The 72,089-nt window shown below is 40.7% G+C and overlaps 1 protein-coding gene across 2 annotated transcripts; it reads left to right on the top strand.

Annotated features, from left to right (window-relative positions):
- The first annotated feature begins 12,751 nt into the window (after nt 1–12,751).
- Nucleotides 12,752–41,755, top strand: CTH (cystathionine gamma-lyase). 2 transcript variants are annotated; one of them, XM_032155597.2, is made up of 12 exons: nt 12,756–13,139; nt 17,768–17,849; nt 19,623–19,718; nt 23,261–23,370; nt 25,972–26,103; nt 31,518–31,575; nt 32,037–32,114; nt 33,811–33,963; nt 35,600–35,721; nt 36,895–36,947; nt 40,469–40,607; nt 40,885–41,755. In XM_032155597.2, exons 1-12 carry the CDS (start codon nt 12,972–12,974, stop codon nt 40,909–40,911), a joined length of 1,218 nt encoding a protein of 405 aa, XP_032011488.1. In that variant the 5' UTR covers nt 12,756–12,971; the 3' UTR covers nt 40,912–41,755. The 2 variants fall into 2 exon arrangements, with proteins under 2 accessions (XP_032011489.1, XP_032011488.1); XM_032155598.2 differs by lacking the exons at nt 40,469–40,607; nt 40,885–41,755 and adding an exon at nt 37,422–37,867 and having other exon boundaries at nt 12,752–13,139.
- The last annotated feature ends 30,334 nt before the right edge of the window (nt 41,756–72,089 follow it).

Below are 72,089 nucleotides of genomic sequence, written 5' to 3'. Positions count from 1 at the left end.
CCCAGCCAGAGTCATTATTTTAAATTGACGTGTGAGAGTCTGTTCTAACACCTGTGGTGTACAGATCAGTAATAATTGTTCTTGTGTTTTGTAATTGGAAAGGATCAGTAATTTGCCCAACATCACAGAACTAGTAAGGAGTAGAACGAAAATTTGAATCCAGGTGTGTTAATTCCAGACATCAGTAGCTCAATCACTAGTTTTTTGTTTTTGTTTTTTTTTTTTAGATGGAGTTTCACTCTTGTTGCCCAGGCCACAGTGCAGTGGTGTGATCTTGGCTCACTACAACCTCAGCCTCCTGGGTTCAAGCAATTCTCCTGCCTCAGCCTCTGGAGTAGCTAGGATTACAGGCCCACGCCACCACACCTGGCTAATTTTTTGTATTTTTAGTAGAGATGGGGTTTCATCATGTTGGCCAGGTTGGTCTTGAACTCCTGACCTCAGATGATCCACCCACCTTGGCCTCCCAAAGTGCTGGGATTACAGGTGCTCAATCACTATTCTATTCAGCCTCCCTAGAGCAAGACACATACCACCTCACCACAAACAGCTACACTGTGAATATAATTATTAGGAGCTAGAAAACTCTCTGCATTTTATGAGCATCTCCAAAGCTTAGTTCCTCTCACTTTCTGCTTCTATGGTATCTTGTACATTCCTCTATTATGATAGTTAATCCAACAAAATGGAATTATATGTTTATGTGTCTCCCCCACTAGTATATGAGTACCTCCAGGACAAGGACATGGTTCTATTCATCTTCTACTTACAGTGTCTGAATCATAGCTTATGTTCAATGCATTTGGTTGAGTCAATAAATGAATAAACACTAGCCTTCCTTTTGTCCAGGCAGGAGGTAGAGTTTTTAAAAAATATTTATTTACTAAGAAATATTTATTACACACCTACTATGTACCAGAACTTGTTCTAGGTGCTGATACATATGAGGAAACAAAACAAAAAAGGTATTGTCCCTACAGACATTAATTCTAGTGAGGAGACAGACAACACCTAATAAGCATAATAAATAAGTAGTTTATAAATGTATAGTCTTCTAGGAAGTAATAAGTGCTATGAGGAAATTAGAGCAAAATAAAGGACATCAATATTTGGGGAGGAGGCTGGATGTGGTAACTCATGCCTATAATCCCAGCACTTTGGCAGGCCAAGATGGGAGGATTGCCAGAGGCCAGGAGTTTAAGATAAGCATGGGCAACACAGTGAGACCTGATCTTTATAAACATTTTTTAAAAAATAGCTAAGCATGGTGGCACATACCTGTAGTCCCATCTACTCAGGTGGCTAAGGTGGAGGATCGCTTGAGCCCAGGAGGTTGAGGCTGCAGTGAGCCAAGATCACACTAGTGCACTCTAGCCTGGGCAACAGTGAGATCCTTTCTCAAGAAAGGAAATTTACAAGGAAATGGGTTGAAATTTGAAACAGTATAGTCAGGGTAGCCTCACTGAGAAGCAAGTGACATTTGAGCAAAGACCTAGAGGTGATGGGGAATCAGCTGTGGGCTATTTGGGGGAAAGGTGTTCCCACAGTAGCAGGAATGAGGAAGCAGTTTGTAGCAAGGCCCCGCACAGGAGCATACCTGATTTGTTCAGGGAATAGGCAATGAGCCCACTTTGAACGGAGGACAGAAGAGTAGGAGATAACAGCAGAGAGGATATTGTAGGTCAATTTAAAAACTTTGGCTTTGGCAGGGCGTGGTGGCTCATGCCTGTGATCCCAGCACTTTGGGAGGCGGAGGCAGGTGGATCACGAGGTCCAGAGATCCAGACCATCCTGGCTAACACGGTGAAACCCCAACTCTACTAAAAATACAAATAAATTAGCCGGGCGTGGTGGCGGGCGCCTGTGTTCCCAGCTACTGGGGAGGCTGAGGCAGGAGAATGGCGTGAACCCGGGAGGCGGAGCTTGCAGTGAGCAGAGATCATGCCACTGCACTCCAGCCTGGGCGACAGAGCGAGACTCCGTCTCAAAAAAAAAAAAAAAAAAAAGGAAAAAGAGGGATAATTTATAACCTTTTTGCTCACCTCAAAACTGCTGTTTTCATAAAGCCATACTTACCCCAAGTCAAGACTGCAGGGTACAGTTGTGCAGGTTGTGTTCTGTGCAAAGAGAAGACTTTGTGTCCTGTACAGGACTACCCTGCAGTCTTGGTACAGTTGTTCAGGCTGTGAGTGAGTAGAGGCCCATCATGGGGTTAGGGGCTCAAGCTCTCCAACTTTAGCATGGGCCTACCAACCTACCTGACACTACCCAATAGTGAACTTGCTCTTCTATAAATTCTTATAAATTAGTTACCATCCTTTATAGCACATTCATTTGCTAAGTTTCATTTCCCCTTTATTACATAGTGAAATATCTTGAGGATGGGAAACTGCATTTTATTATTCCTCCAGGTGCCTAGAACTGAGACATTTGATTTGGCCAATGAATACCTGATAAATGAAATGTGTTTATAAGTGAGCCATTGTACATCAAAGTAGCATAAACCTTTAGGTGTGTTATATTTTGTTTACTATGTAAACATCACTTTCACTACAACTGAAGAGCTCTATATTACAGCAATATCTATGGGCCAAAACTCTGAGCTAAATAGGCCATGAAAAATGGTATAAGAAAATATCCAACTTACAAAAGAGTAACGCAGGCACAGCTTAATCTCAAACTGAGACCAAAATATAACTAGTTATTTATTGAAACATAAAGTACTTTGCCTCATTGAATATATACGTGCCAGGTGAGAGAAATAAGCATTCTAATCAAATTGCAATGCAGGATTGGAGCAAGTCAAAGGGAAGAGCAATCATTTGCAAATAGAGGAAATTAATTCCATTAAGTATGCCAGAAAAATTCTGGCATTGAAAAATTCAAAAATTTTAGCTCTGTGAACTTGAAAGATATCTAGAACCATTGTTCTAAATAGGCGTATTTTAGTCAGTTCTTTATGTGGGCTCTACTGATAGGCCATTCTCCCTGAGGTCTTATGCTAAGATTCTGATCAGTAAGTATCTAGAAGCAGGAACAACTCCAATCTATGGTTACATTCAAAGCAGGATGTGTGGATTTAACTCCAAAGATCGGACTACTGGGAGCCATATAATCAATAACCTCCAGTGATCATATTTCAGTATCTCTGCCAACTTAATTAACGTCCTTGGGCACGGACTTCTGTGTACAATATGTGCATTCTGGAACATCAAACACTCTAGATAGACCTGAATGCTTGATCCTGATTTTAGATTCCTAGGATATAATACCAGGATATCATGGGCAATAGAGAGTCACTGGGATAAAAATTATTTGGATAGAAGCTTCTTCTCCCGCTCTCCCTTGGCCAAAATTTTCATGTTGACTAACTGCAATCTATTGATGGTTAGAATCTTACTTGGGTGCCAGTGAACTTTATTTCTGATGGGAAGATTGCCTAGAAAATAGGCTCTGAATTTTCAGATAATTTTATTTTAATTCCACAGTTTAGGCCCAAGAATTAGCTTGAACCCAAGTGCGCAGAGCTAAATTACCTAGTTTGTGTCACAGAAGTAATTCATTGAGAATCAGTCTCTGAAGGTGAACAATATCAATTTCATTATATATAAAGGCAAATAAGCACATCAAATAAACTACTTTCTAAGCAAAAATGTCAAATTTCCTGCAGGAACCACAGCTGGGCCCCGGGCTCAATTCCTTGGTACGTGCCAGTCTGACACAAGGAGTAATCAATGGCCCTTGGAGTCCTGTCCTACCTGTGAAAGAAATATGTGAAATTTCTCTATTATTCCTTCCTTCTGACTATAATCTTCTCTCACTGCCCACTCCCCTTTAGGGATCCTCCATTTCCCAATTGCCTGCATTTTGACACTTGATACTGTGAAAAACATGCAGTAAATCCACAAACTAATTCACTAAGATGGTAATGACTAATTATATTTATTAAAGTTTCTGATCTTGTGTCCCCTGTACTATTACGGAAGGAGCTCCCAGACCTCTGAAGTGAGTGACGGGGGACCCCAGGACCTAGAAGCACGCACCTTAGCATGAATAGCACTCCCTTAGTGAGCCAAATGCACACCTGGGCCTCTCTCAGGATGACTTTCCAAGCCTACACCTCTTTTGTTCCCCCTACAAACAGCCCTCTGGCAAGCCCTCTCTCCCTAGCTCAGCCAAACATATCTGCCTTCCTCTTAAACTCAACCTGACACTTAAGAAAAATATACACACAAACACCCAGGCACAGGTACAAACTCACACATGCACATAACATCACAAAGAAACCTAGAAAACGGTGGGGACTGTTTGAAGGGAGGAGTATTTTCTTCTCTTTCTCTTTCTTTCCTAAATTTTTGTGGAGTTGATTTTAATTACTAATTCAATTTGAATATCTAATAACAAAATAAAGATGTGATTTTTAAAGAAAAAAGACATTAATAACTAAAACATATTATCTCCCTCTCACATCCCTTATTTTTTTTTTTTTTTTTTTTTTTTGAGCAGGAGTCTGGCTCAGTTGCCCAAGTTGGAGTACAATGGTGAGATCTCGGCTCACTGCAACTCCCCCTCCTGGGTTCAAGAGATTCTCCTGCCTCAGCTTCCCAAGTAGCTGGGATTACAGGCGCACACCACCACACCTGGCTAATTTTTGTATTTTTAGTATGGACAGGATTTCACCAAGTTGGCCAGGCTGATCTCGAACTCCTGCCCTCAAGTGACCTCCCGCCTCAGCCTTCCAAAGTGCTGGGATTACAGGCGTGAACCACTAAGCCTGGCAACACAGATGATAATTTAACTGCGCCCCATCCCCCCGCCAATGCCACATGCTTCCCAGGATATCTGTTTCCCAAGATTTACCCTCTTATGGTCACTTTACTCTCCAATCTCTAGTACCAAGCAAATCTCAAATCACCCCCTACAGTTTTTCCTCTCAGCTCCACTGGAACCCAAGTGTGGAATTCAGCCACTTTTCCTTGATTTTTATTAAAAAACATTTCTATATTGCAGACTTTAGTGGAGGTTCTGGGGAAATGCATAAGGTTTACGTCAACACTGCATGAATAATCTAAAATTGCTACGAGGCTTACTTGTTTTTAAAAATGTACCCTCAATATCCCTGCTGACTGGGCAGTCTCTAGCTGTGTTGCTCAGCTGGTGTGCTTTTCCCTCTGTCATTCCTGCTTGATTGCCGTTGGCAATTCCTCCCTCTCATGGCCTCCAAGTCTCTCCCTGTAGCCTCTACCCTACCTGAGACCTTGCTTTTCACATCCCAAGGCTCATCCTTCCATACGCTCTGCTTCCCCATGGCATGATCTCTCCTCCACTCACCTGTGCAAAGAAAAGGGACCAATGTGGAGATTATTTCTCTGCCGATATGGAGTATGCCACCCCTCTCCTGGAGTTAATTTCAGTTTCGTGTCACATTGTTTTTCCTTTGTAACTTTGGTCACTGTTAAGACTTAGTACAGGTTTGGCTCCCCGAACTAATTTTCCTGACCCACTACCCCTAACCTTCCTATCTCCACCCTCTTCTCATCAAGGTAAAGTGGCTCTCTTTTTGCAAGATACTAAGAATACACATTTTAGAAACCTCTTCTCTCCTAGAAGACTACATAATTCTCAAATAAAGAAACCAAATCTTATTTGTTTATTTAATGCTTCATTTCCTGACAACATCCCTTTGATAATTATGTGCATAATAAATATGTTTTAAAATTTTCATACCTTAGAAAAATTTGCATGTCGAGAGGGCAATCTTTAATGTCTTTTTAACCCTTGGAACTCCTAATTATTCATCAAGATTTAGCTTAATTTTCTGTCTTTCATGAAATTTTCTCTGAGTCGCTATAATACTTTATTCCCACCTTTATTATAACAATACAATCTTTTCTTTTCTTTTTTCTGGGCACGGCGGGGACAGAGTTTTGCTCTTGTTGCCCAGGCTGGAGTACAATGGTGCAGTCTCAGCTCACTGCACCCTCTGCCTCCCTGGTTCAAGCGATTCTCCTGCCTCAGCCTCTGGCGTAGCTGGGATTACAGGCACCCGCTACCATGTCCAGATAGTTTTTGGATGTTTAGTAGAGACGGGGTTTTACCATTCTGGTCAGGCTGGTCTCAAACTCCTGACCTCAAGTGATCGACCGGCCTCAGCCTCCTAGTGTTGGGATTACAGGTGTGAGCCACTGCACCTGGCCAAAATTATTTTTCTTTAATGACGAGGTTGTCAAATGAATGAATTTAGAAATTTTATTAACCTTCCCAATTTTGGCGTAAGAGCCTATTCAAACACAGCTGCACTAAGCTAAATTACACAATCTAAATCATTAAAGTAGTTGGATAAGTGTCAAAACTTCTGGAGGGATTCCACATTGACTTCATTTTACTTAAAGCACATTTCAAAGCAAACACGTGTTGGTAACAAAGATCTCTACTAGAACTGAATAGCAATACCGCCAAGGTATGCCTGTATGTAGTGTTTCACTAACATTTCTGGCCACAGAGCCATTTGTTCATTACAGACTTTTCTAGGGACACAGTTTGGGGTGGTTTGGTCTATTAAATATGTCTTATATGGCTGGCTTTTTTTCCTAGATACCACAATCTTCAGTGTACGTTCATTTTCTCCCAGATTTCTCTATATGTCCTCATTGTCAATCCATTCTTTTTGTTGGTAAGCTTAAATTCAGAGCCACCCCGTTAATTCCTTTATCATTGTTCTCAGCTGGAGTTGTTGTTTTGTGATTGGAAATATGTGGGGTTGTGCAACTAGCCACCAGGGAAGTTAAATGCCCTGCAATTAGCCACAGTCCCGCAACATGGAGAATTGCTCCCCCTAAAATGTTTTCTCTCTGATATAAAGTTATAAGCAAAAAAAGTCAAGAGCTTTTCAATTGCTGCATTACTAGTTGAACAAGACATCTGCATGTCTGGGTAGTGCAAATTACCTATTTTTTTTTTTTTTTTTAATCTCTGTGCCAGTTAGGAACATTGCTTACTTTCTGTATTGGACCCCACGACTTCTGCATAGTATTCCTCTTCAAAGGTACTGCAAATATCAGTTTTGATAGAAAAATATCAAAAGTAGCTCTCTGACCTAAGTGCTTCCCATTTATTCTACTTGCCTTATACCCTTTTCCTGGCCTGCCAGAAGCTTTTAATAACCTATTTTTGAGAACTGCCAAGTATTATTTTACCCATTTTACAGAAGAAAGACTTACGGAGATTAAGTCAATTGCTCCCTCAAAGTCACAGAGACAGCAGGTTCCAGAGGTGAGCTTCAAACCCAAGCATTCTGACTCCAAACTTCAGGTGCTTAACTGCTATGTCTGAGTTGTTATTTATATTATGTCTTTCAGTCATATTTGACTCCTTTTATATCATTGGGGAATGCATCCAAATGATTTTGGGATTACTTCTTCGTCTTAAATGGCTGAAGCTGTACTCAATTCTCAGCCTAGATACTCGCTATATTAGTATGAGCATGTCGCTTATCTTCTTTGTATCTATCGCTAAAAGAAAGCAATTGTGCTAGCAATTTGCTCTCCAGTGTCTCTTGCTATTAACTTTAATAATTCCATCAACAATATCTAGACCTTTTTATTCTCAAGACATATAATTTTCAATTATGCCATATCAAAACATACTTGACATTGTGTCCGGAATTGGTGGGTTCTTGGTGTCACTGACTTCAAGAATGAAGCCGCGGACCCTCGCGGTGAGTGTTACAGCTCTTAAGGTGCCGCCTCTGGAGTTGTTCGTTCCTTCTGATGTTCGGATGTGTTCCCAGTTTCTTCCTTCTGGTGGGTTCGTTTCTTCCTTCTGGTGGGTTCGTGGTCTCGCTGGCTCAGTAGTGAAGCTGCAGACCTTCGCAGTGAGTGTTACCGCTCTTAAGGCGGCGCCTCTGGAGTTGTTCGCTCCTCCCGGTGGGCTCGTGGGCTCGCTGGCTTCAGGAGTGAAGCTGCAGACCTTCACGGTGAGTGTTGCAGCTCATAAATGCAGCGTGGACCCAAAGCGTGAGCAGTAGCAAGATTTACTGCAAAAAGAGAAAGAACAAAGTTTCCACACTGTTGACAGAGACGCCAGCTGGTTGCCACTGCTGGCTCCGGCAGCCTGCTTTTATGCTCTTATCTGGCCCCGCCCACGTCCTGCTGATTGGTAGAGCCGAGTGGTCTGTTTTGACAGGCGCTGATTGGTGCGTTTACAATCCCTGAGCTAGACATAAAAGTCCTCCACGTCCCCATCAGATCAGTTAGATTCCACACAAAGGTTCTCCAAGGCCCCGCCAGAGCAGCCAGACACAGAGTGTCGATTGGTGCATCCACAAACCCGGAGCTAGACACAGGGTGCCAATTGGTGTGTTTACAATCCCTGAGCTAGACATAAAGGTTCTCCACGTCCCCACCAGACTCAGGAGCCCAGCTGGCTTCACCCAGTGGATCCTGCACTGGGGCTGCAGGTGGAGCTGCCTGCCATTCCCACGCCACGCGCTCGCACTCCTCAGCCCTTGGGTGGTCGATGGGACTGGGCGCCGTGGAGCGGGGGCGGCGCTAGTCGGGGAGGCTCCCCGCCGGCTGCACAGGAACCCACGGAGGCGGGGGAAGGCTCAGGCATGGCGGGCTGCAGGTCCCCAGCCCTGCCCCGTGGGAAGGCAGCTAAGGCTCGGTGAGAAATCGCGCAGCGCCGGTGGGCTGGCACTGCTGGGGGACCCAGTACTCCCTCCGCAGCCGCTGGCCCGGGTGCTAAGTCCCTCATGCCGGCGGCTCCAAGTGCGAGGCCGGCCAAGCCCACGCCCACCCGGAAGTCCAGCCGGCCCGCAAGCGCTGCGCGCAGCCCCGAGTTCCGCTCGCGCCTCTCCCTCCACACTCCCTGCAAGCTGAGGGAGCTGGCTCGCGCCTTGGCCAGCCCAGAAAGGGGCTCCCACAGTGCAGCGGGGGGCTGAAGGGCTCCTCAAGTGCCACCAAAGTGGGAGCCCAGGCAGAGGAGGTGCTGAGAGAGCGAGGGCTATGAGGACTGCCAGCACGCTGTCACCTCTCAATATGATTGCATAACATCTTTTTGTTACTATTTAAAAAAAATGTTTACACCAGGAAGTGAAGGTAGGTGTCATAAGTGCTATCTGGCTTGGTGCAGTGGCTCATGCCTGTAATCCTAGCATTTTGGCAGGCCAAGGCAGGTAGATCGCTTGAGCTCAGGAATTCGAGACCAGCCTGGGCAACATGGCAAACTTCATCTCTACAAAAAGAACCCACAAAAATTAGCCTGGCATGGTGGCACGTGCCTGTAGTCTCAGCTACTTGCGGGGCTGAGGTGGGAGGATCACTTGAACCTGGGAGGCAGAGGTTTCAGTGACAGCCAAGATGGTGCCACTGCACTCCAGCCCTGGGGAGACTGAGATCTTGTCTCAAAAAAAAAAAAAAAAAAAAGTGCTATCTGACAGGCTTTGGCCCATTGTAGTAATCTACAAGTGTACCAAATTTAGATCTTATATTGTAATATCTTCTTTCCCCTGATCCCCAAATTCCCTTCATAATTCTCATTATTTCATTGACAAAAGCCCAAGGATGAACAAATTGTTTTCCTTTGAGGTAAAACAAAACAGATCTAATAATTGCATATGTTTATGCTTGATAATAATAATAATATATTTATGAACATCCCTCCCAAGTCCCGATTGCACTGTTTTAATATTCAGTTACGGTATCTATATTCATAGCCTGCCTGTAATGAGAGTAGTAGAGGTCTTTGTGAGTATACACAAGAAGTACAGTGCTATTTTCATAGTGTTTGAGAAGTACTTATTATAAAATAATGCACTCTGTGTTTTATAAAAGGATCAAACAGTAAAGAAATATAAAAAACGAGAAGTCTCCCATTTCCTCTAAAATATCTGCTTTTGCTGAATCTCCTTCCCAAGAAGAACTAATAATTCTTCAGTAAGTGTTATGATAGTTATTTTGTTGTATGCAACCTAATTTATATGAAAAATTAGCACACACCTCAAACTATATACCATTTATTGGATTTAAAGTGGCTATCATTTAATCATTCAAAAAGCTTTTTTTCTAAATAAAGTTGTCTTTCTAAAATGTTTAAATTAGGGTTTTTGGTAGTATTATTATTGTTGAAAAGGTAATATGTGCCCATGATATAAAACTTGAACACAAAAGAGAATAAAATGTAAAGAAAATCACCTTTCCACTGCAGATTCATAGTCTCTATGACCAGAAAGATTTTTATACATATTAAATCATAAATATCTGTTTTAAAATAATGCAACATAGTATATATTCTTTTGAAAAAGTGGAAGCATGATATATACGTTATTTGCTTTGCTGTCTTAGATATTAGAGATCAATAGGCCAGGCGTGGTGGCTCATGCCTGTAATACCAGCACTTTGGGAGGCCAAGGCTGGTGGATCACTTGAGGCAAGGAGTTCGAGACCAGCCTGGACAACATGGTGAAACCCCATCTCTACTAAAAATACAAAAATTAGCTGGGCATGGTGGCTGTGTCTGTAGTCCCAGCTACTCGGGAGGCTGAGGCAGAAGAATCTCTTGAAACCTGGAGGCAGAGGTTGCAGTGATCCGAAATGGCACCACTGCACTCCAGCCTGGGTAACAGAGTGAGACTCTGACATACCAGCACATCTCAATCTCTTCCTACTTCTTGGCCATACTGTAGCCATCACAGAGTAGTATCATAACCAGTTAACCAGTCTTTTAAGAATGAATAATTAAGCCATTTTTCACTCTTTTGCTATTAAAAATAGTAAGATAGGTTTAAAAAGCATCCTTGCTCATCTCTGTACACATATTAAGAATATATCTAAAGGATAAATTCCCGCAAGTAAAATTTTCTACAAAAGAAATTGCTGAGTCATAGAAAGGGGATATTTTTTAAATCCTTGATACATATTAAGCTGCCATCCAATAGTTTTCTCAGTTTAAGAAAGTAAAAAAGGCCTGAGTTATAGCATTTGTATTGGGTGCTATCTTTTTTTTTTTTTTTTTTTTTTTGAGATGGAGTCTCACTCTGTGGCCCAGGCTGGAGTGCAGTGGCATGATCTCGGCCCACTGCAATCTCTGCCTCCTGGGTTCAAGCGATTCTCCTGTCTCAGGCTCCCAAGGAGATGGGATTACAGGTGTGCACCACTACACCCCGCTAATTTTGGTGTTTTTTGTAGAGATGGGGTTTCACCCTGCTGGCCAGGCTGGTCTCGAACTCTTGACTTCAGGTGATTCGCCCACCTCGGCCTCCCAAAGTGCTGGGATTAATAGGCGTTAGCCAATGCACCCAGCCTGGTGCTGTCTTCTGAATGATTCTTTATTACAGTACACTAAATAAAATGTCTGTATTTATGCAACTCAGGGTTTGTCAGCAAATATTAGGAGGTAAAACTAATTGGAACTGTTTTAGACCCTTTTGGCCCCTAAATGCCATATCATATTACACAAAAATACCCACCTATAGTTATACATAAATATTGAGGTGAGTTGCAGTTGATGTTATATTTTTAAAAGAAAAATATTAATTAAATATGTATTAATATACATTAGTGTTTTGAAGTCTATCCATTTTTTCCCCCAGCCATACAAAGTTTGGTAGGATTCTAAAAGCTTGTAGGCCCTCAAGCACCACTCCTCTAGTGCTTAGTGGGTTAAATGTCCCTAAAGCTAATTTGAAAAGCAAATTGCCTCATTCTTTCTCTTCATATCTTTCTTTCAAACTGTAAATTTTAAGAGCTGTTTATTCTTTATTCTCCTTGTTCTTAATTTGTTTAATAAAGTTTTAGATCTTTAGCGAATATTTTGCAACAACAGAAATATCCCCAAATTTCCTGGTGCTAGAAAACAGCCACAATAGTAAGTAGGTCAAGTCTGTATTGCTTAGGGAACAGGGAGATTTTTGTTTGTTTTAAAGCAGTGATTCTTCTGAGAGTAGGGCTCTGGGCGCAGGTGAGTGGTAAACAATCCTTTTTCCTGCAGGGATGTTGCTGTTAGTTGTGTAAAAGCAAAAGCATTTTGTGTAAGGATGTTAGGCTCCAGTAAGTTTTTCAAAGCCACATTATCCTGTTCATTAGGGGGAGTTTCTCTCTGTACTTTAAAAGAAGATAATGATGCTTGAAAAAGCTCAAGACTGACTAACTTTTAGGAAGCTGCCAGAGTTCTGCACAGACGTCCTCACTACAGTAGCTTCGTTATGTCTTAAGAACAATTTAACCTTCACTTCTAGTCATCGTTTCGTCGTCGTAAGCACTGGGTCATTACAGAGTTCAGTGTACCTAAAACGAAAGCTGTGACTGATGAGAATCCAAGCTGCAAACTGGGCGGCCTGGGCAACTGTTTTCTTAACCAATCTCCACGTTGTGGCTTACGTCTTTTAGCACCGCCCTCAGGGCAAAGGGTGACGGTCAGAGGTAAGTCCCACAACAAGAGAGGGCTATTTATGTGGTCTGTTTACAGTTCCCCGGTTTCAGCACTAAGCCAGCTTTCCGCCAGGTCTCGGGCGAACCTCCGGCCTGAGGTCACACAGACGCCCGGGTGGCTCTCAGGAGCCAGCATGGCAGACTCCTCAGGACAGGTGCTCAGGAAGTTCGCCCGCGGGGACTAACACCACTTGGACCCGGGGACACCGGCTTCACTCCACTTTGCGCACTGGGCGGGGCGGTCGCGGTGACGTTTCCGGCAACGCCTCTGCTGTCAGCCAATGAGGAGCGGGAGACGCGTCGGGCCTATTCTCAATGGGCCGCGCTGGTCCCGCCCCGCTGTGCTCGTGAGGGGCCGGCCGGCCGCCTAATAAAATCCACCCCACCATCGCGGTGTCCCACTTCAGGGCGCTCGCGGTCGGCTCTGCCCTCGTGCTTCAGCTCCTTCTCACCTCATCCTTCTGTCTCTCCCAACCGCGGACACCCGGCTTCCTGGTTATATCTTCGGTGTTCTTTTCCTCTCTCCTTCTTTCGCGGTTCAGCATGCAGGAAAAAGAGGCCTCCTCACAAGGTTACCTGCCTCACTTCCAACATTTCGCCACGCAGGCCATCCACGTGGGCCAGGAACCAGAGCAATGGACCTCCAGAGCTCTAGTGCCCCCCATCTCACTGTCCACCACGTTCAAGCAAGGGGCGCCTGGCCAGCACTCGGTGAGCTGGGTCTGTCTGGGGCTGTCCACAGTTGGGCGGGAAAAGAGAGATGGCTTATGAATTTGACAGGCATGTAAGTAATGTATAATATGACTTATAAATTAGGAAGGCAACCGAAAGATGTTTCTACGCTGTAATTCTTGCAGTACAGCTTTGTATCGGATAGTCCAGGGATCGTATTTCTTTTGATAAGCAGGACTGGAAGGAACCGTTTGTCCATCTTGCCATATAGATTTGGCCTGAAATTCACGTGATTTTGACAAATTTGCAATTAAAAATCGAAGGTCATAACTTTTTTGAGTTACTTTTAGCAGAATAAATTTTAAAGATATAGTACGGAGTCAGCTTAGAAAATATTAAGGGTCTGATAACTTGACTAGAATTAAGATTGTTCCCAGTAGCTGTATTAATAGTTATTGAGTATCTACTATGTGCCAAATACATGCTTGTATATATCATGTGTATTAAATGTATTGTCTCATCTAATCCTAACAATCCTAGTCTGAACCAAATTCTCATTTTTTTCCCAATAAAACAGCTGAGATTTACGGAGTTAAGTAACTAGCCTTAGGCTAGTAAGTATTGGAGCTGGGATTCAAACTTTAGAAACTTGAGGTTGCTTTAGGAACCAATTCCTAGGCACTCAGCTACACTATGCTATCTCTAATAATGCTGGTAACAATTTAGCCTATTGCATCATTTAAGCACTGTTGGCTTAGTGATTAAGAACACAAGTCATGACCTGGTGCAGTGGTTTACGCCTGTAATCCCAGCACTTTGGGAGGCTGAGGTGGGTGGATCACCTGAGGACAGGAGTTCGAGACCAGCCTGGCCAACATGGTGAAACCCCATCTCTACTAAAAATAAATAAGTTAGCCAGTAGCTGTAATCTCAGCTACTCGGGAAGCTGAGACAGGAGAATCTGAGACAGGAGAATCGCTTGAACCCAGGAGGCAGAGGTTGCAGTGAGCCAAGATCTCACCATTGTATTCCAGCCTGGGCGACAAGAGCAAAACTCCAACTCAAACAACAACAGAAAAAGAGAACACAGGTCTTATAGTCAAAGGCTAGGTTTGCATTCTGACACCACTTCTTCTGAGCTGGGGGACCTTGGGCAAGTTAGTTAACCTATCAAAGCCTCTGATTGATCCTGTACAAATGGGGATAATAATAGTATCTACCACATAAGTTGTTGAGATGCACTTAAGGCTGTATGGTACACAATAATTACTCTATGGTAATTTGTTTTTCATGATGTTCACATTTACACTATTTCCATTTGATCCTCACAACAACCAGGTCACAGGGCAGGACAGGTATTATGTACTTTTTATAGAAAAGGAACTGACACAGAGTCACACATGAATGATCTGTAAAACCTATGAAGGAGCCGTCTTTGTTAATCACATAGCTTTTTTCCCTCTTTTGGTGGCATACTTGATGGATCTTGGAGAATTTAAAAGTTGCTGAGATTTGTAAGAATTAGTTAAAGTCTGTAAGTCCAAAGCCTTGATTATGCTTTGGAAACCACTTCAGTGTGTTATATAAATTGAGGAAAATCCTTATAGACAGTCCTTCGTTTTGTGAGATAGAATTCTAAGGCCATTTCTACAACTGGTTTAGAATACTCTTTACTGTATTTTAGAATCAAAATATGCACACAGCATCTCTTTCTTTCTTTCTTTTTTTTATTTTTCAGGGAAAGTCTTACTCTGTCGCCCAGGCTGGAGTGCAGTGGTGCGATCTCAGCTCACTGCAACCTCCGCCTCCTGGGTTCAAGCGATTCTCCGGCCTCAGCCTCCCAAGTAGCTGGGATTATAGGCGCTTGCCACTGCGCCCGACTCATTTTTGTATTTTTTTTTAGTACAGACGGGGTTTCACCATGTTGGCCAGGCTGCTCTTGAACTCCTGACCTCGTGATCCACCCGCCTCGGCCTCCCAAAGTGCTGTAATTACAGGTGTGAGCCACCGCGCCCGGCTCACAGCCTCTCTTTCAAACATGCAGTTCGTTTCTTGTGTAGGGTTTAATGAATGTGTAGCTGCCCAAGCTTTGGAACTTAGTGCAAAAGTTAACCATTCAGGTGTGATATTAATAATTAAATGTTTCCAGGAAGCCAGCAGGGATGGTTAAATCTACAAAAACTCTGCTTAATTTTTTTTTTTTTTTTTTGAGACAGACTTTTCCTCTGTTGCCCAGGCTGGAGTGCAGTGGTGCAATCTTGGCTCACTGCATCCTCCACCTCCTGGGTTCAAGCGATTCTCCTGCCTCAGCTTCCCGAGTAGCTGAGATTACAGCTACCTGCTACCATGCCCAGCTAATTTATTTATTTTTAGTAGAGACAGGGTTTCACCATGTTGGCCAGGCTGGTCTGGAAATCCTGACCTCAGGTGGTCCACCTCCGAAAGTGCTGGGATTACAGGCATGAGCCACCGCGCCCGGCCCTTTTTAAAAATTAGTTAAGACCACTAAAGGGAATTTGAAGAGCTGAATGAGAAACGTGAGGTACCTTTCTGTGGCAGAAGCCACATGAATCCAAAGTTGTTTTTTTTTTAATCTGCTGGGTACAGCGGCAGGTCATGGTAGGAAGGTGATGGTGGGGAGTGGTAAGGATGTCCTGGAACCCTATAAAATATGTCTGCTCAGGCCGGGCCCGGTGACTCACGCCTGTAATCCCAGCACTTTCGGAGGCTGAGGCGGGCGGGTCATGAGGTCAGGAGATCAAGACCAACCTCGCCAACGTGGTGAAACCCCATCTCTACTAAAAAAGTACAAAAATTAGCTGTGTGTGGTGGCGTGCCTGTAGTCCCAGCTACTCTGGAGGCTGAGGCAGGAGAATCGCTTGAACCCGGGAGGTGGAGGTTGCGCCACTGCACTCCAGCCTGGCAACAGAGCCAGACTCCCTTTCAAAAAAAAAAAAAAAGTCTGCTCAGCTTGTCATAAACAAGGGCACATAGCAACAAAACTTTTAAAAGTTATTATTAATACGGGGAGCTTCTGAATCAGAAACAAAGGTGAAAGAGTGGTTGTGTTTTGTTATGTGTTATGTGAAGCAGAGGGAGAAAATTATAGGACTTCTAATTAATGTTCAAATCCTTGGTTCGCAATCCAGTTTTGACACTCCCTAGGTACTATTACATTTGGCTTCACTTTCCTCAAAGCCAGTCATAAGGATTAGGAGAATGACTGGATGACTATAGCTAGCAGGGTGCCATATATGTAAAAGGAGAATAATGCAATTTTTTTTTTTTTTCCGAGACAGAGTCTCGCTGTCGGCCAGGCTGGAGTGCAGTGGCACGATCTCGGCTCACTGCAACCTCCACCTCCTGGGCTCAAGCAAGTCTCCTGCCTCAGCCTCCCCAGTAGCTGGGATTACAGGAATGCAAATTTTTTTTTTTTTTTTTTTTTTTGAGACGGAGTCTCGCTCTGTTGCCCAGGCTGGAGTGCAGTGGCGCGATTCTCCTGCCTCAGCCTCCTGAGTAGCAGGGACTACAGGCGCCCGCCACCACGCCTGGCTAATTTTTTGTATTTTTAATAGGTTTCACCGTGGTCTCGATCTCCTGACCTCGTGATCCGCCTGCCTCGGCCTCCAAAGTGCTGGGATTACAAGCGTGAGCCACCACGCCCGGCCAGGAATGCAAATTTTTAAAAAGTATTGTGTGGAGCTGTTTTGCCAGGAATTGCTCCCTATGCTTTGAGCCACTTCTGTAGAGCCAAGATGTGAATGAATGTTGAGCATTGGTAGGATATGATCATAACTTCCTGTTGTATGCTAAATAGAACTTGAATCAGCCTGATGAGGTGGCTCACTCCTGTAATCTCAGCACTGTGGGAGACCAATGTGGGAAGACTGCTTGAGGTCAGGAGTTCAACTCCAGCCTGGGCAACATAGCTAGACTGCTTCTGCAAAAAATAAAATTAAAATATTAGTTAGGCATGGTGACGTGCACCTGTAGTCTTAGCTACTCAGGAGGCTGAGATGGGAGGATTGCTTAAGCCCAAGAGTTTGAGGCTGCAGTGAGCTGTGATTGCCCTACTGTACTCTAGCCTGGGCAATAGAGTGAGGTCCTATCCTTAAAAAAAAAAAAAGAAACTCGTATCACTTAATCACTTATTTCTTAGGAAATGAAATACAGGTTAGAATTAGGTTTATTCTGTTGGCTCATGCAAGTCCCTTTTCCTAATGTTTCCAGATTAATGAAAAAAGGTGAGTCTAATATAATAAACATACTAATAATAAAAACTGCCATTTATTTAGTGATTAGCATGTGCCAGGAAACGTAGTGAATTTGTGCATTATCTCATTTTATCTTCACAACAATTTTATGAACTAGATATCTGTATTTTATTCCCATTTTACAGATATTGAGATTGACTCTTGGAAATGTGAAGTAACTTACCTAGTGTCATGCAGCTCATAAGTGGCAGATACAGAATTCACACAGAGTTTGTTTGACTTCAGAGCATCTTGATATAGCCACAGCACTGTTCTGCTTCTGTATTAAAGCAAGATATATCATGACTAAAGAATAGAAGCTCGTTATGGTAGGGTGAAACTATAGTTGTCTATGTTAGGACTCTGATAATAAACTTAAATCTCTTAGGATGAACTTGAACTTGTTTTTTTCAGGGTTTTGAATATAGCCGTTCTGGAAATCCCACTAGGAATTGCCTTGAAAAAGCAGTGGCAGCACTGGATGGGGCTAAGTACTGTAAGTAACTTCCATTTCACAGTCTAGAATCTATTTTTAAATGTATAGATAAAACCATAGAGGCACAGAATGTGGAACTGAAAAGAAACAGATTTGCTAGTTCAAAATTCCTGTTCTACTGACTTTGAATTCTTTGCCCAAGTTCCCTCAGTTGGTATAATATGCATACGTGTAATCATCAGGTAAAAATACATATGAATAGAGGACAAATGAATAAAGGAAAAAATTCACATGAATACTACATTTATTAATACTACATTTATCATGCAGTATTCATGTGAAAACAATCTTCATCTGAAACTGTCAGTATAAAGAAATAAATGGAAATTAAATTTAATAACACCACCTATTAGAATATAAAATCTTTTTTTGAGACAGGGTCTCTCATTCTGTTGCCCAGGCTGGAGTGCAGTGGCACGATCTCTGCTCAGTGCAACCTCCTCCTCCAGGGTTCAAGCGATTCTCCTGCCTCAGTCTCCTGAGTGGCTGGGATTGCAGGTGTGCACAACCACACCCAGCTAATATTTTTTTTTATTTTGAGACAGAGTCTTGCTCTTGTGGCCCAGGCTGGAGTGCAATGGCAGGATCTCGGCTCACTGCAACCTCTGCCTCCTGGATTCAAGCAATTCTTCTCCTTCAGCCTCTCAAGTAGCTGGGATTACAGTTGCCTGCCACCATGCCCAGCTAATTTTTTGTATTTTTAGTAGAGATGGGGTTTCGCCATGTTGGCCAGGCTGGTCTCGATCTCCTGACCTCGTGATCTCCCGCGTTGGACTCCCAAAGTGCTGGGATTAAAGATGTGAGCCACCGCACTTGGCCTAAACTTGCGTATCCTCTGGTTTATTCACCTAATAATTTGTGCCTAAGAATAGCACTAAAGTTATTTTCAGTGGTCAATAACTCCTGATAATGTGCTGTCAGAGATTAGAGATTAACTCCCTAAACTTTTTTTTTTGATGAAGACAGTCTTGTGTATTCATTGTGATTACACTTATCAGACAAATCTCAGGTCTGATTGCGAGTTTTGTTAAAATATTTACTGAATTGCATATTCATATAATGAATGTATGAATCATATCTTTGCTCTATTCTTTATGTTTGAAATTTCTTTTTTCTTTCTTTCTTTTTTTTTTTTTTTTGATATGGAGTCTCCCTCTGTCACCCAAGCTGGAGTGCAGTGGTGCAGTCTCAGCTCACTGCAACCTCCACCTCCTGGGTTCAAGTGATTCTCCTGCCTCAGTCTCCCTCGTAGCTGGGATTACAGGCATGTGCCATCATGCCTGGCTAATTTTTGTATTTTTAGTAAACACAGAGTTTCACCCTGTTGGCCAGGCTGGTCACGAAATCTTGACTTCAAATGATCTACCTTCCTTGGCCTCCCAAAGTGCTGGGATTATAGGCATGAGCCACCACGCCCGCCCTGAAATTCCTTTAGTTTGCTATTTTTAAACTGTAATTTAACTGGCAATAGGCCTTTTATCTCAGATATTTGTAAAGAATTATTTTCTTGAAGTGTTTCAGAGAAATATTATTACCAAGGCAAAATTGACTTAATACAAAAGTATCTGTCCACATTATATATTTTTTATTTTAAAGATATCTTATTCTTGAAATAGAAAAGGAGGTTTTGTAATGGCGTTAATCAGGGGCCTCTAGCAACTCAGCGGTGACGGCTTCCTATCTGCATTGAAGTCAGTCAGGTAAATACTTGGAGGTGTGTTGTAACCTATAGGCCTGACTTTTCAGCTTACTCTAACTTGATTTTTATTTTAGGTTTGGCCTTTGCTTCAGGTTTAGCAGCCACTGTAACTATTACCCATCTTTTAAAAGCAGGAGACCAAATTATTTGTATGGATGATGTGTATGGAGGTAGGTGACCCCTCTCATTTATATTGTGTAAACTTGTATTTTACAGATCATAAAGTGAGCCCTGAATTAATATTAACAATGTTGCCAGTATTTTTGATTATTTATTATAGTTTACAGGTATGACGGGTACCTCTGTGCTCTCTCAGACTTGGCAAAAGAGGAGCATAAACACTTAGGGTCCATGTTCTGGAACTGCTTATAAGAGAGATTATTTATTTATTTATTTGTTTATTTTGAGATAGGATCTCGCTCTGTCACCCAGGCTGGAGTGGAGTGGTATGATCTCGGCTCACTGCAGTCTCCGCCTCCTGGGTTCAAATGGTTCTCGTGCCCTAGGCTCCTGAACAGCTGGGACCCCAGGCGTATGCCACCACACCTGACTAATTTTTGTATTTTTTGTAGAGACGGGGTTTTGTCGTGTTGGTCAGGCTGGTCTGGAACTCCTGAGCTCAAGTGATCCTCCCTGTCCAGCCTCCCAAAGTTTTGGAACTACAGGCCTGAGCTGCCTCACCTGGCCGGAGATTATTTAATAAGAATAGTATTTAAGGTGCTAGAATGAATACGTAGCACTTGATCAACTTGCAGACATATTCTGCTCTAGAGAAGATAAGGTTTAGAGAGACAGTGTTCTCCTGTAACTTAATTTTTACCTGTAATAAAGGTGAAATACAACTCAGGTTACTCTCAAGAGCTCAACCCCACACAACCCCTTTTGCTTTTTATTTTTTGTTTGGCACCAGGGAAACTTTCAAAAATTTGTTGAGAGATATGGGCCTCTTTTCCCAAAAAATGTTCTTAAGACTACACTCAGTGATTATTAGCATTTTAATTTTAGGGTTCTCATGGATTGAACCCCTGAAGCCCATCTATGGCTCTAAATTTAAGAACTTCCCATTAACTCGTCATTTAACATTGGGTATATCTCCTAATGCTATCCCTCCCCCCTCCCCCCAGCCCATAACAGTCCCTAGTGTGTGATGTTCCCCTTCCTGTGTCCGTTTGTTCTCATTGTTCAATTCCCAACTATGAGTGAGAACATGTGGTGTTTGGTTTTTTGTCCTTGTGATAGTTTACTGAGAATGATGGTTTCCAGTTTCATCCCTGTCCCTACAAAGGACATGAACTCATCCTTTTTTATGGCTGCATAGTATTCCATGGTGTATATGTGCTACATTTTCTTAATCCAGTCTATCATTGTTGGACATTTGGGTTGGTTCCAAGTCTTCGCTATTGTGAATAGTGCCGCAGTAAACATACGTGTGCATGTGTCTTTATAGCAGCATGATTTATAGTCCTTTGGGTATATATCCAGTAATGGGATGGCTGGGTTAAATGGTATTTCTAGTTCTAGATCCCTGAGGAATCGCCACACTGACTTCCACAATGGTTGAACTAGTTTACAGTCCCACCAACAGTGTAAAAGTGTTCCTATTTCTCCACATCCTCTCCAGCACCTGTTGTTTCCTGACTTTTTAATGATGGCCATTCTAACTGGTGTGAGATGGTATCTCACTGTGGTTTTGATTTGCATTTCTCTGATGGCCAGTGATGATGAGCATATACCTAATGCTAAATGACGAGTTAATGGGTGCAGCACACCAACGTGGCACATGGATACATTTGTAACAAACCTGCACGTTGTGCACATGTACCCTAAAACTTAAAGTATAATAATAATAAAAAAAATTTAAGAACTTCCATTCCAAAGAAATTAAATGTTAGCTATTTAAAGTGGTGAATGTGGAGAAGACAGGCTTGCCCTTGCCTTTAAGCCCACTGATTTTTGTATTTAAAACAAAAGCAAGGAATTTTGTGAATATACATATACATATATTCCAGATGCTTCCAAATAATTAAAATGTGATTTCTAGAACATCATCATTTTATCTATTTCCTATCTGAACAAAAAGTTAAATCACTAAGTCCTTTAAAACAGCAGTTCCCAACCTTTTTGGCACCAGGGACCGGTTTTTTTTTTTTTTTTTTTTTTGGGGGGTGGAGTCTTGCTCTGTTGCCAGGCTGGAGTGCAGTGGCACGATCTCGGCTCTCTGCAACCTCTGCTTCCCGGGTTCAAGCGATTCTCCTGTCTCAGCCCCCCGAGTAGCTGGGATTACAGGCATGCGCCACCACGCCTGGCTAACTTTGTGTTTCTAGTACAGCCAGAGTTTCTCCTTGTTGGTCAAGCTGGTCTCGAACTCCCAACCTTAGGTGATCCACCTGCCTCAGCCTCCCAAAGTGCTAGGATTACAGGTGTGAGTCACCCGTGCCCGGCCTCAGGGACCGGTTTTGTAGGATAAAATTTTTCCAGGGACAGGGGGATGGTTTCAGGATGAAACTGTTCCACCGCAGATCATCAGGCGCTATTTAGACTCTCATAAGGAGCATGCAATCTAGATCCCTCGAAAGTTAGATTCTCCTAAGGACTGCACAACCTAGATCCTTCCCATAAGCAATTCACTGTAGGTTTCCTCCTGTGAGAATCTGATGCTGCCGTTGATCTGACAGGAGACTGAGCTCAGGGAGTTATAATGCTTACCCACTGCTCACCTCCTGCTGTGTAGCTGGATTCCTAACAGGCCACAAACCTGTACCTGTCTGTGGCCTGTGCGTTGGGGACCCCTGCTTTAAAGGAAGGGCCTTATTCTTAGTAATCACTTTATCCCTCAAAAATTTGCACAATGTTTTGTATTTTATCTTAGTTTCTTATATTAGCTTGTTGAGTTGAAATTATAGAAATCTCAAACCTTTAGATACTTTTATAATGCATTATAAAAGTCTCATGGCAAACGTAGGTATAAAATCCTGAAAATTGTTGATTTTAAAGAACTTTTTACATTATTTTTCAATTTTACATTACCTAGGGTCCGTCTACATACCATCAAAAGTCTAGTTTCTCTTTAATGACAGAATATTCTTTTGTTGTTGTTGTTATTATCAATATCAATTTTTTCTTTAAGTTTTTATGTGTAAAAATCAAATCTAGGTGTATTTATAAAAGAAATTATTTTAAGTCAAATGATTTACCTTCTTTCACTGTAAAAATCTGATAGTTTGATTTATATTGTCTCATTTTATCGATTAAAACTTTCAGAACTACATAACAAAAAGATCGAAAAAGTACAAAGAATAGTAACCAATTCTTTTCCATTACAAAGTATATTGAAATTTATTTCGAACCTTTCATTGACATTGATTCATTTAGTTTAGAGTTGAGAACTAGGTAGAAATTGTTTGAAAAGATATGATGTTTCAGGAAGCATGTCACTTAGTGGCGATTGGATGTTTTGAGAAACATTATTTGCTTCATGCTACTTTTGGATCTCAAGTGTGTTTTATTTGACTCTTGAGACTTTAAAGAACAAACCTTATTATTCTTTACTATATCAGATAGCCAAACTATTTAACCAAACTAGAATTGCTTTTAGTTGCATTTTTCTTGGTGACTGAGAGTTCCATATATTTTGTAAGTGTTTATACGTAGAAGGAATGAATGTTTCTTAATGCAATGTTCTTTTCATTTATCTGATTCCCTTCTGTCTCAGGTACAAACAGGTACTTCAGGCAAGTGGCGTCCGAATTTGGATTAAAGAGTTCTTTTGTTGATTGTTCCAAAATCAAATTACTAGAGGCAGCAATTACACCAGAAACCAAGGTAACTCAGCTCGTTTTCAGTTTTGCCTGTTTTTCCTTCGATGTTTTGTTTTTTCCTCATTTCTGTTTACTAGAGGATATAATTTAATGTGAATAACAAATTTTATTATATGCCATTGGAAACATCAACAAAATTAAGATAGATTGTCATCTCCGGGGTATTATAGCATAATGGTAGTACATGATTTCTGGAGTAGAATTCAAATTTTAATTTTGTATCTTAGTTAGTGTATTATCTTGGGCAAATTATTTAACCAAAGTCTCAATTTCTTCATTTGCAAAATGGAGATAATTATACCGGTTTTCTAGAAAGGGGAGTGTGAGAATCAAATGAGATAATGAATATGAAATGCTTAGTATAATTCCTGGATACATGGTAATTGTTAAAAGAATTTCTATGCGGGAGAACCTAATTTTTAACTGCATAGCCAAAATAGTATTGGTAACAGAAGTCATCACAGAGATTGGATTATAGAAAAAGAAGCCTGCCAAACCCCCAAACTCTAAGCACAGTGGCTTTGCCGGGCTGTAAGGGATGCTGCCCAGATACTAGTTAGATGTAGAGAATGGGCCACAAGCAATCTTTAGCTTCCATCCTGGGAAGTTTGTATGCCACCAGAAGATGTTCTGTGTCTGAGTGAATGGCATATGTGATATTCTTTCTTGGGACTTCATTTAAATTCTGTGTGGATAAAAGAAGGACCAGTGTCTTTTATAAGTCAGCTGTTTACAACTTTGTGCTAATGATTAAAAGGTTAGAATTGTACCCAAGATTATGTTGCAATGAATGCTAAAAAATAAATATCTTTTCATGTACAAATAATTACTTTGCACATTAACGTGGTTGAGCTTTTGGTAATTAAGGTTTGTTTCCAGAAGAACTTGTTTTTTATCTTGCTTGGGAGAAAAGACACATTAAAATAGCTGGTCCGAGTCTTTCTTTTTTGTTTTTTTTTTTTGAGACGGAGTCTCACCCTGTCACCCAGGCTGGAGTGCAATGGCGCGATCCCAGCTCACTGCAAGCTCTGTCTCTTGGGTTCAAACGATTCTCCTGCCTCAGCCTACCGAGTAGCTGGGATTACAGGCGCCCACCACCATGCTCAGCTAATTTTTGTATTTTTAGTAGAGATGGGGTTTCACCATGTTGGCCAGGCTGATCTTGAACTCCCGACCTTGTGATCTGCCTGCCTCAGCCTCCCAAGGTGCTGTGATTACAGGCGTGAGCCACCGTGCCTGGCCCTGGTCTGAATCTTTCTAAGGGAGGAAAGCAAATTATGAGTATAGTAAGTCTTGTCAACAGAATTTTATATAGAGACTCTACCAACTTGAATTAATACATTTTCCCTCCAAAATATCAGGTTTTTCACTTGAAGTAGAATGTTTAAGTCCATGTAAAACCTACTTTTTATTTATTTGGTAATTTTTATTTTTTTTACTATCAGTAGGACTGATAAATTCTTACCAGGAATAATTTTTATAGATTCTTTAAATAATTCAAGATTTTTGTAGAATATGTATTATTTAACCATCTTATCTTTTCCAGAGTAAAACTCTAAAATCAGAAGAGTATTAAACCAGATCTCTTGCCCACTTAAATAACAGGTAATAAAAAAAGAATCAGCTGGGCACAGTGGCTCATGCCTATAATACCAGCACTTTGGGAGGCTGAGGCAGGAGGATCACTTGAACCAGGAGTTCAAGATATATAGCGAGACCCTTTCTCTGCAAAAAAAAAAAAAGGCCGAGCATGGTGGCACATGCCTGTAGTTCCAACTACTGGGGAGGCTGAGGTAGGAGGATCACTTGGGCCTGAGAGGTCAAAGCTGCAGTTGGCTGTGATCATGCCACTGCACTCTAGCCTGGGCAACAAAGTGAGACCCTGCCACTTAAAAAAAAAAAGAAAGTAATTCAGTGCAATGGCATTTCGTTCAACAAATGGAATTTTTTTCTTTGGTCTTTTTGATAACTATCAAGCGTCTACCATGTGTCTGAATTGTGGTAGGTTTTGAGATATAAAGGTCATTGTTACTTTTAAAGTAGGCGGTAACCAGGTTTTCTGTTGTGGGTGTCACTTTTCTTCTTTAGTCTAAAGACCATGCTCTTCAAGTCTTAGGTACTTATTCTATAGTTTCTAGAGTTTCTGGCATTAAGTTCATGTTAAATATATTTTTGGCATCATAGGGATAATTCTCTTTCATTAAAATTCTAGGATGTATTCTTACACAATCTATGTTATTCATCTTTGAGAACAAAATTTCCAGACACTGAGCTGTGTCTTTGGAATACACTTTCTTTTTTAAGAAAAGTACAGTAATTAACTTTAGTACTTTTCTGTTTACGTGTACGTTATCTCACTTGATCTTTACAAAAAATTCTGTAAGGTAGATATTACCAACCCAATTATACAGATCAATAGGATACATTACATACCTATGGCTTCAGAAATTTACAGGTAAGGCTAGGATTCACATTTGAACCTCCCAACATCATCATCCATGTGTTTCCATTATATAATGTAGCTTCCCAGATTGTTATAATATATGAGATGTATGTTTGTAAAGTTTATTTTTACAAACTACTGTTATTTGCTGAATTATTTTAGCTTGTTTGGATCGAAACCCCCACAAACCCCACCCAGAAGATGATTGACATTGAAGCCTGTGCACATATTGTCCATAAGCATGGAGACATTATTTTGGTCGTGGATAACACTTTTATGTCGCCATATTTCCAGGTAAATGAAAATAATTTTTTTGGCACAATTAGCAGACCACATATATCTGTAATTAGGAAAGAAAGGACTTGCTTAAATTAAAATCATGATCAAATTCATGAAATCTAATCATAATTAATTATTTACTGGACCGAGAATTAAATTTGGACCTCTTCTACCATTAGTTAATATCTTTTCAAACCTATGTTAATATCCTGCATGTTACTTTGTGTTCTTTATTTATTAAAGCTTACCAGTTCTCAAGGCTGGGCGCGGTGGCTCACGCCTGTAATCCCAGCACTTTGGGAGGCCGAGGCGGGCAGATCAGGAGATCAGGAGATCAAGACCACGGTGAAACCCCGTCTCTACTAAAAATACAAAAAATTAGCTGGGCGCGGTGGTGGGTGCCTGTAGTCCCAGCTACTCCGGAGGCTGAGGCAGGAGAATGGCGTGAACCCGGGAGGCGGAGCTTGCAGTGAGCTGAGATCGCGCCACTGCACTCCAGCCTGGGTGACAGGGTGAGACTCTGTCTCAAAAAAAAAAAAAAAAATCTTACCAGTTTACCAGTTCTCTTAGGATGTGTAAACTCTGAAGAAATGGCCTTATTATGTGATTGTATCTGCTAATACCTTATACATAGTAAGGACTTGAATGTTTGTGCATTGATTACAAATCAGTCATATTTTTCAGTCACCTTGAATATTTTTATATATATTATAAAAGAAAAGTGATGCTCAATGATTTCAGTATATATTATACATATTATTTCTCTTCTTCTAGTTTTTATTCCTTCAGCACTCCATATACTATGCCTCGATCTCTTTAACTTATTATTATTTTGAACTTTTACTTTATTTATTTTACATTATAGCTGTAAGTATTTATAGCACTCTTATGTTAGTCTCTTTGGGTGGCCATAACAGAATACCATAAACTGGGTGGCTTATAAGCAGCAATTTATTTCTCACAGTTCTGAAGGCTGGGAAGTCCTCAGTCAAAGTGCCAGCAGATTCAGTACCGGTGAGGACCCACTTTCTGGTCCATAGATGGAGCCTTCTCGCTGTGTCCTCACATGGTAGAAGAGACAAGGCAGTTCTCTGGGGCCTCTTTTATCAGGGCACTGTATTAGTCCATTCTCACACTGCTATAAAGAAATAATCCGAGACTGCGTAATTTATAAAGAAAGAGGTTAAATTGGCTCACAGTTGTGCAGGCTGTACAGAAAGCATGATGCTGGCATCTGCTTGGCTTCTGAGAGGCCTCAGAAAACTTAGAATAATGGCGGAAGGCAAAGGGGAGCAGGAACATCCTATGACCAGAGTAGGAGCAAGAGAGAGAACGAGGGGGAAGGTGCTACACACTTTTAAACAACCAAATCTCACAAGAACTCACTCAAAATACAATTGTGAGGACAGTCCCAAGGGGAGATGGTGCTAAACCATTCATGCGATATCCACCCTCATGAACTAATCACCTCCCTCCAGGCCCCACCTCCAACATTTGGGGATTACAATTCAACATGAGATTTGGTGGGGACACAGATCCAAACCATATCAGGCACAAATCACCCTAATCACCTCCCAAAGGCCCACCTCCTAATCACACTAGTGATTAGATTTCAATCTGTGAATTTTGGAGGACACAAATGTTCAGACCATAGCAGCTCTCTTGAAAGATGTCTTTCCCTACCTAGCCCTCTGCATTTGTTTCCTCCCCAGACCACCCCCCCATACATCCTCTGTCCTTTCCTTTTTTCTCTGTCTTGTGTCTAGTTTCATCCTCTTTTCTGCTTCACTTTCTTTTGTAGATCACTTTGGGATCTCTTTATAATTAACTGGTTTCCTGCCTTTTCCACACAGGTTCTCCCTCTTTCCTCTGGGTAACCCAACTCTTTCCTTTCCTTGTTAGGAGTTACCTTCTTCCTGCTCTTTTCTTCCTGCCTGTACCTTGTCATACTTAGTACACTTGCTGTAGTTCATCTTTATTCTGCAGAGTTCCTGAAACCCAGCTCATTTTCTCTGGCTCTTCAATTGGGCAGATGTTTACAGGTTTTATTGTTTGCATTTCCCCCCTTCTGTTCTGGGTCCCTGAAGTTGATCCAGGTTGCTGCCTCCATGTGACTGGCTGACTCCCTGGGCAGTTTGTATAAACCTGCTCTTCACCTTTCTCCATTTTATTCGAAGGCATTGTCATGGTTTATTTTCCTTTCTGAAGCATACTTCCTGGCTACATTGCATTCAGACAGCTTCATGGGCCATCTGCCTTTGGCTCATAATGTATCTTTGATTGCTGATTTTATCAGGTAAAGCAGTCTGTTTCCAAGTGAAAAATCTTCTGGCATTGTCTATTTGGCATCGTCTGTTTGTCCCAGGTTGTTTTCAGTGTAAGATTCCTTATCGCAACTCCTTAGTCCATATGCCACTTACATTAGGCCAGTTAATACAGCGTAGGATAGCTTTAGCTGAGACACAGTGAGTCCTGTATATTCCCAAAAAGACTGCAAACGTTTTGTAGCGTGGATCTGTCCGGGTTACTCATCAAACCTGGCCCTCTTTCTCCTATTACCGTCACTAACATAGGTCTAGTTTTTCTACCTTTTTGAAGCCCACATCACATCCCTCATGCCAATGGTTGGAATTTGCTTCATTTCAATTTGGATTTATTCCAGTTGAATTACTTAGAATCACATCATCCCTAAGTAGCCACATGTGTTGTTTCCATGAAGCAAATCTTCCTGAAAAAAATCTTCCCATTGTCTTACCTTCATGAAAATGGAATATGTTCTCTTTCTTCCCAGTCTTTTGTCCTCTGGATCTTCTGTAAGTCTCACGAAAGGCAAAATAGACCTACCAACATGAAGTTTCAGAGTAGACCTCTGGAGTCAGGCATTCTGGGTGTGAGTCCTGGCTCTACCAGCTTTTTAATCTGAAGGATCCATCTCATTTTTCTTAGTCCCCTTTCCTCACCTGTATGATGAGAGCCATAAAGGTACTGATTTTATTGAGTTAGGTAAAGTATTTTGTACAGTGCTTCCCTGGGTTATATAAAGTACGTAGCATGATTCTCAGAAGATAATGAGATCAGAGGTGTTAGTGATTTGGTTTTTATTTTTCCTTCTCTTTCGGCTGTAGAGTTTACAGAATGTTAGCACTAGAAAAGACCTTAGGCCTCACCTACTTTGACCCCATCCCTTTAGAGATGTGCAAACACATATGCAGAGAGTGCTTTGGGCAATATTTTACCTAAAGCATCCTATTTTTGAAATACCCTAAATGAAAAGTTCCCATAGCCACCTATACTAATATCGTCCAAAGACTAAACAGCTCTAGTGAGGGTGAAATAAACACACATAGTTCTATATTTAGGAAAATGTAAAGAGAAGGATGTTGATAATGTATTTTTTTTGTTTGTTTTGAAATGGAGTCTTGCTCTGTCACCCAGGCTGGAGTGCAGTGGTGCGATCTCAGCTCACTGCAACCTCCGCCTCCCCGGTTCAAGCAATTCTCCTGTCTCAGCCTCCCGAGTAGCTGGGATTACAGGTTTCCACCACCACCCCCGGCTAATTTTTGTAGTTTTAGTAGAGATGGGGTTTCACCATGTTGGCCAGGCTGGTCTCGAACTCCTGACCTCAAGTGATCCACCCGCCTAGGTCTCCCAAGGTGCTGAGACTATAGGCATGAACCACCACTCCCGGCCTGACAATGTATTATTAAGGGGAAAGTCTACACCTTTCACTCTCCTTGTAAACAAATACATTTTAAGACTACGGGATTAACCTAGAGGACATTATGTTAAGTGAAATAAGCCAGGCACAGACAGACATATATGGCATGATCTCATTCATGTGTGGAATGTAAAAAATGTTGATCTCATAGAAGTAGTGAATAGAACAGTGGCTACCAGAGTCTGGGGAGGGGAGGGTGGAGGTGGGGAGGAATGAGGATGGTCAATGGGTACAAAGTTATAATTAGAAGGAGGAATGGAGGAATAAGTTTTGGTGTTCTACTGCACAAAAGGATGATCATAGTTACAATAAGATACTGTATATATCAAAATAGGAGAGAAGATTTTAAATGTTTCTACTACAAAGAAATGATAAATATTTGAGATGATGGGCATGCTAATTACCCTGCTTTTGATCATTACACAATTACACATGTATTGAACATCACATTATACTCCATGACTTAAAGGATTAATTTACAGGAAAATTAGGTGAAAGAAAACACTTTAAAAAATTCCTTTTCTTTTTTATTTTTCTTAATTCTCCCAGTTTCAGACAAATTTATTTATTTATTTGTTTATTTGAGACAGAATCTTGCTCTGTCGCCCAGGCTGGAGTGCAGTGGTGTCATTTCAGCTCACTGCAACCTCTGCCTCCTGGGTTCAAGTGATTCTCCTGCCTCAGCCTCCTGAGTAGCTGGGATTACAGGCGCGTGCCACCATGCTCAGCTAATTTTTTTTTGTATTTTTAGTAGAGACAGGGTTTCACCATGTTGGCCAGGCTGGGTTCAAACTCATGGCCTCAAGTGATCCACCCACCTCAGCCTCCCAAATTATTGGGATTACAGGTGTGAGCCCCTGCGCCCAGCAAATTTCTATCTTTCTTGTGGTTTTTTAAGATAAAGTCTTGCTCTGTCACTCAGGCTGAAGTGCAGCAGCTTGATCATGGTCCACTGCAGCCTGAAACTCCTGATCTCCAGTGATCCTTCTGCCTCAGCCCTCGAAACTGCTGGGATTACAGGTGTCAGCCATTCCCCAACTCCCGGCCATGTAAATTTCTTATAATACCTAATACGACGTACATGCTTTATAAATAGTTGTTACACTATATTGTTTAGGAACTAATGACAAAAAAGTCTGTACATGTTCAATACAGACACAACCATTCCTCTGTTTTTCCAAGTATTTTTTTATCCATGGTTGGTTGAATCCATGGATGTGAATCCCACGCATAGGAAGGGCTGAGTAATTAGGAATCAAGATCATGACAAACCCTAAATGTGAATAATCACAGCATGCGCCACGAGGTTTTACTGATGAAAAATCTCAGCAGATGAGTCATACTTACGCTACATAAAAATTGCTGAATGTTCATGTCAACTATTTTATATGTTTAATGAGTCATAAAATACTAGAGTCTCAGCAATTGCTATAAAGAAACAGGTTCAAGAGTTGACCTGGGCTTATCTGCTCTTTCCAAGAAACTTTTGCCTTCAGATTAAATACTGGATTCAATACTTTACATTTTTCTTTGGTGGGAGGGAGGCAAAGGAGAAATAATATCAGAGATCCTGGAAAATTTTAAGATGCACATACTTTTGCAAAGTTAGTATTGATTAGAATAAGAATGGAATTTACAATTGCCGATAGGCAGGTAATGAAGCATATTTTCAAATGGTTTCTCATTTAAAGTAAAAAATTTGTTCTTTCAGCGCCCTTTGGCTCTGGGAGCTGATATTTGTATGTATTCTGCAACAAAATACATGAATGGTAAGATGCATACTTTGAATGTTCTTTTTCATGGATAGGTGAAAATAGCATACGGCTTGACTTTTGATCCTTTTTTTTTATTATTTTATAGATTATTTTCTGTGACTCATGTAGAAAGTAAAAAAAAAAAATCCTTTGATTAAATGTAGGATTTCATTAATAGTACACAAAACTATGCTCATGATTTATGAGAAGAGGATTAAAGTTGGCCATAAAAAGTTATGCTTTTATCTTGCTGACACCTTAAAGGAACATTTTGTTTTTATATAATTTTTATTTTATTGTTTTAGACATAGCTTTTGCTACCGTCCAGTTGAATAAAGTTTACTTATACTTATTTTATAGAGCTTTTTCCCTGAGAGTTTTTTCAAGTGAAAATCACATTTTGGAAGTTATAAAATAAAGAGTAAAGATAAATTGTTTCTAACTGAAATTTGTGTGTGTTTGTCTTTTGTTTTTAGGCCACAGCGATGTTGTAATGGGCCTGGTGTCTGTGAATTGTGAAAGGCTTCACAATAGACTGCGTTTCTTGCAAAACTGTAAGTATTAAAAAGTCCAGATTCTCTATGACGCTCTCAATGACTACATTTGATATTTGTACTTCCACTAAGTGTTGTGAAGTGATGGCATTCGAATAATTTATGAAGAAATGAAAAATAGAGGAGAAAAATTCTGATTTTATTTTTTATTTATTAATTGTTTTTTTTGAGATGGAATTTCACTCTGTCGCCCAGGCTGGAGTGAAGTGGCGTGATCTCAGCTCACTGCAACCTCCACCTCCTGGGTTCAAGCGATTCTCCTGCCTCAGCCTCCTGAGTAGCTGGGATTACAGGTGCCCACCACCATGCCCAGCTAATTTTTTATATTTTTAGTAGAGACGGGGTTTCACCTTGTTGGCCAGGCTGGTCTCAAACTCCTGACGTCAGGTGATCCACCTGCCTTGGCCTCCCAAAGTGTTGGGATTACAGACATGAGACACCGTGCCTGACCAAAAAAATTTTTTCTGATTTTAGAGGAAAGTGTTATAAAAATAGTTATTGCAGGCTGGGGACGGTGGCTCATGCCTGTAATCCCAGCACGTTGGGAGGCTGAGGCAGGCGGATCACTTGAGCTTAGGAATTTGAGACCAGCCTGAGCAACACGGCGAAACCCTGTCTTTACCAAAAATACAAAACAATTAGCCAGGTGCAGTGGCACATGCCTGTGGTCCCAGATTCTCGCAGGCTGAGGCAGGAGGATTACCTGAGCCTGGAAGGCGAAGGTTGCAGTGAGCTGACATCGTGCCACTGCAATCCAGCCTGGGCAACAGAGTGAGATCCAATCTCAAAAAACAAAAAACAAAAAACAAAAACGGTTATAGCATAGCAAGGCTTTATGACATGACATAAGAAATGAGTTTTTTAATTTTCATGTCCATCTCAATTATAATCATAATTTGATAAAGCCCTAGTGAATTTTTAGTTTCAAGACTTAATGGGTTTTTTTTTTTTTAAAATTACATTTGAAATGAGGGCTTTCATATATGATACCTTTTATATCAGGAATGATGGTTAATTTTCAATAGCACTTACAGTATAAACTTACATTTTTCAATAGATGTCTAAACACCATTTCCTATTTACATTGCTTAGTTTATCTCCAGTATAGTTTAGGATTAAGCCATTGTAACTTGACAGGTAAAATATAAACATGATTAGGAATAAAAATGTCCTCCAGGAGGGAAACTGAAACTTATTGCTTGATAAGTGCCATTTGGTTTATAAAAAGTAGAAATGAAGTATATATCCTGAAGGCATGTGAAATCATTGGCCACTTTGCACAAAGGCTAAATAGAATATTAGTAGAATATTCAGTAATAATAGGACTTGAACTGCTGTTTTTCTCTGTATGTTAAAATAATTTTTCAAAGAAATACAAGGTTAGGCTATGCACAGTTTATGATTTTATTAAAATCATAGAAAGGACTATTTATCTTCATATTTGAGAAGTTTATATCATCGTGCTTTTATTTAGTTTTCAGCATATTTGCTTCCCCTCGTTTTAAAGTAAATTTCTCTAAGCATATTCTGTGCTTTGTTCTCCTGCTTCTGATTTGATATATTATTTTCCTCCTAGAACTCAAACATTGAACTTTACACCTAGCTTCTGAGAGTCACTATAATGGAAAAGAGAAGCCAGATAATTTCTCGGCCATACCCTGCCTTCAAACTTATCCAGGATGTGTTCATTTTGCAGCTCTTGGAGCAGTTCCATCTCCTATTGATTGTTACCTCTGCAATCGAGGTCTGAAGACTCTACATGTCCGAATGGAAAAGCATTTCAAAAATGGAATGGCAGTTGCCCAGTTCCTGGAATCTAATCCTTGCGTAGAAAAGGTTATTTATCCTGGTATGTTAATTTGATTTCTAAGCAGATATACTAGGATTTCAGTAGTTATCCTGAGCATCGTGTTTATGTAACATTTATTTGTAAATTAGGTGCTTTCACGTATTATGTTCATTTATTATTGAGCACTGCCGTGTGTCAGGCTCTGTGGTGGGTCAGGTGGAAAGAAGATAGACCTGGTCTGTACCGTGGGATTGCCTCTAGTTTAGTGGATGCTTGGATAGTAGAAAAGTAGTTTTATGCATTAGATGTTCCTGTGGTGGTGTCTAGTGGATGCTTGGATATTAGAAAATCAGTTTTATGCATTAGATGTTCCTGTAGTGGTCCGTGATTTGAAGGCTTGTGTATACCTATTCAAAGATTTTAACATTAGACTTTACAGTTGATTTGCTTATAATCTTGTCAGTCTGCTATTCAACATTAGCTGTCACTTTAATCTGATAGAGGTTTGTCCCAGTTGAGACGTGATATTAGGTGCCAAAATTCCCCTGAGGCTCTCTTTTTTTTTTTTTTTTTTTTTTTTGAGACAGAGTTTCACTCTTGCCCAGGCTGGAGTGCAATGATGCAATTTCAGCTCACTGCAACCTCTGCCTCCCAGGTTCAAGTGATTCTCTTGCCTCAGCCTCCTGAGTAGCTAGGATTACAGGTGCCCGCCACCACGCCCAGCTATTTTTTGTATTTTTAGTAAAGACGGGGGTTTCACCATGTTGGCCAGTCTGGTCTTGAACTCCTGACCTCAGGTGATCTGCCTGCCTTGGCCTCTCAAAGTGCTGGGATTACAGGCATGAACCACTACGCCTGGCCCCCTGAGTTTCTCTTCTGTATTTCTATTCCTTCACCTCTTCCAGCATCTAGAAAGGCTTCTGTGGAGTTAGCTGACTTACATCTTACTTTTTGAATTTATTTTTACCAGTCTTTTAAGCTGTGGTGGTCCTAAGAAGTTCTTTTCTTTTTAGATTCTTTTGAAGGTTCTAGCATCTAGAATATATAGAAAAATTAAAACTGGAATTTCACTAGGAAATTCACAAGGGATTTAGAGAAACCAAAGCGAAATACATATGAAACTAAATGCCCTAAATGTACTTTAGGTAAAGAGCTGTTGATTGATATATATTTTGGATGAAGGGAGAGAGAAGAGTTTTGAGCTATGCCATGAAGAATGGGCAGCATTGGTTAAAAGGGCATAGACAAGGTATTGGAGATTTGTTCAAGAAATGTTATTAAATGCCAGCTATGAGCCAGGCTTTGCACTAGGAACTGGGATCCAATTAGTAACAAAAGAAATGGATCTGCCCTCGTGGAGGAAGTCTGGTGGCTAAGACAGGTGCTACATGAGAAATTACAGGATGTAATTAACAAGGGAAGTCCAGGTTGAAGGGACAGCATGTGCAAAGGTCCTGAGATGAAAGGGAGTGCAGTGGTGCTGGCATAAAGAAAGCTGAAGAGGGTAGAAAAGATGAGGCAACACGAAGCTGGAGAGATAGGGGCCCGAGCAAGTAGTCAGATGTGAGCATGGCATAATTCTCATCTTAGGCTTATTTGCAGTTTACTTAAGCAGACAGTGAAAAATACCACCCCCCCCAAAAAATTTACATGTTTGATTCTAAAATGAGACTTTTATGATACCTTATGATTACAGGGCTGCCCTCTCATCCACAGCATGAGTTGGCGAAGCGTCAGTGTACAGGTTGTACAGGGATGGTCACCTTTTATATTAAGGGCACTCTTCAGCATGCTGAGATTTTCCTCAAGAACCTAAAGGTAAACTTACAAAATAGGTTTAAAATTGTAGGAGGTAAGGCCCTACAGCAGTTCACTATCTCTCACTTCTACTCAAGCCAGATAATGTTTTTGTATCTGCAGGTTACACTCATAAACCTCTTTATCATGAAATGCATTGGGTTGAAAATGACTTAAACAACAATGTAGCAGACATCTAAATACGTTCACTTCTTAACTCTCCACATACTACTATCAACTTGGAGACACAGAGTATTCTACTGCATTTATTTAAAAGTGAACCCCTTTTTTCAGATGAAATAGGTAAAACCTCGAAGTAGTGTGCAGTTAGTGCACTGCACAAGGGCTGTTCTAAAATCCATCCTATGAATGGCTTTCCAAACCCTGTGCCTCCTAAGCTGCATCTGACTGGGGTGAGGCCTTTGTCTAATTTTCAAAAAGCCAGGAGGAGGCTCTCAGGGGCCTTGAGCAAGAGGCCTGTTCAACTCCATACACTGGGCTTAACCTTGAGCTCATGCAGTTTAAATACTACAGAATAGATTAACAGAAAGCTGCCAGATTAGTCAGTGTTCCTGGTGTCACCTTAACTTAATACATTTACCAAAGTAACTTTTAAAACATTTGTAAAGTTTTATGACACTATCACACTCAACATGAAAACAGTGTTTTTTTTTTTTTCCCCCTATTCCAGTAGGGAGTTAAAGGATGTATTTCATGAGTGATATATATTAACAAGGAAGTATGTATAACTTGGGAAGCATTTAGAGATTTTTTTATTTAAGTGGTAACCACAGAGCAAAGTCTCAAATGCAATCTTTTTTATTTTATTTTTTTTTTTTTAGGCATTGTTTCACTCTTTTCCGCAGGCTGGAGTTCAGTGGCATGATCTCAGCTCACTGCAACCTCCACCTCCTGGGTTCAAGTGATACTCCTGCCTCAGCCTTCCAAGTAGCTGGGATTACAGGTGTGTGCCACCATGCCCAGCTAATTTTTGTATTTTTAGTAGAGACGGGGTTTCACTATGTTGGCCAGGCTGATCTCGAACTCCTGACCTTGGTGATCCGCCTGCCTTGGCCTCGCAAAGTGCTGGGATTACAGGCATGAGCCACTGTGCCTGGCCTAAAAACATTTATTTTTAGATTTTAGTATTTTCATTTTACTAGAAAATCTAAATTCGTGTTTTCTTTGCTATAGCTATTTACTCTGGCCGAGAGCTTGGGAGGGTTCGAAAGCCTTGTTGAGCTTCCGTAAGTATAGTTCTGTTTTTCTCAGTATTTTAAATTTGATGTCAGCTTTAATGATTGGGAAAGAAATATGATAAGATCAGGGATAATTCAAGATATTTAACAATAAGAATAGCATGACATTAATCAGAATGGACTCTAACCCTGTCAGAATGGAGACCCTGATGAAATCTCCTGGAGGGCTTCTTGTTAGTCAGCGGTGTCCTCCCAAATGTTTCTTCCTTCCCTGCTCTGTCAAAAAGAGATTTCAGCAGGAACTGTATTCTAGGATTTCTGACCTCTGACCTCTAACCTAGGGCCACATGTTCTATCCTACTCAGCCTTGGAGCAGATTGGAGACTTTGTACTAGAAAAGCTGTTTTCAAGGCTCTTTGGGAAACAGAAAATGTGTCTCTGATGAAACTCCTCCATGCCCTTGATTATTGGAGAAGAGCCGTACTAGATACTGTCAAATCTTTTGTTTTCTTTTCTCTGTAGGATAAACCTTTAATATCTTCATGTTGTGTACAAGATAAATCCAAACCCTAACTTGGTACCAGGCCCTTCGGTATCTAACCCAATCAATTCATCTAATTTTATCAAAGCATCAGAGGATATTGGTACAAGAAGCAGCCTAAGATCATACAGTCCAACAGCATATTTTACAGGCAAGGAAACAAAGATCCAGAGGGTTGAGCTGATTGACTCAAGTGTCACACAACAACATGTTAGCAGCTTCACTCTTGGATTTGCATCAGAAACAGCGAGGGGAGGTAAAAGGTGCTTGCATCTAGATTTGAGATCTGCTTCCACCAATTAGTTAACTTTTAAACTTCCATTTTTTAACACCTAAAATGAGATCAATAATTAATGATTTTCAGCCTGGTGCAATGGCTGACGCCTGCAATTCCAGTCCTTTGGGAGGCCGAGGTGGGTTACTTGAGGTCAGGAGTTCGAGACCAGCCTGGCCAACATGGTGAAACTCTGTCTCTACTAAAAAAAAAAAAAAAAAAAATGATCCGGGTGTGGTGGTACACACCTATAATCCCAGTTACTTGGGTGGCTAAGGCACAAGAATCGCTTGAACCCAAGTGATGGAGGTTGCAGTGAGCCGAGGTTGCAGCAAGCTGAGATCACACCACTTCACTCCAGCCTGGGTGATGCAGTGAGACTCTGTCTCAAAAAAGAACCAAAACAACAACAAAAAATTAATGATTATCACTTATTGATTACCTGTGCCCCCAAGCATTCCTGATATATATATATATTACCTTTATTATATGCTACTATGACCATATGTTGTAATTATTGCAGGGTTAAGTCAACATCATAACCTAACTATTTTTAACTGTACTAAATGTATACGGTGTATTTCTGTGTCTTCATTTTTATAAACATTTGTGGAATAACTTGTTTTGCAAGCATTGTGTACAGAAATGTCAGGGCCCACCAAAGTTTAGGCCTATTTTCTGTCTTTGTATAGGAGTTTACAGTTAGACCAAAAGTCAGGCAGTCTCACCAAGTTAAAAAAAAAAAAAAAAAAAGATGTCTAAATAATGACTTGAAATAATTCATGTAACGCAGATTTTTGTTAGTCTTTCCGGAAGATGCCTGCTAGTAAGTTTGGATGCACAAGAGGGCACACTCAGCATGTGAAACGGGTTTGTTTTTCATAGTAACGAAATGTGTATTACCTTAAGATTCTCTTGTTTAAAAAATTGTCTTAAAATAAATCTCTCCTGATTTATTTAGGGATTTTTGTTTAAAGTTGTTTGGCCCCCAGGCACTCTGGTTTAGGCTATAACCCCGATGCCAGAGGATGAGTGGATTTAGGTCAGGGCTTGTCTGTTCTATCACCCTTCATTCTGTGTCTCCCAGCTCTGCTGCTACTAGTGCAGCATTGCAATATGGGAGGAAGGAAGTGAAGCTAATGTGTATTAGCTTAGTCTCCCAGCCTCACAACACATGTAACTCTGTGACCTTAGAAAAGTTACTCATCCTCCCTAAATCTCAGTTTCCTCAATTTTAAAATGTGAACAACACTCTACATAGCCTTAGGTTTGTTGTGAGAACATGGGGAAAAAAAATCTCTAAGCTAATGCCTTCATTCATACTAAGTACCCAATAAATGTTAGCACCTACTATGAACTATTATCTTTTATTAGGCATCTCTACTACATTCCAAGTGCTTAGAAGTGCTTTATACATGTTCCTTCAAATTAATGCCTGTGACAAACCTTTAAGACAGGTGTTATATCCAATTTTTGTTCATTAAAAAAATGAATGAATGCACACAAACCACCTAGTAGAGTGTCTGCCTCATGGTAAGCACACAGTAGATGCATCTATTATTACTTCAGATAAGGAAATAGGCACTGAGGATGAGTAACTTTTATAAGGCCACATAGCCAGTATGGGTATGGCTAAGACTCATACCCAAGTTTGTTGGTCTCTGAGACCTCAGTTCTTATTTCTACATGTACACACTCCTTTAAGGAATTACGAGTCTCCCAGGGCAGAACATTTTAAGATGAATGTTTGTGTCTAAACACTTTAGTACTGTGATAAAGGAAGACATCCATCACTCAGACCACAACTGAGATTTTTTTCCCCCATGGCTGTCATGTAAGAGAGGAGAAAGCAGCTTAGGTATTGATTTTGCTGCTGGTGTGCAGGGAAAGGAAGAGTGTTGGTTGTAATATACATACTGGGGCTAATTAAGACGCTAAGCCTCTCCTCCATTATTCTTCACAGAAATTTCTCCTTCCCTGGAACTTGGCAGTCTTTTTGTCTATACTTGTTTGGCATTGTTTATACAGACTATTTTGTTTTGTGAATTGTCATTGCTTTTAGCTCCTGCTTTGTTATTTAGGGTAAAGAAAATATCTCATTCTTCTTGGTTTCCCAATATTTAGTGCAGTGCTTGACATATTATGGGTGGTTTTCCTTCACATCTGTTGATGATGGTAATGGGCTGCTAGACCATTTGAAAAATCCTTCCAGGCCTCTATGCCAGGAGTTATATTGTGGAATTCTGAATGTTTACTGGTTGCTGCTAGTGATTCTTGGTGGTCTTTCTCCGATGTGCCTCAGAAGGTCTGGCTCTGGATTGATCCAGAGGAAACTAATTATGACAGGCTCTTGGTGCAAGAGACCTCTTATAAGTAGCAATCCAGTAGGTTGGTCGTGGAGTACATGATTTCTGGCCAAAGCCTCATTTAGGCAGGTATTGAAATATACACATTGGGGAGGCTATACCTTACCCTACTGCATGGGGGTGCTTGACACACACTTTCAGTATTTGGATTGAGCATATCTTACCAATGGTATAAACAGGATGAAAAATATCTTGCTTTTCATTTAAAATCATAGCTAGAAAAGATAAGTTTCATAATTTTCTCTTTTCTTGCCTGTGAATTATAGGGGTATGCACAATTTGATATTTGGAGCAGAAAAATGTTGAGGGTAATTGCAGTTTATGAGACAGAAACATGCCTCCCCTGACACAATATAGTGACCAAAAATTTGCTCATGTCTTCTCTCAGGGCAATCATGACTCATGCGTCAGTTCTTAAGAGTGACAGACATGTCCTTGGAATTAGTGACACACTGATTCGACTCTCTGTGGGCTTAGAGGATGAGGAAGACCTACTGGAAGATCTAGATCAAGCTTTGAAGGCAGCAGTAAGTCTTATTATTTTGTGTGTGTGTGTGTGTTTGTGTGTGTGTGTCTGCTTTATCTTGGGCATGGGGGTCACTATATTTACAAAGAGTGGTCTCACTGTGAACTCTAAAGCTTTTCTGTTCCTATAATAGACCAGGTGTATAAATAACTGTATAGGGAGCTCAGTTAAAGTGCATATTTAAAGGATGGTAGTATTCAGAAAAAGGACTTCTTGAGGGGTTGAAGCTATGGCCTATACGTTTAATAACATATTTTTCTTATGCACTGTTATTATAGCACCCTCCAAGTGGAAGTCACAGCTAGTATTCCAGAGCTGCTATTAGAAGCTGCTTCCTGTGAAGATCAAATCTTCCTGAGTAATTAAATGGACAAACAACGAGCCTTTGCAAAATTTTCAAGTGGAAATTTTAAGGCACCTCATTATCTTTCATAACTGTAATCTTCTTAGGGGTCATCTCTGTTAAAAAGTTTTCTGTATGTCATGTTACAATTACAGGTCAATTCTGTTAATTTTTTTTGTTAATTTTCCTGTATGTTTGCCTCTGAAGGAGGTGAGATTTGTGCTACTTTGGGAGATTATGTTCTTTTTTCAAGTCAAAGATTTATTTTGATCATGTTTATAATATAATGGTAATTCATTTGTGATGTTTTGTGAGGAATTTAAATTTAAACGAATGTTCTTAAATCAAGTGTGTTTTTTTGCATATCATTGAAAAGAACATTAAAAGCAATGGTTTACACTTAGTTTCCATAAGCCGAAAATCAAATACTTGAAAAGTTTACTGTGAAATTCTACTGATTTAAGACTATACTTAATATTTAAAAAAAAATAAATCAGCCGGGCGTGGTGGCTCACGCCTGTAATCCCAGCACTTTGGGAGGATAAGGCGGGCGGATCACGAGGTCAGGAGATTGAGACCATTCTGGCTAGCACGGTGAAACCCCATCTCTACTAAAAATGCAAAAAAAACTAGCCGGGTGTGGTGGCGGGTGCCTGTAGTCCCAGCTACTTGGGAGGCTGAGGCAGGAGAATGGCATGAAACCGGGAGGTGGAGCTTGCAGTGAGCCAAGATTGTCCCACCGCACTCCAGCCTGGGTGACAGAGTGAGACTCTGTCTCAAAAAAAAAAAAAAAGAAAAAAATCTAATTATCAAATGCATCCCATTGCGATATTCCTACATTATGCGACATTAACCTGTATTCTTGGGTCCTTTTAATTCCCAACTACTGCTCTTAGAGGTCTTAGCCTTTTATGTTAATTTTTATAAATTCAATTAAATAACTATTATTCCCAAATCTTAGTGTTTGCAGATTAGTTATAAATCCTATACAAGGCAGGTTAAAGGCCACCTTTTTACAGAGAAATAGTACTTTTTATATTTTTATCTGAAATAGTACATTTGTTGAGAATAAAAGAAGATGTGTTTAAAAATAGAATCTTCTGGGCCTGGTGGTAGCGTGCTTATAGTCCTAGCTACTTGGGCAGCTGAGCTGGAGCATCTCCTTGAGCCTAGGAGTTCCAGACTGCAGTGGTGTCACTGCACTCCAGCCTGGGCGACAGAATGAGACCCTGTCTCTCAAAAAAATAATAAAATAGACTATTTTATAGTTGAGTGTATAGTTAGCAAATTATCATCAGTGAGCCATAAGTCAAAAATTAAATCTTAAAAATTATTTTTATACTAAAGGTTTTTCATCTTATAATAAATCTTGATATTGCCATTTGTTTTGGTTAAAATAATATCATACAGCCTGATGAATAACAGTGCTGTTCAGGAGGAGAATACATAAAAATATACATTCTTCTGTATTGTCCACACTCTTGAGTTCTATCTATTGAGTCTGGAAATTCTGTCTCTAGAGGCAGTAGCATTTTGAGGCAGGTCCTATCTCACTATGGTTTCTGCCAGAACTGATTTCTTGCCATCTCAAGGCCTTAGGGCTATGGAAATTAATGAAGATCAACCAAATGAGAAAAGGAAAGGCTATTCTTAGCTTACTATAGCAAGGGAGTTAGCCACCATCACCTGGGTTTTGGCAGAAAGTCAAAGGCGGGCAGATGGGTGGAAAAGTTTTATAGTGGAAAAAAGGGAAGCCTTCAGGTATGCCCTGGTTGAAGACTGTTGGCATGGGGAAGCCGGAAGCAGGTTGACTGGAGTCAGTGTTTCACAGTTGGCAGGTCTGTGTAATCCTACATCAAAGTCTAAGGAAGTTGAGAGGCCAAAGAGGCACCCAGTTTCTTAGAAAGAAACATTTAATAGGGACTTAGGAACAGAAGCCATGACTATATCTTGGGCAGTGATGAGGCAAGTTGGTGGATCCCCGCATAATTACCCCCAAGACCTTGGACTTTTATGCCACAGGGAGAGGAGTGGTTGAAAAGGAATTTGTAAGACAATTATGATAACATCAAAGCTGTTTGACCTAAGGGCAGGATTTACTGTATGTATGAGTTTATCAAGGTGACTACTCTAAGGGCAGGATTTACAATCAGTACCTGCTCTTAAACAAGGTGCAATAGATAAATTGGAATGAGGGTTAATCGGAAGCCAACAGGGCAGATTAGCATCCAAGATGGAGTTGCTTTGGCCTCTAGATGGGGCATCCTGTATGATTTGCTAGGTGCATATTTGGCTTTCTCTGGTCCTAAGTTGGAAGCAGGGGCAAAATTAGAGAAAACTGTCAGTCATTCATTTCCCGACGATTCTGGGCCAATTGTTATTGTTTAGCTTCCTGGATTGTCACTAAAGAAAGCAATCTGGCTTCCTGCAACTCTGACTTACAGCAGGCTGATCTCCTGGGTTGTTTATTGTTGATGAGGGTGTTGGTTTCTCAGGCAGCTTGCTGCAGGTTGTGGGTCGAATTTCTAATTTTACATATGGCATGGCCACTGTCCCTTTCTATATTCAGTCTCTTAGGGCTTCTGGTGAGCAGTAAGTAACTACCATCATGTTAAGTCAAGGTTCTCCAGACTAACAGAGCCAGTAGGGCCTGTGCATGTGTGTGTGTATAGAGAAAAATAGAGAGATAGATAGAATTTTATTTTAAGAAATGGCTCATGTGATTGTGAGGCTTGCAAATCTAAAATCTATTGTAGTCTTGAGTTTGAAATTTGCAGGGAAGACCATTCAGCTGAAAATACAGGCAGAGATTCTGTGATGCAGTTTTGAGGCAGAATTGCTTTCTTTAGGGAAACCTTAGTCTTTGCTCTTAAAGCCTTCAACTGACTGCATGAAACTCATCATCCACATTATAGAGATTAATCTCCTTTGCTCGAAGTCTATTTAAATATTAGTCACATCTAAAACATACCTTTACAGCAACGTCTAGACTGGTGTTTGACCAAACAACTGGGCATCATAGTTGACACATAAAATTAACCATCACAGCCATGTTCTAGGCACTGTTCCTCACTGCCTGAGAAGACACCATTATGTTTATTGGGTTTTTTAGGTTTATCCACAGCTTTTGGTTATCTACAACTATGTCTCCCACCATTAACATAGTTCACACTGAGATGAGGATTCTATGCTTAACACTTGGGCCCACCTTCTTCACAGTCCATCTGGTTTTGTAGAGGGAACGTAACTGGACATTCTGGTCAGGTTAGGTGAGGTCAGGCCTTCAGGACGCTATTTTCACTGAGTTGCTTTATAAGGCACATTATGCAAAATTCCATCAGCTCTTCTGTTCACTACATTCACTGTTGAAATTCTAAGAGTGAGATTGCTGTCTCACACCAAAGCCAGTGGGTACTATCTTGAGGAGGCACACAGCATCATGTTTGTATTTGATCCAGCTAGATGACACGTAAGAGAAAACTTTATTGTGGACTCTGTAAAGTGTGACATTTGTTTGTGACTCAATTTGCTCTATTTGTACCTGGGAGTTCACTATATAGCTAACTTCCAGCTGCTTTCAATTTACATCATAAAACGTAAAAGAAATGCGTCATATTCTTCTCAGTGTCCTGGTAGTGCATTTTCCTTTAGTTTTTCAGTGAATTCTGTTGTAAGTAAAATGGGTAAGATTGTTCATTATTTTGGATTATTTTGCTGAAATGACCAGCTCTGAGATGTGAGGAGTAAATAAGAAAGTAACAGTAAAATCTGGAATATCTTTTAAAAATTAAGACATCATTTTTAACACAGAGTAGCCTTAAATGACCTGATTCCACAGAGGGGCCAGGAAACAGTGTGAAACTACAAATTTATTTTGTAGAAATATGGAAATCTTAATACTATTAAGATACAAATCTTAATAGTATTTTTATAAAGTGAAAACAATATGATCACTTAATTACTCAAGTGGATCTGAAGAAAATTTCAGAGAAAAAAAATAAAGCTTGGAATGCACTTTAGAAAAACACAAAAGGGAACACAAATGCTTCTGTGGGGAAAAGAAAGAGAGATCAGATTGTTACTGTGTCTGTGTAGAAAGAAGTAGACATAGGAGACCCCATTTTGTTTTGTACTAAGAAAAATTCTTCTGCCTTGAGATGCTGTTAATCTGTAACTTTACCCCCAACTCCGTGCTCTCTGAAGCATGTGCTGTGTCAACTCAGGGTTAAATGGATTAAGGGCTGTGCAAGATGTGCTTTGTTAAACAGATGCTTGAAGGCAGCATGCTTGTTAAGAGTCATCACCACTCTAATCTCAAGTACCCAGGGACACAAACACTGCAGAAACCTGCAGGGACCTCTGCCTAGGAAAGCCAGGTATTGTCCAAGGTTTCTCCCCATGTGATAGTCTGAAATATGGCCTCGTGGGAAGGGAAAGACCTGACCGTCCCCCAGCCCGACACCCATAAAGGGTCTGTGCTGAGGAGGATTAGTATAAGAGGAAGGAATGCCTCTTTGCAGTTGAGATAAGAGGAAGGCATCTGTCTCCTGCCAGTCCTTGGGCAATGGAATGTCTCAGTGTAAAACCCGATTGTATGTTCCATTTACTGAGATAGGGGAAAACTGCCTTAGGGCTGTAGGTGGGACAAGCAGGCAGCAATACTGTTCTGTAAGGCATTGAGATGTTTATGTGTATGCATATCTAAAGCACAGCACTTAATTCTTTACCTTATCTATGATGCAGAGACCTTTGATCACGTGTTTATCTGCTGACCTTCTCTCCACTATTATCCTATGACCCTGCCACATCCCCCTCTCCGAGAAACACCCAAGAATGATCAATAAATACTAAGGGAACTCAGAGGCCGGTGGGATCCTCCATATGCTGAACACTGGTCCCCTGGGCCCCCTTATTTCTTTCTCTATACTTTGCCCCTGTGTCTTTCTCTTTTCCAAGTCTCTCGTTCCACCTAATGAGAAACACCACAGGTGTGGAGGGGCAACCCACCCCTTCAGCTTCATAACAAATCTCTTAGGAAGCCATTATTGAAAGAAATAATAAAAGATGGTAAACACGATTAAAGAAAATGTCATCAAGGAGTAACAAAAGTATTACTCAAAATAAAACTTCTCTTAGGAATTATCCAAAGACAAGTAATTGTTTAAAAAAGAATGTCCACTTCTATACAACAAAAGAAACCCTGATTTCATTTACTTCACAATACACATTTACTTAGAAAAAAAAGAGGGCAAGAAAAAATGAAATTGCTTTTAAATTGAAGAAAGGATTGCTATGTCTTCTTTTAAATAAACGCATTTGATTCAATTTTGACGTATTGCTCACAAAATAAATTTATATTTGTTACAGCGAGAACTGTCAGACATTGCAAACTTCTGTGTCTTTTGAATAGTGTGCCTTTAATAGAACACATATAGCATAGCTCCGGGGATTAGAGTCTTCTGACTTCATTACTATTTTTACAGTAATTTATATCTTGGTTTCTTCAATTAGAAAAAAAAATCAGGACTGATTTTTTTTCTTTCATTTATTAGCTCAGCTGTTCTCATGCCTACCTGCTGAATTAGAAGGGACGATTCTCTACAATTTCCTTCTCTCTTATAGAGAAGGAAAGGAAGGTTCAGAATGATTATGTGACCATTCCACATCATTTGGCTAGCAAAAATAAGTGGCAGAGGCGGGGCTAAAATGTTGGACTTCAGACCTCTTACTTCTGTGTGCTAGTGCACCATTCTTAGTCCAGCACAGACAATTCTCCAACAGATTAGCAAACCACCCTCTTGAAATTGCGAGAATTGTTACCATGTGATCAAGGCATCATAATTAATGCAAACCCTAGTTTCTAGTTGGGAAAGAGATTAAGATGGAGACTTTGTAGTAAAAGATGGACATATATTTTATTCACATAGCTTATTTTATTTTGAATGAAAGAGCCAAGCAAACTCTAGCCTTGGCCCGTTCCTGAGGAGGTGATCTCTGAAATAAATGTGCTGCAGAGTTGGGGACATGGGGGCTGGCCTTTTATAGCCCTGTATTATTCAACCATTAGTTATGAGCTGGAGATGGGGAGGGACAGGGAAGTTGAAGAGGGAGGCATGGGAAACCTCACTGGTGAACTGGCTCCAGTCAGCGGATGGCAGTTCTCTGGTGGAGGGTAGACAGGTGCTGTGGGCTGGTAAAGGGAACCTTAATGGTGTGTTATAGCATCCACTATAGGTAGTAACTTATGTCTCACCCATTTTATCTAATAACTTCTAGAAACTAGCCTAAAAAAAGTAACCGTGGCTATAATGTTGTGGTCATTGGTCTATAATGAAATTGCTCACCCCTTCTTTCCTTCTTTTCTTCTTTCCCTCCTTCTGTAATAATGTTTTTCTGTTTTGCAGAAGTAATTTTTTTTTTTTTTTTTTTTGAGATATGGTCTTGCTTTGTCACCCAGGCTGGAGCACAGTGGTGCAATCATGGTTTGCTGCAGCCTCAGCCTCCTGGGTTCCAGCAATCCTTCTGCCTCAGCCTCCTGAGTAGCTTACTACAGGCATGTGCCACCATGCCTGGCTAATTTTTTGTAGAGATGAAGTCCTACTATGTTGCCCAAACTAAAAGTAATTTCTTTTTTCTAGAGAGTTTAGAGATTTAGAAGGAAAAGGTGGTCTTTAATAGGCTTTCTTTTTTTGGGTGGGGGGGTGCAGATTCTTCCTCTTTCACCCAGGTTGGAGTGCAGTGGCACAAACTCCAGTTACTGCAACCTCTGCCTCCCAGGTTCAAGCTATTCTCCTGCCTCAGCCTCACGAGTAGCTAGGATTACAGGCGCCTGCCACCATGCCCGGCTAATTTTTATATTTTTAGTAAAGATGGGGTTTTGCCATGTTGGCCAGGCTGGTCTCGAACTCCTGACCTCAGGTGATCCACACGCTTCAGCCTCCCAAAGTGCTGGGATTACAGGCATGAGCCACGGCACCTGGCCTTTAATAGGCTGTCATAACAGAAAAGTAGACATCAGACTTTCTAAGTTCAAAACCCGGCTCTGGTGCTTACCAGCTAGCTGACCTTATTTTCAGCAACTTAAACTATCTAAACTTTAATGTTCTTCCTCATAGGAAAAATGGGGCTAATAATGTTTCCTGACATAATGCATTTAAAGCATGGATGCTCAATAATTGTTATCTATCCCTTTGGCTTAGTAAAAACCATTGTCAAAGTTTTTGTGTATATGACTTTAAGTTTTCTCTAAATTATATAGACAGTATTTTGAATATTGGAATCATGGCAAATAAAACTGTCCATCTAAATCTTGTTGTGGTTTAGATTTAGAATATTCTGTTGTTGTTACTAAGTAACAGACTGGTTATCCTGGGTTGGAGGGTGGTTCTCATTTTAGCCTAGCTACAAGCTGTTTTAACCAACTGGTGTGATAATTTTTTGGCTTTTTGTAAAAAATTGAATAGTGGAGAAAGAAATGCCAGAGGACCTGACTGGCATTTCTAGATGCCATGACCTAGAGAAATTGATACATAAAATTACATATACATACATATGTGTAGCTAATACAAATGATACTAGATCACTTTGAAAATATAAAGCAAGCTTAAAGCTTAATCATCACCAAATAGCAACAATAATAATTGTAATATTATGGAAAGGTTTGAAATTGTTCCTGTCATAAAAGGGTTAAGAAAGGAAATTTCCTGTTATACATTTTTCATATTGCATGAGTTTTTAGCATGGAACATTTAAAAATATTTAATGCCAGGTATCCTCTTGTGCTTTTGGTTCTCAAAAATCAAATACCCTTTGTAGAAGGCAAAATAACAGAAATTGCAAAGAGTGATTTTGTTAAGCAATTAGAGTGGTTATCTCTTGTTCTTGTCTGACTAGCATCTATTTAAACTTCTTCAGGCAACATATACCCAGTGGAAAGCTACTCTGTCCTCATTTTCAATCACTAGTTTGGTGGGGAGTCCCAGCATTGAGCACAGATTAACCAAGACCAATCTACATATCTAGTCTGGTCACAGTGATGGTTCTGAATGAACACTTGTTCTAGGTCAGTCCATTAAGAGTGAGTCTCTCATGCCTGTAATCCCAGCACTTTGGGAGGCTGAGGAGGGTGGATCAGGAGATCAGGAGATCGAGACCATCGTAGCTAACATGGTGAAACCCCGTATCCACTAAAAATACAAAAAATTAGCCAGGCGTGGTGGTGGGTGCCTGTAGTCCCAGCTACTTGGGAGGCTGAGGCAGAAGAGTGGCGTGAATCCGGAGGCAGAGCTTGCAGTGAGCCAAGATCGCGCCACTGCACTCCAGCCTGGGCAACAGAGCGAGACTCCGTCTCAAAAAAAAAAAAAAAAAAAAAAAAGAAGAGTGAGTCTCATAACTTTTATGGGACTTATCAGAAAAGATACATTGTTATTCACTTGTGACTTGAACCTGAAAATGTGTGATGTGGAGCTGCTACATCTATCTCACCACCACAAGAAGAACTTCTATCTGAGAATGAAACCCCATGGAGAGGCATCTCTGAGAGGTGGACAGAAACTGGACCCTGGTGATACTTTTTGAGATGTGCATCTAATTATCCCGGAAGCTAGATATATGCCAGCACATGTCAGTAACATGAGCCAATGCATTTCTTCTCCTTCTCTCTTCTTCCTCCTCTTCTTTTCCTTTTTTAGTTCTTATATTAAGCCCGTTTTTCTTTTGTTGTTTTTGTTATTGCTGCTCTTAATAACTGAAAGAGTCTCATGTGATATTGAAATTAAAGGAACATTTACTTATAATGGATAATAGGCATCTACATATCGTCCAATTTTCATTTTTACAAGTTGTACCTAATAATATCATCATCTTTACAGGTATTGTGTATTAGGATTAGAGAAACAGAATCACTGGGATGTATGTGTGTGCACACATGTGTGTATAGAATTGGCTCACAATTATGCAAGCAGGCTAGAGACCCAGATAACTGCTAATGTTATAGTTCAAGTAGAAGGCCATTTCCTGGAGAATTCCTTCTGTCAGGCCCCTGAGCCCAAGCCAAGCCATTGCATCCCCTGTGACTTGCACGTATACATCCAGATGGCCTGAAGTAACTGAAGATCCACAAAAGAAGTGAAAATAGCCTTAACTGATGACATTCCACCATTGTGATTTGTTCCTGCCCCACCCTAACTGATCAATGTACTTTGTAATCTCCTCCACCCTTAAGAAGGTACTTTGTAATCTTCCCCACCCTTAAGAAGGTTCTTTGTAATTCTCCCTACCCTTGAGAATGTACTTTGAGAGATCCACCCCCTGCCCCCAAAACATTGCTCCTAACTCCACCGCCTATCCCAAAACCTATAAGAACTAATGATAATTCACTACCCTTTGCTGACTCCCTTTTCGGACTCAGCCCACCTGCATCCAGGTGAAATAAAGAGCCATGTTGCTCACACAAAGCCTGTTTGGTGGTCTCTTCACACGGACGCGCATGAAACCTTCTTGCTCAGAGAAGCTGATTTTTGTTCTATTTAGACCTTCAGCTGATTGGATGAGGCCCACTAGATTATGGAGGGCAAACTACTTCACTCAAAGTCCACCAAATGTTAAGCTCATCCAAAAACACCCTCACAGAAACATCTAGAATAATTGTTTGACCAAATATCTGTGCATCATGGCTTAGAGAAATTGATACATAAAATTAGCCATTGCAGATATCTAGTAATAATAATGGCCAATTTTTCTGTTTTAGCTCTTACTATTTGGTAAGTACCTGGATAAACGTTTTATTTTTTATTTTTATTTTTTTCCCAAGATGGAGTCTTGCTCTGTTGCCCAGGCTGGAGTGCAGTGGCACAATCTCAACTCACTGCAACCTCCGCTTCCTAGGTTCAAACGATTCTCCTGCCTCAGCCTCCTGAGTAGCTGGGATTACAGGCGCCTACCACCACGCCCGGCTGATTTTTGTATTTTTAGTAGAGATGGGGTTTCACCATCTTGGCCAGGCTAGTCTTGAACTCCTGACCTCAGATGATCCACCCACCTCGGCCTCCCAAAGTGCTGGGATTACAGGCATGAGCCACCACACCTGGCCTCAGATAAACATTTTATAAGCATCATTTCAGTGAATTCTCATGCAATCCTTTGGGGCAGGTGCTATTATTACAACTGAGGAACTAACACTAAAGGAAAGAAAGAAACTTGTTTAAGGCCATATACTTAATAATTGGTAGAGGCACGGCATGAATCCGGTTTGTATGATTCCAAAACCCATGTCCTTAGCAAACAAGCTATACTGCCACTCCAGGGCTGCAAATCTGTTTGCCATGCTTTGGTCACTTTTAAGAGAATACTCTAACAGCATAGGGGAAATGTACTCCGGAGACAGTGTTTTTATTTTTTTAGTTATAGCGAGTTATAGCTCAAAAAATATATCACTTTATTGAGTTATAGCTCAACAAACATTCAATGTTTGTTGAATTGAATGAATGAATGTTTGTTGAGCTATAACTGATAATTTTTTTTCTTTTTTTTTTTTTTTTTTTTTTTTTTTTTTGAGACGGAGTCTCGCTCTGTCACCCAGGCTGGAGTGCAGTGGCGCAATCTCGGCTCACTGCAAGCTCCGCCTCCCGGGTTCACGCCATTCTCCTGCCTCAGCCTCTCCGAGTAGCTGGGACTACAGGCGCCCGCCACCACGCCCGGCTAATTTTTTGTATTTTTAGTAGAGACGGGGTTTCACCGTGGTCTCGATCTCCTGACCTCGTGACCCGCCCGCCTCGGCCTCCCAAAGTGCTGGGATTACAAGCGTGAGCCACCGCGCCCGGCCAATTTTTTTCATTCAATGTTTATTGAGCTATAATAACTACTGGGATGTGTTAAGCTAAAAAAATACCATGTTGAGTAAGACAAAGTCCTTGCCCTCAAAATCCAGTAGGGAGTTCAGAGAAATAGGCAGTGTGCTAAAGCATGCATGAAATGTTTTGAGACCACATAATACAAACACCTAGTCCTGGAGGGCCAGGGAAAACTTACAGGAGGAAAAGACATCCAAGTTGAATTTTGAGGGCAGACTAGATACCAGCCAAATGAATAGGGTTAGAAGAACTTTTTACAGCATAACTAGGACCCAATTTTCTCACTGGTAAAATGAGTGTTAGAACTGAAGAACTGTCTTGAAAATCTCTTCTGTATTTTTTTTCTGTTGTTACCGTAAGAAATTACTGCAAACTTATCTTGAATAACACAAATTTATTGTCTTGTAGTTCTGTAGATTGAAAGTCTCACGCAGGTTCCACTGCACTAAAATCAGCAAGACTGTGTTTCTCTCTGGAGTCCGTAAGGGACAGTCTATTTCCTTGCTTATTTATTTATTTTTATATTTTTGAGACGAAGTCTCACTCTTGTCCCCCAGGCTGGAGTGCAGTGACGCGATCTCGGCTCACTGCAACCTCTGCTGTGTAGCTGAGATTACAGGCGCCTGCCACCACGCCTGGCTAATTTTTGTATTTTTAGTAGAGGCGGGGTTTCACCATGTTGGCCAGGCTGGTCTCAAATTCCTGACCTCAGGCGATCCACCTGCCTTGGCCTCCCGAAGTGCTGGGATTACAGGTGTGAGCCGCCACACCCGGCTGCCTTGCTTATTTAGACTGATAGGAGAATTGAGTTCCTTGTGATTGTGGGACTGAGATCTCCATGACCTTGATGGCTGTTATCAGAGGGCTGTTCCCAGCTTCTAAAGGCCATCGTATTCCTTATCTTCTGGCTCCTTCCCCCATGTTTAAAGCCAACAATGAGTCGACTTCCTCTCATGCTTTGAATCTTTCCTCCTTTAGCCTTCTCTCTGATCCACCTGGAAAAATTCTCCACTTTTAAGAACACATGTGGTTAGGTTGAGCCTGCTTAGATAATCCAAGATGATCTTCATCTCAAGATCCTTAACCATAATCACATCTGCAAAATTCCTTTTGTCATGTAAGGTCACATAGCAATGGGCTCTGAGGGTTAGGGTGTGAACATCTTTGCAGGGGGTGGGGGCAGTCATTGTTTTGCTTTACCACACTTTCCAATTTTAATATTTTCTTATTTTATGGGAACTAATTTGAACAAAAGTAAGGCGGTGGTAATTTGGAGAGACGACACCTTGCTCACAAATGCTTAGAAACAATTGTTAAAGTAGTCTGCACCTATAAGTCAAAGTTCTTTCTCTAGAAGAAGGTCATAATCTGGAGGAGCCCTTGACGCTTCTACAAACTGGAAGGTCTTTGTTTTTCTAGGAGTATTCTAGGAGTCTATAAATAGCTGGGAGAAGGTAGGGATGGGGTTCTGGCTAATGAGAGGTGGGCTCAGTAGTTTCTTCTGGAAAGATTTATGAAGTGCCGTGTATTCTCTAGTCTGGCCTCTGGTCTCTAAGTTACAGAATCAAGCTGATTATGTTTTCGATGAGTTATCCCTCACCAAAGTCATCTTCCTATGCCCAGGTCATCTCCAAGGTCAACTGAGCCTAAAGATATGCCTGAGAACTTGGGGGATTCTTCTTATACGTCAGATCTGCAACAGCCAAGACCTCCTCTCTATATTGAGTAAGGCACCTGGGGATAGGGAGGGGCTGTGCTGTTCAGACTGTAACCCCCATTTTGCTGGAGGATAACCAGTCTGAAACCATCAGCTTAATTCTCTAACCCGGATGCCAAAGACCAGATTTCCTAAATTCAAGGAGAAAATGGTATAACTGTGGTGGGAATATTAGAATTTTCAGATCTGGAAATCCTTTCCTTGCTTCATTCACCGAGCTGCTGAAAAATATATTGTATAGAAGGGAAAAATTGATCCAAATACCATTTTAATATAATAATTATAAAATATACTGATTTTAACTTGTAAAACTACATATTTTGTAATACTGTGAAGTATACTTCATAGCATACCTCACATGCTATGTTTATCTCTAAAATACACATTTGAAAAAAAACAAATTAAGGTTACCAGTATGGATTCTGGAGCCATGCTGCCTGAATTTGAATCCTGGTTTTACTTCTTTTTTTTTTTTTTTTTTTGAGACAGAGTTTTGCTCTTGTTGCCCATCAGGCTTGAGTGCATGGCGTGATCTCGGCTCACCACAACCTCCACATCCCAGGTTCAAGTGATTCTCCTGCCTCAGCCTCCCGAGTAGCTGGGATTACAGGCATGTGCCACCACGCCCGGCTAATTTTGTATTTTTAGTAGAGACAGGATTTCTCTATGTTGGTCAGGCTGGTCTCAAACTCCTGACCTCAGGTGATCCACCTGCCTTGGCCTCCCAAAGTAGGAGTGGGTTTTTTCCCCCACACCTAAGCAGCAGACACCAGTTGGGTGTCCTCCAATTTCATTCTGACACCATTTCCCTGGAGACAGCATCAGAGCCTACAGGTCGAGGGCTCAGTCCCACAAGACCACCTCCTCCTTACACCCAGTCACAACTCCAGGCCTCTGGAACTTCTGACGGACTGGCTTCAAGGTGGGTTCCCACCTCTTTGGAATTAATCAATTTCTTTGAGTTTGATTAATTTGCTAGAGTGGCTCACAGAACTCAGGGAAAACACTTAACGGTTGCTGGTTTATTGTGAAGGATATTACAAATGATATAGATGAAGACATTTATACCTTCATAAGGTAAGGTATGTGGGAAGGGGCACGCAGCTTCCATGCCCTCTGGGGGCACGCCAGCCTTCAGGAGCCTCCATGTGTTCAGCTATCTGGAAACTTTCTGAAACCCAGTCCATGTGGGTTTTTATGGAAATTTCCAGACAAGCATTCCTTCCCTCAGTGTATAGGGTGGGATCCTGTCTGCAGACAGTCTTAAGATGGGGGTGCAGATAAGAGTTCTGCCTTGGGGCAGGTGAAAAGAAGGAAGAAAGTCAGAGAAAGTCTGTTTTCTGAGGCCTAACATACCCAACGTTATAACAAAAGACTGTAAGAAGGGCTATGGGAGTTGTAAGCCAGGAACCATGGACAAAAACCAACATATATAATAATATCATAGTTTGCTAAGAAGATAAATTATTATTACAACTGGCAAGGTGAGTGATACATGATACATGAGGGGCATAGATAAATGCTTTTAAGCAGTTAAAAAAATCACATTTTTTGTGCATCCTTTATAAGAACTTTGTTAAACATTTTTTAACCATGTAGAAAAAAAAAACCCATATAACCGTATTGTCTATTTCTGTGATCAAGATCACATTTATTTCCTCTGAATGTGCCTTATGACATTGTCTCTCTTTGCTTTTGTATCTCAGGATCTATTTGGGGTGAGTGATGATGGGGAGTCAAAAAGACCGTTTGACCTGGGAGTTTCATTCAAAAAGTGTTTTAAATTTAGACTTCATTATTTTCGAATGGAATAGAGACATAAACAATGCTATTCTGTAAACTAGTATTTTTGCATTTCTTTACTTTTAAAAAATATATTAAGAGCCTCAAAATTGAAATATCTCTTGACTGGTGAGAAGCACTGCTTTTCTTTGAATCAGAATTTTCCTTCCTTGCTTTTATTGCCATCTCTCAAAATCAAATCCATCCTTTATAAGCCATAAAGAAGACTTTAAAAAAAGATACACACACACACATATATATATAGACATATAGATACATATATATCTATAGAGACATATATGTATGTATATGCACATACATCTATATATAGACACATATATACATATATACAGATGTAGATAGATATATATTTCTGGAGAGGGATGTTGAAATTAGATTTTCTTATTTTCTCTGTCTCTCTGTTTCTTTCTCTGCCTCTATCTCTATTATTTTTCTTCTGTCTCTGTCTCTATTATTTTCTCTGTCTCTCTTGTATGCATAAAACAGTTTTTGCAGGATTGGATTAGTATTCTATACATTTGCAAAGATTTCAATCCTTGTAGCCCCTCTAATATAAGCCTAATTTAATGTGAAAGCTCAAAAAACTCTCTGCTTAACTAGAAAATCCTTCCTCTGGACATACTCAGGGCTACTTGCAATGTGATTAGTGACATCCTTCTTTAGTGGCAGAAAAAACCATTCCCTGGAGCTCTCAAAGATCATTAAACAAAGGTCCAATTATTGTCTAGATAACGTTTGGCAATATCACTACCAGATGGCTTTATTCTGGTTCTCTTCCAATGTGTATATCTCTACCCCTATTTATCTTTATGGGGTTCTTTCTGTAGTTAACAACAATTATGTCTCTAGGAAATCTACATTACAGAACACATTGGTCTTGAGTGGGTTTCTTCAAGACTGTAGTTCTCTCTCTATATATATGTAAATGAGACAGGGTCTCACTTCATTGCCCAGGCTGGTGTCAAACTCTTGGGCTCACAGAATCCTCCCACCTCGGTCTCCCAAAATGCTGGGATTACAGGTGTGAGCCACCGCACCTGGCCATGCGAGGCATTTTATAGAAGTGTTGGAGTGTGTGGGAAATAAAGTAAATGAAAAAAAAATTTGTACAAGAAAGTAAATGTAGTCATAATACTCCACTTGGCTCAACAGTAATGAATATTTACATAATTATAAGAATGAAACCTCTGTGTTTGGGTCTAAATGAGACAGAAACAGAAGGACAGAGAGAATTATATTGGGAGGAATAGAAGGGGAAGATGGTGAGTGAAATCATTTCTCATATTGGAAAGTTAGTAAATAACTAAAATGTGATGAATTGAGAGACAGTGATACATACATACTCTTTAGAGTTTTAAAAGTAATATTAATGTTAAAACTGCAAGTGGGACAAGAAGGTTGGCAGGCAAGGAGAAATTGGAGCCATTATTTTGTTATTGTTGTAAGCCTTTTAGCTCTGCATAAACCTAACAAAATTTTGTAAATAGAATACTCTGATTAAAAATTAGTATTAATTCAAAAATTAGCCAGGTGTGGTGGTGCATGCCTGTAGTCCCAGCTACTCGCAAGGCTGAAGCAGAAGAATTGCTTGAACCTGGGAGGCGGAGGTTGCGGTGAGCCAAGATCGTGCCAGCAGTGAGCTGAGATTGTGCCGCTGCCCTCCAGCCTGAGCGACACAGCGAGACCGCATCCCAAACAAACAAACAGAAATTAGTATTAATTGAAACAATCTATTGAGGAAAAGTTCTGTGTATAATTTTTTGCTTTGCTTAGTGTCAAGTCAGTTCTACCTAAAATAGATGGTGGTAGAAATTTAACTATTATCCTTAGCATTTAGATATAAAGATACACTGGATAATTAAAAGTAAAAACTAAAAATCCTAGGAAAGTCAATTTACAGTGGTTAAGAGCCAACATACACTTTTCATACCGTTTAGCAGGTGTATTAGTCTGTTCTTATACTAATAAAGACATACCTAAGACTGGGTAATTTATAAAGGAAAGAGGTTTAATGGACTCACAGCTCCATATGGCTGGGGAGGCTTCACAAATCATGGCAGATGGCAAAGGAGAAGTAAAGTCATGTCTTACGTGGTGGCAGGCAAGAGAGCTTGTGTAGGGGAACTCCCATTTATAAAACCATCAGATCTCATGAGACTTATTCACTATCACGAGAACAGCTTGGGAAAGACCTGCCCCCGTGATTCATTTATCTCCCACCAGGCCCTTCCCACGACCTACGGGAATTAGGGGAGCTACAATGCAAGATGAGATTTGGGTGGGGACACAACCAAACCATATCAACAAGATATACTAAAATGATCAAAATTCCTATATAACATAGCATATTATAACTAGAGAGGATCCTAGAAGTCCTTATATATTTTATCATTCTTTTTTTGAGACATTTTCCAGCTTGGCACGGTGGCTTATACCTGTAATCCCAGCACTTTGGGAGGAGTTCGAGACAAGCCTGAGTAACACAGTGAGAAATCATCTCATAAAAAAAAAAAAGACGTTTTATATTGAAGAAACATCCTATTGCCTTGAAAAAAATGTGAATCATATTTTGTTTTATAGACAAATTGATTACATGAAAAATCAAGTGTTTTGTTAAAAATATTGCTGTTTTAAAAAAACTTACGTGATATAAAGTTACTATTTCATCAGTTAGTTTTGTCAAAGTCAAACAAAAATGTAGACAAATCTATAAACAAAAGGTTTAATTTGAGAAAATAGAATTGCAATTTGTGGTATACAAAGAGACTGGTGTGGTTTTTGGTATGTCTGAAGAACAAAGAGAAGGTTGAGTGTTTTATTAGAAAGATACACGTTACATATTGTTTTGTAAGGAAGCTCACTGGCAGTTGTGAAGTTTCTGGGAGCTGGCAAGCTCTGATTGGTGAATGCTGGCAGTAGGAAAAACTAATCTCAGAGTCACGGCAGGTCATTTAGGTAGCTGCTAGGTAAAAATGGTCTTACATTGCACAGGCCATTTCAGCAACTGAGCTTGCAGGAGAATTCTTGAAGCAGGTGCTATGTACCCTGAGTGCTTTTTCACCTGGTTCCTCGATTCCGATTCACTTGGGTATGACAAAAATAACTCAATTCATACCACCAGTTTTCAGTTTATTCTATATTATAAAACATTAGGATTAATTTGTTAATATACGAGCTGCTCTTATAAAAGGATCCTATTTTAGTGATCTGATCATTAGGACTTTCTTTTCATTTCCAGTTGTACTTACCCGGGTTCTTGGATTACAGTGGATAGCACGCCAACACCAAGGACACAGCTCTTCGGAAAGCCTTTAATTTAAAATATTTTCCTTCCTTTTTTGTAGGCTGGATCAGGAAGCTGTTTCTGGTCTAGAAATAGAGTGTTGTCGTGTTCACATCCAGCCAGCTTGGGGTCTGAAGGTGAGTGTACAATCTGTGAGAAGCCTGTGTGTGCTACTCTGCAAATTGCAGATAATTACTCTGAACAGAGAAGTACTTTGAAGTTGCTGCATGAAGTCAGTGTAAAGTGTTATGAAGCATCCACATGAAATGAGTCTTTTGTTCATTACTTCTGTGCTCACAGAGGGGTTGACTGCGGTGGCTTATTCATCGTCTTTCCCTATGGAAACTGACTGTGAAGTTCTGTGCCAGGCCCAGCATGCATCTTCTTCCCAGGCTGCCAGATTTCACAGAATGTTAAATAAAATCTGCTTTTATTTGCCCATAACTGCTCTTCTGTGGGTTTACTCAGAAATAAGACCTGTTAAAAATGAATTACTTTTTAGAAAACTAGCACAGTTTAAAACCCTCAGAGCACTTTGGGCAAACTGAACTTAGTATGCTGTTGTGCAGCAGGCGATTGCTGAAAAATGCTGAAAAATAAAGCAGAGAGCAAGGGCCAGAACTCCTCTCAACACGGAAAGGGTTTTGAGTGCAAAGCGGTCCTACAGTTTAGTTTTGCAGACACCCAGACTTGCCCTTCTCTGGAAGTTAAAATGTTCTTAGAGAAATAAATAAATAAAATTCCAAATTTGTTACATTGATGGTCTGAAAGAGATGGGAAAAAAGTCTTGGGGAATATGTTATATGAAGGCAATATCTGATCTTCTAAGAAATATCTTCTGAAGAAACTGGTTAAAAAATTAAGACTCCTTTGAGGGATGTAGTCTTCGTTACCTTGCTGCCAGAGCGGCAGGCTAAAGGTCACTAGCTTGTAGTCAGTCATGTTTGTATGCACCCATTTTCCACTCGATGACAAAGGGATTCAAGCTTCGGTTCTGGGTGTCAATTTGCAAATGTGTCCATCTGCTTTTCCTAATTCCTCTAGTTCATTCCGCCCTCTCCCCTTTCCTGTTTTTTTTTTTTTTTTATCTACAGTTTATTTGCTCTACCTAACACTGACTTTAAATTAGAAAAAAAGTTTCATTGCTTTCAGATTCTTTCAGACATATTCTTCTTGCCTCTGTAATGAAATGAAGCACTTTTCTGATGGCAAGACACATGCCTTTTTTTTTTTTTGGCTCAATACCCCAATATTAAATCATTAATATAAATAATTTTTATATTCATTTTCTGTTACTGCTTAGTACACCTGGCACTTGGTAGGGTGTCCCCACATAATTCATTATCCAAAGTGAGACACTTCTGGGAACAACAGGGTATGCAGTTAGTAGTTATACTAAGACACCAGGTGCAAATTGAAATATAAATTCAGTTTATCAATAAACATTTGTGAGATATAATTTATTTCTTTGGTGACATCCTGCCCATTATAATTAACTTTTACCTTTCTAATCTCAGGAATCTTCTTATGGCTGCTTGAATAACTTCTTTCCTTTTTAGAGCCTTTTTATTTTTTTCCTTAGATTTTTACTCTTTGTTGAGACAGGCTCTCACTCTGTAACCAGGTTGATGTACAGTGGTGTAATCATAGCTCACTGCAGCCTTGATCTTCCAGGTTCAAGGGATCCTCCCACCTCAGACTCCTGAGTAGCCGGGACTACACAGATAACCTGGAAATGTGGACATGACTTTGGAACTGGGTATTGAGCAGAGGTTGGAACAGTTTGGAGGGCTTAGAAGAAGATAGAAAGATGTGGGAAAGTTTGGAACTTACTAGAGACTTGTTGAATGATTTTGACTAAAATGCTGATAGCAATATGGACAATGAAGTACAGGCTGAGGTGGTCTCAGATACATGTGAGGAACTTATTGGGAACTGGAGCAAAGGTCACTCTTGCTATGCTTTACCAAAGAGAATGGCAGCGTTTTGCCCCTGTCCTGGAGATCTGTGGAGATCTGTGGAACTTTGAACTTGAGAAAGATGATTTAGGGTATCTGGCAGAAGAAATTTTCTGTTCTGTTCTGTTCTGTTCTTTTTTTTTTTTTTTTGTGGAGACAGGGTCTTGTTCTGTCACCCAGCCCGGAGTTCAATGGTGCAATCCTGGCTCACTGAAACCTCCACCTCCCGGGTTCAAGCAATTCTTGTGTCTCAGTTTCTCCAGTAGTTGGGACTACGGGTGTGCGCCACCATGCCTGGCTAATTTTTTGTGTTTTTAGTAGAGATGGGGTTTCATCATGTTGTCCATGCTGGTCTCGAACTCCTGAGCACAGGCAATCCACCCACCCTGGCCTCCCAACGTACTAGGATCACAGGTGTGAGCCATTACACTCAGCCTGGCAGAAGAAATTTCTAAGCAGCAAAGCATTCAAGAAGTGACCTGGCTTATTCTGAAAGCATTCAATTATATGCATTCACGAAGAGATGGTATGAAATTGGAACTTATGTTTAAAAGAGAAACAGAGCATAAAGCCTTGGAATATTTGCAGGCTGACCATGTGGTAGAAAAGGAAAACCCATTTTCTGGGGAATAATTTAAGCTGGCTACAGAAATTGGCATAAGTAATTGAGGAGCTGAATGTTAATAGCCAAGACAATAAGGAAAACGCCTTCAGGGCATGTCAAAGATCTTCATGGCAGCCCCTCCCATCATAGGCTTGGAGGCCTGGGAGGAAAAAAAAATAGCTTTGTGGGCTGGGCTCACATGGCTCTTTGCAACTTTGGGACTTGGTGCCCTGAATCCCAGCTGCTCCAACTCTAGCTGTGACTAAAAGGGACCAAGCTACAGCTCAGGCTGTTGCTTCAGAGGGTGCAAGCCCCAACCCTTGGCAACTTTAATGTTGTGTTTGGCTTGCAGTGTGCAGAAGACAAGAGTTGAGCTTTGGAAGCCTCCACCTAGATTTCAGAAGATGTATGAAAATGCCTGGATGGCCAGGCAGAAGTCTGTTGCAGGAGTGGAGCCCTCGTGAAGAACCTCAATGGAAGGGAAATGTGTGGTTCAAGCCCTCACAGAGAGTCCCCCCTGGGACACTGCTGGAGCTGTGTGAAGAGGGCCACCAGCCTCCAGACCCCAGCACTGTAGATTCACTGATAGCTTGCACCATGCACCTGGAAAAGCTGAAGGCACTCAATACCAGTTTGTGAAAGCAGCCACAGGGCCTGTACCTTGCTGAGGCACAGGGGTGGAGCTGCCAAAGGCCATGGGAACCCTACCCTTGCATCAGTGTGCCCTGGATTTGAGACATGGAGTCAAAGCAGATTTTGGAGGTTTAAGATTTAATGACTTCCCAGCTGGGTTTTGAACTTGTATGAGGCCTGTGTCCCTTTTGCTTTGACCAATTTCTCCCATTTGAAATGGGAACATTCACCCAACGCCTGTACCCCCATTGTATCTTGGAAGTAATTAACTTGCTTTTGATTTTATGGGCCTCTGTAAAGGTACTACCTGAGACTAGGTAATTTATAAAGAAAAGAGGTTTAATTGACTCACAGTTCCACATGGCTGAGGAGGCCTCAGGAAATTTACAGTCATGGCAGAAGGTGAAGGAGAAGCAAGGTGCATCTTACATGGCAGCAGGAGAGAGAGAGAGTGAGGAAGTGCCACACTTTTTTTTTTTTTTTTTTTGAGACAGAGTCTTGCTCTGTCACCCAGGCTGGAGTGCAGTGGCATGATCTCAGCTCACTGCAACCTCTGCCTCCTGGGTTCAAGCAATTCTCCTGTCTCAGCCTCCCAAGTAGCTGGGATTACAGGTGTCCACCACCACCCCTGGCTAATTTTTGTATTTTTAGTAGAGACCGGGTTTCACCATGTTGGCCAGGCTGATCTTGAACTCCTGACCCGTGATCCACCCACCTCGGCCTCCCAACGTGTTGGGATTACAGGTGTGAGCCACCGCGCCCAGCTGGAAGTGCCACACTTTAAAACTGTCAGCTCTCATGAGAACTCACTCACCATCATGAGAATAGCATGGGGGAAACCGCCTTCATGATCCAATGACCTCCTACCAGGTCCCTCCACTGACAAGTGGGGATTACAATTTAAGATGAGGTTTGGGTGGTGACATAGAGCCAAACCACATCATTCCACCCCTGGCCCCTCCCAAATCTCATGTCCTTTTCACATTTCAAAACCAGCAGTCCCCCAAAGTTTTAAATTATTCCAACATTAACTCAAAAGTCTAAGTCCAGGTCAGGTGCGGTGGCTCACATCTGCAATCCCAGCACTTTGGGAGGCTGAGGTGAGTGGATCACGTGAGGTCAGGAATTCGAGGCCAGCCTGGCCAACATGGTGAAACCCAGTCTTTACTAAAAATACAAAAATTAGCCAGGCATGGTGGTGGGCGCCTGTAATCCCAGCTACCTGGGAGGCTGAGTCAGGAGAATATCTTGAACCAAGGAGGTGGAGGTTGCAGTAGGCCTAGATCGTGCCATTGCACTCCAGCCTGGGTGACAGAGTGAGACTCTGAGAAAAAAAAAAAGAAAGAAGAAAGAAAGAAAGAAAGAAAGAAAGAAAGAAAGAAAGAAAGAAAGAAAGAAAGAAAGAAAATAGACTCCCCCAAGAAGTCATCCTATCAAGATATTTCAAATTATACTCCTGATCCTAGATATTGGTTATTAAACCATCAGTCTCCATTTTCAATAGGTTTATAATTTGGGGTGGGAGAAAATAGTTCCCATTTATTGAGGTCTTACTCCACGCATCTTACTCCATATATAATTATCACAATGTAGTACACTCTTTTCAAAACTTGTTTTTTTTAAAATATGCATATTAGGTCTTCGGGTATATTATATAATACTATGTGAAAAAACCTTTCCTTGAGCAATTACATTTGAGAAATGCTATGCTAAAGTTAAAGAGGTTTCTTTACTCCAGCAACTCTCCATCTTTAATAAGCAACTGTGCATTATCAATTTCTATGAGAGGGCTATAATAAGCATTTACTGGACCATGGATCTAACTTCCCATCTTCTCTGTAGACCCTGTCTCCTTTATCCTGAAACCAAATGACACATTTCTAAAGAATACACTATGAAAAAATGTAAATTAGATTACATGTTCCATTTCAAGATGGAAATAAGCTATATTACAAGACAATACTGCAAAATAGGCTGTTTCCTGATTGCAACCACATAGTAAGATGATTTTCATTATTTTGCTAACTCCAATAGGGAACATAAAGATAATAAAATGGTTTGTTGCAAATAAATAAACCCAGATTAAGTAACAAGAAATGCTTATTTCATGTACTGACATACACATATACAATAGTCCTCCCCTATGTGTGGTTTTGCTTTCCAGTTTCAGTTACTAGTGGCCAATGACAGTCTAAAAATATTAAATAAAAAATTTTAGAAATAAATAATTTGTAAATTTTAAATTGCACATCATATTGAATAGTGTGATGAAATCACAGTACCCCACTTTGCCCAACTCTGTCCTGCTTAGGATGTGCATTATTCCTTGTCCACCATCTTCATGCTGTCTGTAATCCTCCCCTTAGTCACTTAGTAGCCCACTGTGTTATCCCTCTTAGTTTTTAGATTGTCAATGTATCACAGTGCTTATTTTCAAGTAAGCCTTATACTACTTAATAATATCCCCAAAGCGCAAGAATGGTGATGCTGGCACATTGTTAAAACTGCTCTATTTTATTACTACTTATTGTTGTAAATCTCTTACTGTGCCTGATTTATAAATTAAACTTTGTCATAGGTATGTATGCATAGGAAGAAACATATTATTTTTAGGGTGTGGTGCTATCTGTGGTTTCAGGCATCTATGGAGGGATTTTTAATGTACCCCTCATGGATAAGGAAAGACTACTCTAACAGATTTTAAAGAATTTTCAGTGATTTTAGAAATTAGAGAAGAAATCCCTAATTCTTCTTGCTGAGAACCTAGTACCTATTGTAGCAGAGAAACAATTTCCACTCTGGTGCTATCTTTATTCTGTTCTGTACTGTATGTCCCATGTGAGTCTCATCCCACATAATATGATCTGTCAGTTTTCTCCTCTAGGGCTTTTATTACAAAGCTAGTCTTTGATTACTCACTTACTCAAAGTGCAGTCTTTAAGTATCGGCTTCTTATTAACAGTCTGTTTTTCAAGTCCAACAGAGCTTAAAGGAAAAAAAGTCTTTTATTTTATTTATTTATTTTTAAATGCAAGTATTCCCATTTATTTCAGACCTTGATAATTAATACATTGAGATCACAAATCTTATTTTAAGATAGAATACTTTTCTATGAAGGACATCAGCTTAATTATTTATTTTATTTATCTTTTTTCATTTTTTAAAAACAGCATCTGTTTTCTTAAGTTTTCATGATCCAGATAAAAAGCTCTTCTTTCCGTGCATCTCATCATGCAATTGACCTACATGTACACAGAATCAGAAGATTAATGTTGAACTTATTTCCATAACAGCGTAAGGTCCAACTACAAGCCACACAAAATAAATGTTAGTTGAGTAACATTATAAAAGTGGTAGTGATAGTTCTAAAATGCCTGTCCTTGTCCACAGCTAAAGCCAAAAAAACCCCCCAAAAAACAAAAACCCAAGAAACAAAACAAACAAATGAAAAAAAAAAACAGAAAAAATAAGGAAATCACTTGAAATGAAACAGTCTTATAAATTTCTTATGTAAACACCCTTATTTTCTGTAGTTTGTACCCAGAATCTAGTTTCTGGTGGAATCTTGAAGTACATTGTAAATATTAATTAACAAATCCATACTACACTCCCTGGGTAGTTAAAAAGAAAAGTGTGTAGGGATCCAGGCAGTTCATGGAATTTAAAGATGAGTACTTGGACTGTAGGATCAGTCATAGCAATGACGTGTTGTAAAGTATCAAAAAAAGTATTTTATAAAAAGATATGCTTTATTCTAATATATTCAGCAAACCACTGGCTGCCTTTTTATTTGCATTAACATATAGAAACGACTTCCTGATGTTACAGTTCTGTTCTACATGTTGTGTTAGTGAGGGGCTTATTTTAAATTTTCTTTGGAAAATTCTGCTTGGATTCTGAATTGAAAATAGACAATCCTGTCTCTATGTAAAAATCACAGATGTCATGAGATTAAAAATCCTTTGCTAGCTTTAGTTCCTTAGTATTATGGTTAAATCCCTTCCGTCTCTAGATTAATATAACACACTTGTAATAAAATTTTCAGACATACTGTGCCTGTGCTAGGAGTAGAAGAAACAAAGACAAATAAAGATATTTTGGGCCCAATTCTGTGTAGCTACGGATATATATTGTCTCTGTTTTTCAGATAAGGTTATTAGATCATTTAAGGAACAAAAATAGCAAATCTTCAGAGGGAAGGCACCAAGAGTGGATGGAGGGAAAACACAGAAGCTGAATTGAAGGGGAAGGAAACCAGGAATCTTGCATGAGGCTACCACACACCAGGACTTGTTCCTGGCCTCCAGCAACTCTAGGGCAACAGATGAGTTGAACTGGCAAGAAGCAACCTGCTGTCCCCTCAAGCCTCTGGAATCCTGGCAGGAGGTGACCCCTTGACCACCATGGACACTTGAGTTGGCAGGGAGAGCTGCTTAGAGAAGTGATGGGGCAGCAGGCCAGCTAATATGAAGCCCAGAGGGTTTGGTGCGGGAGCGTCAGTAGTGGAGCATGGCCAGGGACACCCATCCCCTTAGGCTTGATTTGCTCCCATAGGAGACTTCAGCCCTAGGAGAACTGTTGGACCTGAACTCTGCAGAGCAGTCTTGCCCATCAGATGGGGTTGGTCAGACCTGAGCAGCCCTTGATCTGCTGGTCTCTCCTGCAGCTCCAGCCTGGTTACACCGGCTTGCAAGTGATCCAGAGCACCCTGGGGGCCTGCATCATAGCTTCTGTGCTGGTGGACTGTGCCTGACTGGCAGAGAACTCCAGCGGGGTGGCCCCCACAGCCACAAGCCAGCCTGCCTGCTCTCTCCCCGCATTGCAGCTTCCCCCTAGCCCATGGCAATGCCCCACATCTTTGCTGGCAGTATGTGCATAGGTGGGTTTTGCTTTCCTTGCCCTGCCAATGCAGCTGTGTGCATGCACCCTGCCCTGCCACTGCTCAGCAGAAGTGCAGTCCTCTCCCCAACCCCCTGTTGACTGCCATTGCAGTCAGAGCCTTGGTGGGCACTGAGGGCCCACCCCAACCCCACCAACACCCTGCCCATGCATCAACACTGCCAGCCCCAGCCCCACCAGCACCCCACCCATGCATCAACACTGCCAAGGGAGCAAAACTAGGCATGGAGAACAGCGGACCCTCCCCAACACTTAACAACTGCCCCTGCATGCAATGCACAGAAAAAGCACACACCAGCACCCCGCCCCTGTGCTAACACCACCACCAGTGTGACTGCACACACAGTTGCCAGCAGGGCCTTCCTGCCCCAATGAGCAGGGCAAATGAAGAGGGATCCCACTGTCATTATACTACAAACGCTTTGGCTGACACCACCCATCAGAGTGTAGTGACCAGAGATCCAGAAGCACCTAGGGTCCCCCCACAACACAGTGGATTTCTAACCTGGAGGAGCCAGAGAACAAAGTCTGGTCCAATACAAGTTCCCCAGAGGTAGAACAGGAGTTGGGAGCTGAGCATTGGTCCCCTAAAATCTTCCAGATACGAAGGCAGTTGGCTGAATCCACCTTATACCACAAACAAACTCTAAAGGTCATCAAATGGAAACTTGACGGTCAGCAACCTCAAAGATTGAAGGTAGATAATCCCATAAAGATGAGAAACAACCAGCTCAAGGACCCTGACAACACAAAAAGCCAGAACGCCTTCTTTCCTCCAAATGACCACACCATCTCTCCAGCAAGGGTTCTGAACTGGGCTAAGATGGCTAAAATGACAGAAATGGAATTCAGAATATGGATAGGAACAGAGATCATTGAGATGCAGGAGTATGTTGAAACCCAATACAAGGAAGCTAGGAATCACAATAAAACGATGCAGGAGGTGACAGACAAAATAGCCAGCATTTAAAAGAATATAACCAAACTGATGGAGCTGAAGAAACACACTACAAGAATTTCATAATGCAATCACAAGTATTAATAGCAGAACAGATGAAGCAGAGGAAAGAATCTCAGAGCTTGAAAACTGGCTTTCTGAAATAAGACAGTCAGACAAAAATAGAGAATAAAGAATGTAAAGGAAAAAGCAAAACCTCTGAAAAATATGAGATTATGTAAACTGACTAAATCTATGACTCATCGTCATCCCTGAAAGAGATGAGGAGAGTATAAGCAACTTGGAAAACACGTATCAGGATATCATCCACAAGAACTTCCCCAACCTAGAGGCCAACATTCAAATTAAGGAAATGCAGATAACCCCAGTACAATACTCCCAGGAAGATCATCCCCAAGACACATAATCATCAGAGTCTCCAAGGTCAAAATGAAAGAAAAAATGTTAAAGGCAGCTAGGGAGAAAGGTCAGGTAAAAAGGGAAGCCCATCAGACTAACAGTGGACCTTTCAGCAGAAATCCTACAAGTCAGAAGAGATTGAGGGCCAACATTTAACATTCTTAAAGAAAGAAATTTCAGGCCGGGCATGGTGGCTCACGCCTGTAATCCTAGCATTTTGGAAGGCCGAGGTGGGTGGATTGCTTGAGCTCAGGAGCTCGAGAACAGCCTGGGCAACACGGTGAAACCCCGTCTCTACTAAAATACAAAAATTAACCAGGTGTGGCAGTGTGAGCCTGTAGTCCCAGCTACTCGGGAGGCTGAGGCAGGAGAATTGCTTGAACCCGGGAGGCAGAGGTTGTAGGGAGCCAAGATTGTGCCACTGCACTCCAGCCTGGGCGACAGAGCAAGACTCTGTCAAGAAGAAAAAAAAAGAGAGAAATTTCAACCCAGAATTGTGTATCCAGTCAAACTAAGCTTCATAAGCGAAAAAGAAAGAAGACCCTTTTCAGGCGTGCAAATACTGAGGGAATTTGTCACCCCTGACCTGCCTTACAACAGTTCCTCAGGTAAGCACTAAATATGGAAAGACCATTACCAGACACTGCAAAATCACACTGAGGTATACACACCAGTAGCACTGTAAAGCAACCACATCAACAAGTCTGCATAACAACCACCCAATGTCATGATGACAGAATCAAATCCACACATATCAGTACTAACCTTAAGTGTAAATTGGCTAAGTGACCCACTTAAAAGGCACAGAATGTCAAGCTGAATAAACAACCAGGACCCAGTGGTATGCTGTCTTCAACAGACCCAATGCACATGCAATGATACCCATAGGCTCAAAATAAAGGGATGGAGAAAAATCTACCAAACAAATGGAAAAACAGAGAAAAGCAAAGGTTGCAGTTCTAACTTCAGATAAAAGAGATCTCAAACCCACAGTGATTAAAGAAAAGACAAAGAAGAGCATGACATAATAGTAAAGGGTTTGGCTGGGTGTGGTGGCTCACATCTGTAATCCCAGTACTTTGAGAGGCCAAGGCAGGTGGATCACCTGAGGTCAGGAGTTCTAGACCAGCCTGGCCAACATGGTGAAACCCTGTCTCTACTAAAAAATACAAAAATTAACCGATGTGGTGGCATGTGCCTGTAATCCTAGCTACTTGGGAGGCTGAGGCAGGAGAATCACTTGAACCCAGGAGGCAGAGGTTGCATTGAGCCGAGATCATGCCACTGTACTCCATCCTGGATGACAAGAGTGAAACTCCAACTCGAAAAAAAAAAAAAAGTAAAGGGTTCAATTAAACAAGAAGACCTAACTATCGTAAATATATATGCACCCTATACAAGAGCTCCCATATTCAAAAAGCAGGTTTTCAGAGACCTTCAAAGAGACTTAGACTTCTTTGCAATATAGACTTTAACATCCCTTCTGACAGTATTAGATCATTGAGGTAGAAAATTAACAAAGATATTCAGGACCTGAACTCAGCACTGGATCAAATGGACCTGATAGACATCTGATACAGTTTGGGTCTGTGTCCCCATCCAAATCTCATGTCGAATTATAATCCCCAATGTTGGAGGTTGGGCCTGGTGGGAGGTGACTGAATCATGGGGGCAGATTCCCCCCCTGATGTTTTCATGATAGTGAGTGAGTTCTCATAAAAATCTGTTTTTTTTTTTTTAAATGTGTGTGGCACCTCCACCCACCCTCTCTTCCTTCTACTCTTGCCATGTAAGAAGTGCTTGCTTCTCCTTCACCTTCTGTGATGATTGTAAGTTTCCTGAGGTTTTCCAAGCCTTGCTTTCTGTACAACCTGCAGAATTGGGAGCAAATTAAGTCTCTTTAAAAAAAAAAAAATTACCCAGTTTCATGTATTTCTTTATAGCAGTGTGAAAATGGACTAATACAACATCTGTAGAACTCTCCACTCCAAAACAACAGAATACACATTCTTCTCATTGCCACATGGCACATACTCTGTAATTGATCACATAATTGGACATAAATCACTTGTCAGCAAATGCAAAATAACTGAAATGATAACAACCAATCTCTTGGATCATGGTACAATCAAATTAGAAATCTAGACTAAGAAATTTACTCAAAACTATACAACTACATGGAAATTGAATAACCTGCTCTGAATAACTTTTGGATAAATAATGAAATTAAGGCAGAAATCAAGAAGTTCTTTGAAACTAATGAGAATAAAGATACAACATACCAGAAACTCTGGCACACAGCTCAGACAGTGTTACGAGGAAAGTTTATAGCACTAAATGTCCACATCAAAAAGTTAGATCTATCTCAACTTAACAACCTAACATCACAACTAAAAGAACTAGAGAACCAAGGGAAAACCAACCTGAAAGTTAGCAGAAGACAAGGAATAACCAAAAACAAAGCTGAACTGAAGGAGATTGAGACCCCCTCCCAAAATATTCAAAAGATCAGTAAATCCAGTAGCTGGTTTTTTGAAAAAATTAATAAAATACATAAAATGTTGACTAGACTAATAAAGAAAAAAAGAGAGAAGATCCAAACAAACACAATTAGAAAAGACAAAGGGGATATTACCGCTGACCCCACAGAATACTATAAACACCTCTATGCACATAAACTAGAAAATCTAGAAGAAATGACTAAATTTCTGGACACATACACCCTCCCAAGACTGAACCAGGAAGAAGCTGAATCCCTGAACTGACCAATATTGAGCTCTGAAATCGAGGCAGTAATAAATAGACTACCAACCAAAAAAAAACAATCCCAGGACCAGATGGGTTCACAGCTAAACTCTACCAGATGTACAAAGAGGAGCCAGTACCATTCCTACTGAAAGTATTCCAAAAAATTGAAAAGGAAGGACTCTTCCCTAACTCATTCTATGAGGCCAGCATTATCCCGATACCATAACTTGACAGAGGCAGAACAGAAAAAGAAAACTTTAGGCCAATATACTTGGTGAACATTAATGCAAAAATCCTTACCAAAATATTGGCAAACCGAATCCTGCAGCACATCAAAAAGCTAATCCACCATGATCAAGTCGGCTTTATCCCTGGGATGCAAGGTGGGTTCACCATAGACAAATCAATAAATGTGTTTCATCACATAAACAGAACTAAAGACAAAAACCACATGATTATCTCAATAGGTGCATAAAAATCTTTCAATAAAATTCAACATCTTTTCAGGTTAAAAATTCTCAATAAACTAGGTATCAAAGGAACATAACTCAAAATAATAAGAGCTGTCTATGACAAACCCACAGTCAACAACATACTAAATGGACACAAGTTGGAACATTCCCTTTGAAAAATGGCACAATTCAAATGGTATTGGAAGTCCTGGCCGGAGCAATCAGGCAAGAGAAAGAAATAAAGGACATCCAAAGAGGAAGAAAGGAATTCAAACCATCTGTTTGCAGATGACACGATCCTGTATCTAGAATATGCTGTATCATAGTCTCTGCCCAAGAGCTCTTCAATCTGATAAACAACTTCAGCACAGTGTCAGGATATAAAATCAACGTGCAAAAATCACTAGCATTCATATACACCAAGAATGATCAAGCCAAGAACCAAATCAGAAACACAATCCCATTTACAACTGCCATGAAGATAATAAAATACCTAGTGACACAGCTAATCAGGGAGGTGAAAGGTCTCTACAAGGAGAACTACAAAACACTGCTCAAAAAAAAAAAAAAAAATCAAAGATGACACAAACAAATGGACAAACATTTCATGCCCATGGATAGGAAGAAGCAATATCATCAAAATTGCCATACTGCCCAAGCAATTTATAGATTCAATGCTATTCCTATTAAACTACCAATGACATTCTTCACAGAATGAGAAAAAACTAATTTAAAATTCATATGGAAACAAAAAAGAGCCTAAATAGCCAAGGCAATCCTACGCAAAAAGAACAAAGCTGGAGGAATCATGCTACCTTCCTTTAAATTATACTAGA

Source organism: Hylobates moloch, unplaced genomic scaffold (assembly GCF_009828535.3).
Source record: "Hylobates moloch isolate HMO894 unplaced genomic scaffold, HMol_V3 SCAFFOLD_5, whole genome shotgun sequence".
NCBI classification, from domain to species: domain Eukaryota; kingdom Metazoa; phylum Chordata; class Mammalia; order Primates; family Hylobatidae; genus Hylobates; species Hylobates moloch.
Note: the sequence above shows the minus strand (reverse complement) of the source record. Positions and strands in the feature narration are given on the sequence as shown.

Excerpts from the sequence above, each read along its gene's own strand:
- CTH (XM_032155597.2), top strand. The coding sequence starts at position 12,972 with ATGCAGGAAAAAGAGGCCTCCTCACAAGGTTACCTGCCTCACTTCCAA. Across the intron at positions 36,948-40,468 it reads GAAAGCCTTGTTGAGCTTCC|GGCAATCATGACTCATGCGT; the intron begins GTAAGTATAGTT and ends GTCTTCTCTCAG. Across the intron at positions 40,608-40,884 it reads ATCAAGCTTTGAAGGCAGCA|CACCCTCCAAGTGGAAGTCA; the intron begins GTAAGTCTTATT and ends CTGTTATTATAG.